Source organism: Zootoca vivipara, chromosome 6 (genome assembly GCF_963506605.1).
Source record: "Zootoca vivipara chromosome 6, rZooViv1.1, whole genome shotgun sequence".
Lineage (NCBI taxonomy): Eukaryota > Metazoa > Chordata > Lepidosauria > Squamata > Lacertidae > Zootoca > Zootoca vivipara.
The window spans coordinates 94,637,778-94,709,866 of NC_083281.1; positions in this window are offsets into that span (position 1 = coordinate 94,637,778).

Genomic DNA, 72,089 nt, shown 5'->3' on the forward strand with positions numbered 1-72,089 from the left:
CATTTCTACTCAAGAGTAAGCAACTAAGCGAAATAAAGCCATAGAACGCTTTTATGCTTTCTATCTATGCATTCTGACACTCCAACAATGTATTCTGCTTCAATTTGGCTCATTTTACAAAGATGCTTATTTCTGGAGTGAACATGCATTTCTACTCAAGAGTAAGCAACTAAGCGAAATAAAGCCATAGAACGCTTTTTTGCTTTCTATCTATGCATTCTGACACTCCAACAATGTGTTCTGCTTCAATTTGGCTCATTTTACAAAGATGCTTATTTCTGGGGTGAACATGCAGTTCTACTCAAGAGTAAGCAACTAAGTGAAATAAAGCCATAGAACGTTTTTTTGCTTTCTATCTATGCATTATGACACTCCAACAATGTGGTCTGCTTCAGTTTGGCTCATTTTACAAAGATGCTTATTTCTGGAGTGAACATGCAGAACTACTCAAGAGTACGCAACTAAGCGAAATAAAGCCACAGAATGCTTTTTTGCTTTCTATCTATGCATTCTGACACTCCAACAATGTATTCTGCTTCAATTTGGCTCATTTTACAAAGGTGCTTATTCCTGGAGTGAACATGCAGTTCTACTAAAGAGTAAGCAACTAAGCGAAATAAAGCCATAGAACGCTTTTTTGCTTTCTATCTATGCATTCTGACACTCCAACAATTTGTTCTGCTTCAATTTGGCTCATTTTACAAAGATGCTTATTTCTGGAGTGAACATGCTGTTCTACTCAAGAGTAAGCAACTAAGGGAAATAAACCTATACAGTGGTACCTCGGTTTACGAACACCTCGGTTTACGAACTTTCGGTTTACGAACTATCCTAACCCGGAAGTTAGTAAACCGAGGTGCCGGAGGTCTACTGAGTGTCCGATGCCTTCGGGGAGGCCGGGCCTTCGCTCCGATGCCTCCTGGAGGCCCGCAGCGAAGGCCCGGCCTCCCCGAAGGCATCGGAGCGAAGGCCAAACCTCCCCAAAGGCATCGGAGCGTCGGATACCTTCGGGGAGGCTGGGCTTCGCTCCGATGCCTTTGCGGAGGCTGGGGAGCCGCGAAAGCGGTCCCCGGCCTCCGCAAAGGCATCAGAGCAAAGCCCCAGCCTCCGAGCCGGGACTTCGCTACGATGCCTTTGCGGAGGCCGGGGAGCACTTTCGCGACTCTCCCCGGCCTCCGCAAAGGCATCGGAGCGAAGTCCCGGCTCTGATGCCTTCCGGAGGCCGGGGAGCGTTTCCGCGACTGGGCTGTGCAGCCGCGAAAGCGGTCCCCGGCAACCGGAAGCCAGGGACCGCTTTCGCAGCTGCACAGCCCAGTCGCGAAAGTGCTCCCCGGCGTCCGCAAAGGCATCGGAGCGACTTCGCTCCGATGTCTTTGCGGAGGCCGGGGAGCACTTTCGCGACACTCCCCAGCCTCCGGAAGGCATCGGAGCCGGGACTTCGCTCCGATGCCTTCCAGAGGCCGGGGAGCGTTTCCGCGACTGGGCTGTGCAGCCGCGAAAGCAGTCCCCGGCTTCCGGTAGCCGGGGACTGCTTTCGCGGCTGCACAGCCCAGTCGCGGAAACTCTCCCCGGCCTCCGGAAGGCATCGGAGCCGGGACTTCGCTCAGATGCCTTTGCGGAGGCCGGGGACCGCCTCCGCAAAGGCATCGGAGCGAAGTCCCAGCTCCGATGCCTTCCGGAGGCTGGGGCTTTGCTCCGATATCTTTGCGGAGGCCGGGGACTGCTTTCGCGGCTGCAGCCCAGTCGCGGAAACGCTCCCCAGCCTCCGCGAAGGCATCGGAGCAAAGCGGTTAATCCGTTCTAGGGGGTGTTTTTCCTCGTCTAGAATGGATTAATCAACTTCCCATTACTTTCAATGGGAAAGTTCACTTCGGTTTACGAACACTTCGGTTTATGAACAGACTTCTGGAACCAATTGTGTTCGTAAACCGAGGTTCCACTGTAGAACGCTTTTTTGCCTTCTGTCTATGCATTCTGACACTCCAACAATGTGTTCTGCTTCAATTTGGCTCATTTTACGAAGATGCTTATTTCTGGGGTGATAATGCAGTTCTACTCAAGAGTAAGCAACTAAGCGAAATAAAGCCATAGAACGCTTTTTTGCTTTCTTTCTATGCATTCTGACACTCCAAGAATTAGTTCTGCTTCAATTTGGCTCATTTTACAAAGATGCTTATTTCTGGGGTGAACATGCAGTTCTACTCAAGAGTAAGCAACTAAGTGAAATAAAGCCATAGAACACTTTTTTGCTTTCTATCTATGCATTATGACACTCCACCAATGTGTTCTGCTTCAGTTTGGCTCATTTTACAAAGATGCTTATTTCTGGAGTGAACATGCAGATCTACTCAAGAGTAAGCAACTAAGCGAAATAAAGCCATAGAACGCTTTGTTGCCTTCTGTCTATGCATTCTGAGACTCCAACAATGTGTTCTGCTTCAATTTGGCTCATTTTACAAAGGTGCTTATTTCTGGATTGAACATGCATTTCTACTCAAGAGTAAGCAACTAAGCGAAATAAAGCCATAGAACGCTTTTTTGCTTTCTATCTATGCATTCTGACACTCCAACAATGTGTTCTACTTCAATTTGGCTCATTTTACAAAGATGCTTATTTCTGGAGTGAACATGCAGTTCTACTCAAGAGTAAGCAACAAAGCGAAATAAAGCCATAGAACGCTTATTTGACTTCTACATATGCATTCTGACACTCCAACAATTTGTTCTGCTTCAATTTGGCTCATTTTACAAAGATGCTTATTCCTGGAGTGAACATGCAGTTCGACTCAAGAGTAAGCAACTAAGCGAAATAAACCTATAGAACGCTTTTTTGCCTTCTGTCTATGCATTCTGAAACTCCAACAATGTGTTCTGCTTCAATTTGGCTCATTTTACAAAGATGCTTATTTCTGGGGTGAACATGCAGTTCTACTCAAGAGTAAGCAACTAAGCGAAATAAAGCCATAGAACGCTTTTTTGCATTCTGTCTATGCATTCTGACACTCCAACAATTTGTTCTGCTTCAATTTGGCTCATTTTACAAAGGTGCTTATTCCTGGAGTGAACATGCAGTTCTACTCAAGAGTAAGCAACTAAGCGAAATAAAGCCATAGAACGCTTTTTTGCGTTCTATCTATGCTTTCTGACACTCCAACAATGTGTTCTGCTTCAATTTGGCTCATTTTACGAAGATGCTTATTTCTGGGGTGAAAATGCAGTTCTACTCAAGAGTAAGCAACTAAGCGAAATAAAGCCATAGAACGCTTTTTTGCTTTCTTTCTATGCATTCTGACACTCCAACAATGTGTTCTGCTTCAATTTGGCTCATTTTACAAAGATGCTTATTTCTGGGGTGAACATGCAGTTCTACTCAAGAGTAAGCAACTAAGTGAAATAAAGCCATAGAACGCTTTTTTGCTTTCTATCTATGCATTATGACACTCCAACAATGTGTTCTGCTTCAGTTTGGCTCATTTTACAAAGATGCTTATTTCTGGAGTGAACATGCAGATCTACTCAAGAGTAAGCAACTAAGCGAAATAAAGCCGTAGAACGCTTTTTTGCCTTCTGTCTATGCATTCTGAGACTCCAACAATGTGTTCTGCTTCAATTTGGCTCATTTTACAAAGGTGCTTATTCCTGGATTGAACATGCATTTCTACTCAAGAGTAAGCAACTAAGCGAAATAAAGCCATAGAACGCTTTTTTGCTTTCTATCTATGCATTCTGACACTCCAACAATGTGTTCTACTTCAATTTGGCTCATTTTACAAAGATGCTTATTTCTGGAGTGAACATGCAGTTCTACTCAAGAGTAAGCAACAAAGCGAAATAAAGCCATAGAACGCTTATTTGACTTCTACATATGCATTCTGACACTCCAACAATTTGTTCTGCTTCAATTTGGCTCATTTTACAAAGATGCTTATTCCTGGCGTGAACATGCAGTTCGACTCAAGAGTAAGCAACTAAGCGAAATAAACCTATAGAACGCTTTTTTGCCTTCTGTCTATGCATTCTGAAACTCCAACAATGTGTTCTGCTTCAATTTGGCTCATTTTACAAAGATGCTTATTTCTGGGGTGAACATGCAGTTCTACTCAACAGTAAGCAACTAAGCGAAATAAAGCCATAGAACGCTTTTTTGCTTTCTATCTATGCATTCTGACACTCCAACAATGTGTTCTGCTTCAATTTGGCTCATTTTACAAAGATGCTTATTTCTGGAGTGAACATGCAGTTCTACTCAGGAGTAAGCAACTAAGCGAAATAAAGCCATAGAACGCTTATTTACCTTCTATCTATAGATTCTGACACTTCAACAATTTGTTCTGCTTCAATTTGGCTCATTTTACAACGGTGCTTATTCCTGGAGTGAACATGCAGTTCTACTCAAGAGTAAGCAACTAAGCGAAATAAAGCCATAGAACGCTTTTTTGCTTTCTGACACTCCAACAATGTGTTCTACTTCAATTTGGCTCATTTTATAAAGATGCTTATTTCTGGAGTGAACATGCAGTTCTACTCAAGAGTAAGCAACAAAGCGAAATAAAGCCATAGAACGCTTATTTGACTTCTACATATGCATTCTGACACTCCAACAATGTGGTCTGCTTCAGTTTGGCTCATTTTACAAAGATGCTTATTTCTGGAGTGAACATGCAGATCTACTCAAGAGTAAGCAACTAAGCGAAATAAAGCCATAGAACGCTTTTTTGCCTTCTGTCTATGCATTCTGACACTCCAACAATGTGTTCTGCTTCAATTTGGCTCATTTTACAAAGGTGCTTATTCCTGGATTGAACATGCATTTCTACTCAAGAGTAAGCAACTAAGCGAAATAAAGCCATAGAATGCTTTTTTGCTTTCTATCTATGCATTCTGACACTCCAACAATGTGTTCTACTTCAATTTGGCTCATTTTACAAAGATGCTTATTTCTGGAGTGAACATGCAGTTCTACTCAAGAGTAAGCAACAAAGCGAAATAAAGCCATAGAACGCTTATTTGACTCCTACATACGCATTCTGACACTCCAACAATTTGTTCTTCAATTTGGCTCATTTTACAAAGATGCTTATTCCTGGAGTGAACATGCAGTTCTACTCAAGAGTAAGCAACTAAGCGAAATAAACCTATAGAACGCTTTTTTGCCTTCTGTCTATGCATTCTGACACTCCAACAATGTGTTCTGCTTCAATTTGGCTCATTTTACAAAGATGCTTATTTCTGGGATGAACATGCAGTTCTACTCAAGAGTAAGCAACTAAGCGAAATAAAGCCATAGAACGCTTTTTTGCTTTCTTTCTATGCATTCTGACACTCCAACAATTTGTTCTGCTTCAATTTGGCTCATTTTACAAAGATGCTTATTCCTGGAGTGAACATGCAGTTCTACTCAAGAGTAAGCAACTAAGCGAAATAAAGCCATAGAACGCTTTTTTGCTTTCTATCTATGCATTCTGACACTCCAACAATGTGTTCTGCTTCAATTTGGCTCATTTTACAAAGATGCTTATTTCTGGGGTGAACATGCAGTTCTACTCAAGAGTAAGCAACTAAGCGAAATAAAGCCATAGAACACTTTTTTGCTTTCTATCTATGCATTCTGACACTCCAACAATGTGTTCTGCTTCAATTTGGCTCATTTTACAAAGATGCTTATTTCTGGAGTGAACATGCAGTTCTACTCAGGAGTAAACAACTAAGCGAAATAAAGCCATAGAACGCTTATTTACCTTCTATCTATAGATTCTGACACTCCAACAATTTGTTCTGCTTCAATTTGGCTCATTTTACAGAGATGCTTATTCCTGGAGTGAACATGCATTTCTACTCAAGAGTAAGCAACTAAGCGAAATAAAGCCATAGAACGCTTTTTTGCTTTCTGACACTCCAACAATGTGTTCTACTTCAATTTGGCTCATTTTACAAAGATGCTTATTTCTGGAGTGAACATGCAGTTCTACTCAAGAGTAAGCAACAAAGCGAAATAAAGCCATAGAACGCTTATTTGACTTCTACATATGCATTCTGACACTCCAACAATTTGTTCTGCTTCAATTTGGCTCATTTTACAAAGATGCTTATTCCTGGAGTGAACATGCAGTTCGACCCAAGAGTAAGCAACTAAGCGAAATAAACCTATAGAACGCTTTTTTGCCTTCTGTCTATGCATTCTGAAACTCCAACAATGTGTTCTGCTTCAATTTGGCTCATTTTACAAAGATGCTTATTTATGGGGTGAACATGCAGTTCTACTCAAGAGTAAGCAACTAAGCGAAATAAAGCCATAGAACGCTTTTTTGCTTTCTATCTATGCATTCTGACACTCCAACAATGTGTTCTGCTTCAATTTGGCTCATTTTACAAAGATGCTTATTTCTGGAGTGAACATGCAGTTCTACTCAGGAGTAAGCAACTAAGCGAAATAAAGCCATAGAACGCTTATTTACCTTCTATCTATAGATTCTGACACTTCAACAATTTGTTCTGCTTCAATTTGGCTCATTTTACAGAGATGCTTATTTCTGGAGTGAACATGCAGTTCTACTCAAGAGTAAGCAACAAAGCGAAATAAAGCCATAGAACGCTTATTTGACTTCTACATATGCATTCTGACACTCCAACAATTTGTTCTTCAATTTGGCTCATTTTACAAAGATGGTTATTCCTGGAGTGAACATGCAGTTCTACTCAAGAGTAAGCAACTAAGCGAAATAAAGCCATAGAACGCTTTTTTGCTTTCTATCTATGCATTCTGACACTCCAACAATGTATTCTGCTTCAATTTGGCTCATTTTACAAAGATGCTTATTCCTGGAGTGAACATGCAGTTCTACTCAAGAGTAAGCAACTAAGCGAAATAAAGCCATAGAACGCTTTTTTGCGTTCTATCTATGCTTTCTGACACTCCAACAATGTGTTCTGCTTCAATTTGGCTCATTTTACAAAGATGCTTATTTCTGGGGTGAAAATGCAGTTCTACTCAAGAGTAAGCAACTAAGCGAAATAAAGCCATAGAACGCTTTTTTGCTTTCTTTCTATGCATTCTGACACTCCAACAATGTGTTCTGCTTCAATTTGGCTCATTTTACAAAGATGCTTATTTCTGGGGTGAACATGCAGTTCTACTCAAGAGTAAGCAACTAAGTGAAATAAAGCCATAGAACGCTTTTTTGCTTTCTATCTATGCATTATGACACTCCAACAATGTGTTCTGCTTCAGTTTGGCTCATTTTACAAAGATGCTTATTTCTGGAGTGAACATGCAGATCTACTCAAGAGTAAGCAACTAAGCGAAATAAAGCCATAGAACGCTTTTTTGCCTTCTGTCTATGCATTCTGAGACTCCAACAATGTGTTCTGCTTCAATTTGGCTCATTTTACAAAGGTGCTTATTCCTGGATTGAACATGCATTTCTACTCAAGAGTAAGCAACTAAGCGAAATAAAGCCATAGAACGCTTTTTTGCTTTCTATCTATGCATTCTGACACTCCAACAATGTGTTCTACTTCAATTTGGCTCATTTTACAAAGATGCTTATTTCTGGAGTGAACATGCAGTTCTACTCAAGAGTAAGCAACAAAGCGAAATAAAGCCATAGAACGTTTATTTGACTTCTACATATGCATTCTGACACTCCAACAATTTGTTCTGCTTCAATTTGGCTCATTTTACAAAGATGCTTATTCCTGGCGTGAACATGCAGTTCGACTCAAGAGTAAGCAACTAAGCGAAATAAACCTATAGAACGCTTTTTTGCCTTCTGTCTATGCATTCTGAAACTCCAACAATGTGTTCTGCTTCAATTTGGCTCATTTTACAAAGATGCTTATTTCTGGGGTGAACATGCAGTTCTACTCAAGAGTAAGCAACTAAGCGAAATAAAGCCATAGAACGCTTTTTTGCTTTCTATCTATGCATTCTGACACTCCAACAATGTGTTCTGCTTCAATTTGGCTCATTTTACAAAGATGCTTATTTCTGGAGTGAACATGCAGTTCTACACAGGAGTAAGCAACTAAGCGAAATAAAGCCATAGAACGCTTATTTACCTTCTATCTATAGATTCTGACACTTCAACAATTTGTTCTGCTTCAATTTGGCTCATTTTACAACGGTGCTTATTCCTGGAGTGAACATGCAGTTCTACTCAAGAGTAAGCAACTAAGCGAAATAAAGCCATAGAACGCTTTTTTGCTTTCTGACACTCCAACAATGTGTTCTACTTCAATTTGGCTCATTTTACAAAGATGCTTATTTCTGGAGTGAACATGCAGTTCTACTCAAGAGTAAGCAACAAAGCGAAATAAAGCCATAGAACGCTTATTTGACTTCTACATATGCATTCTGACACTCCAACAATTTGTTCTTCAATTTGGCTCATTTTACAAAGATGGTTATTCCTGGAGTGAACATGCAGTTCTACTCAAGAGTAAGCAACTAAGCGAAATAAAGCCATAGAACGCTTTTTTGCTTTCTTTCTATGCATTCTGACACTCCAACAATGTGTTCTGCTTCAATTTGGCTCATTTTACAAAGATGCTTATTTCTGGGGTGAACATGCAGTTCTACTCAAGAGTAAGCAACTAAGTGAAATAAAGCCATAGAACGCTTTTTTGCTTTCTATCTATGCATTATGACACTCCAACAATGTGTTCTGCTTCAGTTTGGCTCATTTTACAAAGATGCTTATTTCTGGAGTGAACATGCAGATCTACTCAAGAGTAAGCAACTAAGCGAAATAAAGCCATAGAACGCTTTTTTGCCTTCTGTCTATGCATTCTGAGACTCCAACAATGTGTTCTGCTTCAATTTGGCTCATTTTACAAAGGTGCTTATTCCTGGATTGAACATGCATTTCTACTCAAGAGTAAGCAACTAAGCGAAATAAAGCCATAGAACGCTTTTTTGCTTTCTATCTATGCATTCTGACACTCCAACAATGTGTTCTACTTCAATTTGGCTCATTTTACAAAGATGCTTATTTCTGGAGTGAACATGCAGTTCTACTCAAGAGTAAGCAACAAAGCGAAATAAAGCCATAGAACGCTTATTTGACTCCTACATACGCATTCTGACACTCCAACAATTTGTTCTTCAATTTGGCTCATTTTACAAAGATGCTTATTCCTGGAGTGAACATGCAGTTCTACTCAAGAGTAAGCAACTAAGCGAAATAAACCTATAGAACGCTTTTTTGCCTTCTGTCTATGCATTCTGACACTCCAACAATGTGTTCTGCTTCAATTTGGCTCATTTTACAAAGATGCTTATTTCTGGGGTGAACATGCAGTTCTACTCAAGAGTAAGCAACTAAGCGAAATAAAGCCATAGAACGCTTTTTTGCTTTCTTTCTATGCATTCTGACACTCCAACAATTTGTTCTGCTTCAATTTGGCTCATTTTACAAAGATGCTTATTCCTGGAGTGAACATGCAGTTCTACTCAAGAGTAAGCAACTAAGCGAAATAAAGCCATAGAACGCTTTTTTGCTTTCTGACACTCCAAGAATGTGTTCTACTTCAATTTGGCTCATTTTACAAAGATGCTTATTTCTGGAGTGAACATGCAGTTCTACTCAAGAGTAAGCAACAAAGCGAAATAAAGCCATAGAACGCTTATTTGACTTCTACATATGCATTCTGACACTCCAACAATTTGTTCTTCAATTTGGCTCATTTTACAAAGATGGTTATTCCTGGAGTGAACATGCAGTTCTACTCAAGAGTAAGCAACTAAGCGAAATAAACCTATAGAACGCTTTTTTGCCTTCTGTCTATGCATTCTGACACCCCAACAATGTGTTCTGCTTCAATTTGGCTCATTTTACAAAGATGCTTATTTCTGGGGTGAACATGCAGTTCTACTCAAGTGTAAGCAACTAAGCGAAATAAAGCCATAGAACGCTTTTTTGCTTTCTATCTATGCATTCTGAAACTCCAACAATGTGTTCTGCTTCAATTTGGCTCATTTTACAAAGATGCTTATTTCTGGAGTGAACATGCAGTTCTACTCAGGAGTAAGCAACTAAGCGAAATAAAGCCATAGAACGCTTATTTACCTTCTATCTATAGATTCTGACACTCCAACAATTTGTTCTGCTTCAATTTGGCTCATTTTACAGAGATGCTTATTCCTGGAGTGAACATGCAGTTCTACTCAAGAGTAAGCAACTAAGCGAAATAAAGCCATAGAACGCTTATTTGCCTTCTATCTATGCCTTCTGACACTCCAACAATTTGTTCTGCTTCAATTTGGCTCATTTTACAAAGATGCTTATTTCTGGAGTGAACATGCAGTTCTACTCAAGAGTAAGCAACTAAGCGAAATAAAGCCATAGAACGCTTTTTTGCTTTCTATCTATGCATTCTGACACTCCAACAATGTGTTCTGCTTCAATTTGGATCATTTTACAAAGATGCTTATTCCTGGAGTGAACATGCAGATCTACTCAAGAGTAAGCAACTAAGCGAAATAAACCTATAGAACGCTTTTTTGCATTCTATCTATGCATTCTGACACTCCAACAATGTATTCTGCTTCAATTTGGCTCATTTTACAAAGGTGCTTATTCCTGGATTGAAAATGCATTTCTACTCAAGAGTAAGCAACTAAGCGAAATAAAGCCATAGAACGCTTTTTTGCTTTCTATCTATGCATTCTGACACTCCAAAAATGGATTCTGCTTCAATTTGGCTCATTTTACAAAGATGCTTATTTCTGGAGTGAACATGCAGTTCTACTCAAGAGTAAGCAACTAAGCGAAATAAAGCCATAGAACGCTTTTTTGCTTTCTATCTATGCATTCTGACACTCCAACAATGTGTTCTGCTTCAATTTGGCTCATTTTACAAAGATGCTTATTTCTGGGGTGAACATGCAGTTCTACTCAAGAGTAAGCAACTAAGCGAAATAAAGCCATAGAACGCTTTTTTGCTTTCTATCTATGCATTCTGACACTCCAACAATGTGTTCTGCTTCAATTTGGCTCATTTTACAAAGATGCTTATTTCTGGAGTGAACATGCAGTTCTACTCAGGAGTAAGCAACTAAGCGAAATAAAGCCATAGAACGCTTATTTACCTTCTATCTATAGATTCTGACACTCCAACAATTTGTTCTGCTTCAATTTGGCTCATTTTACAGAGATGCTTATTCCTGGAGTGAACATGCAGTTCTACTAAAGAGTAAGCAACTAAGCGAAATAAAGCCATAGAACGCTTATTTGCCTTCTATCTATGCATTCTGACACTCCAACAATTTGTTCTGCTTCAATTTGGCTCATTTTACAAAGATGCTTATTTCTGGAGTGAACATGCAGTTCTACTCAAGAGTAAGCAACTAAGCGAAATAAAGCCATAGAACGCTTTTTTGCTTCCTATCTATGCATTCTGACACTCCAACAATGTGTTCTGCTTCAATTTGGCTCATTTTACAAAGATTCTTATTTCTGGAGTGAACATGCAGATCTACTCAAGAGTAAGCAACTAAGCGAAATAAACCTATAGAACGCTTTTTTGCATTCTATCTATGCATTCTGACACTCCAACAATGTATTCTGCTTCAATTTGGCTCATTTTACAAAGGTGCTTATTCCTGGATTGAAAATGCATTTCTACTCAAGAGTAAGCAACTAAGCGAAATAAAGCCATAGAACGCTTTTTTGCTTTCTATCTATGCATTCTGACACTCCAACAATGTGTTCTGCTTCAATTTGGCTCATTTTACAAAGATGCTTATTTCTGGGGTGAACATGCAGTTTTACTCAAGAGTAAGCAACTAAGCGAAATAAAGCCATAGAACGCTTTTTTGCTTTCTATCTATGCATTCTGACACTCCAACAATGTGTTCCGCTTCAATTTGGCTCATTTTACAAAGATGCTTATTCCTGGAGTGAACATGCAGTTCTACTCAAGAGTAAGCAACTAAGCGAAATAAAGCCATAGAATGCTTTTTTGCTTTCTATCTATGCATTCTGAAACTCCAACAATTTGTTCTGCTTCAATTTGGCTCATTTTACAAAGATGCTTATTTCTGGAGTGAACATGCTGTTCTACTCAAGAGTAAGCAACTAAGCGAAATAAAGCCATAGAACGCTTTTTTGCTTTCTATCTATGCATCATGACACTCCAACAATGTGTTCTGCTTCAATTTCGCTCATTTTACAAAGGTGCTTATTCCTGGAGTGAACATGCAGTTCTACTCAAGAGTAAGCAACTAAGCGAAATAAAGCCATAGAACGCTTATTTGCCTTCTATCTATGCTTTCTGACACTCCAACAATTTGTTCTGCTTCAATTTGGCTCATTTTACAAAGATGCTTATTTCTGGAGTGAACATGCATTTCTACTCAAGAGTAAGCAACTAAGCGAAAAAAAGCCATAGAACGCTTTTTTGCTTTCTATCTATGCATTCTGACACTCCAACAATGTGTTCTGCTTCAATTTGGCTCATTTTACAAAGATTCTTATTTCTGGAGTGAACATGCATTTCTACTCAAGAGTAAGCATCTAAGCGAAATAAAGTCATAGAACGCTTATTTGCCTTCTATCTATGCATTCTGACACTCCAACAATGTATTCTGCTTCAATTTGGCTCATTTTACAAAGGTGCTTATTCCTGGATTGAAAATGCATTTCTACTCAAGAGTAAGCAACTAAGCGAAATAAAGCCATAGAACGCTTTTTTGCTTTCTATCTATGCATTCTGACACTCCAACAATGTATTCTGCTTCAATTTGGCTCATTTTACAAAGATGCTTATTTCTGGAGTGAACATGCAGTTCTACTCAAGAGTAAGCAACTAAGCGAAATAAAGCCAAAGAACGCTTTTTTGCTTTCTATCTATGCATTCTGACACTCCAACAATTTGTTCTGCTTGAATTTGGCTCATTTTACAAAGGTGCTTATTCCTGGAGTGAACATGCAGTTCTACTAAAGAGTAAGCAACTAAGCGAAATAAAGCCATAGAACGCTTTTTTGCTTTCTATCTATGCATTCTGACACTCCAACAATTTGTTCTGCTTCAAATTGGCTCATTTTACAAAGATGCTTATTTCTGGAGTGAACATGCTGTTCTACTCAAGAGTAAGCAACTAAGGGAAATAAACCTATAGAACGCTTTTTTGCCTTCTGTCTATGCATTCTGACACTCCAACAATGTGTTCTGCTTCAATTTGGCTCATTTTACAAAGGTGCTTATTCCTGGATTGAACATGCAGTTCTACTCAAGAGTAAGCAACTAAGCGAAATAAAGCCATAGAACGCTTTTTTGCTTTCTATCTATGCTTTCTGACAGTCCAACAATGTGTTCTGCTTCAATTTGGCTCATTTTACGAAGATGCTTATTTCTGGAGTGAACATGCAGTTCTACTCAAGAGTAAGCAACTAAGCGAAATAAAGCCATAGAACGCTTTTTTGCTTTCTTTCTATGCATTCTGACACTCCAACAATGTTTTCTGCTTCAATTTGGCTCATTTTACAAAGATGCTTATTCCTGGAGTGAACATGCAGTTCTACTCAAGAGTAAGCAACTAAGCGAAATAAAGCCATAGAACGCTTTTTTGCTTTCTATCTATGCATTCTGACACTCCAACAATGTGTTATGCTTCAATTTGGCTCATTTTACAAAGATGCTTATTTCTGGGGTGAACATGCAGTTTTACTCAAGAGTAAGCAACTAAGCGAAATAAAGCCATAGAACGCTTTTTTGCTTTCTATCTATGCATTCTGACACTCCAACAATGTGTTCCGCTTCAATTTGGCTCATTTTACAAAGATGCTTATTCCTGGAGTGAACATGCAGTTCTACTCAAGAGTAAGCAACTAAGCGAAATAAAGCCATAGAATGCTTTTTTGCTTTCTATCTATGCATTCTGAAACTCCAACAATTTGTTCTGCTTCAATTTGGCTCATTTTACAAAGGTGCTTATTTCTGGAGTGAACATGCTGTTCTACTCAAGAGTAAGCAACTAAGCGAAATAAAGCCATAGAACGCTTTTTTGCTTTCTATCTATGCATCATGACACTCCAACAATGTGTTCTGCTTCAATTTGGCTCATTTTACAAAGGTGCTTATTCCTGGAGTGAACATGCAGTTCTACTCAAGAGTAAGCAACTAAGCGAAATAAAGCCATAGAACGCTTATTTGCCTTCTATCTATGCTTTCTGACACTGCAACAATTTGTTCTGCTTCAATTTGGCTCATTTTACAAAGATGCTTATTTCTGGAGTGAACATGCATTTCTACTCAAGAGTAAGCAACTAAGCGAAAAAAAGCCATAGAACGCTTTTTTGCTTTCTATCTATGCATTCTGACACTCCAACAATTTGTTCGGCTTCAATTTGGCTCATTTTACAAAGATGCTTATTTCTGGAGTGAACATGCAGTTCTACTCAAGAGTAAGCAACTAAGCGAAATAAAGCCATAGAACGCTTTTTTGCTTTCTATCTATGCATTCTGACACTCCAACAATATATTCTGCTTCACTTAGGCTCATTTTACAAAGATGCTTATTTCTGGAGTGAACATGCAGTTCTACTCAAGAGTAAGCAACTAAGCGAAATGAAGCCATAGAACGCTTTTTTGCTTTCTATCTATGCACTCTGACACTCCAACAATGTATTCTGCTTCAATTTGGCTCATTTTACAAAGGTGCTTATTCTTGGAGTTAACATGCAGTTCTACTCAAGAGTAAGCAACTAAGCGAAATAAAGCCAAAGAACGCTTTTTTGCTTTCTATCTATGCATTCTGACACTCCAACAATTTGTTCTGCTTCAATTTGGCTCATTTTACAAAGGTGCTTATTCCTGGAGTGAACATGCAGTTCTACTCAAGAGTAAGCAACTAAGCGAAATAAAGCCATAGAACGCTTTTTTGCTTTCTATCTATGCATTCTGACACTCCAACAATGTGTTCCGCTTCAATTTGGCTCATTTTACAAAGATGCTTATTCCTGGAGTGAACATGCAGTTCTACTCAAGAGTAAGCAACTAAGCGAAATAAAGCCATAGAATGCTTTTTTGCTTTCTATCTATGCATTCTGAAACTCCAACAATTTGTTCTGCTTCAATTTGGCTCATTTTACAAAGATGCTTATTTCTGGAGTGAACATGCTGTTCTACTCAAGAGTAAGCAACTAAGCGAAATAAAGCCATAGAACGCTTTTTTGCTTTCTATCTATGCATCATGACACTCCAACAATGTGTTCTGCTTCAATTTCGCTCATTTTACAAAGGTGCTTATTCCTGGAGTGAACATGCAGTTCTACTCAAGAGTAAGCAACTAAGCGAAATAAAGCCATAGAACGCTTATTTGCCTTCTATCTATGCTTTCTGACACTCCAACAATTTGTTCTGCTTCAATTTGGCTCATTTTACAAAGATGCTTATTTCTGGAGTGAACATGCATTTCTACTCAAGAGTAAGCAACTAAGCGAAAAAAAGCCATAGAACGCTTTTTTGCTTTCTATCTATGCATTCTGACACTCCAACAATGTGTTCTGCTTCAATTTGGCTCATTTTACAAAGATTCTTATTTCTGGAGTGAACATGCAGATCTACTCAAGAGTAAGCAACTAAGCGAAATAAACCTATAGAACGCTTTTTTGCATTCTATCTATGCATTCTGACACTCCAACAATGTATTCTGCTTCAATTTGGCTCATTTTACAAAGGTGCTTATTCCTTTTTTTTTTTTAAAACATAATTTTTATTGATTTTTACAAATTACAAAAGATGGTACATACATAAACACCTTTTCCACCTTCTTCCCACCCCCCTCCATGGGTCCTCCCCTGCCACAGAAGTATCCCACGCAGGTGATCAGTCAGAAGTGGTCCATTTTATGATTGGGTTTCTGTCCTCCTCCCCCTCCCCTGCCCCCCAAGCCCCCCCCTGCCACCAGGGAGCTCCAGTGAACCAGGGCAGTACGCAGGAGTTCATCCATCCAACCATCTATTGTCATACCAAAAAAAAAGAAAATACAAAAAGAGAAAAAGAGAAAAAAGAGAAGAAGAAAAAAAAAAGACAAAAAGGAAAAAAGACAAAAAAAAAATTCATCATAATTGTTAAATTCATAATTGTTAAACCATATTTTGTGGGCTTCCCCACCCTCCCACCCTTCCCCGGTTTTCCTCCCTTATTTATCATCTTCAACAGTTTCATAGTTCATATTTTATAACATACACCTTTATATCTTGTACCACTTTTAAACTATTATCATTTTCGCCTATTGTCCAATCACTGAGAAATCAAACTCCCATTTTTTCTTCCCGTGCCTAATTTTTACCCCTCTATAGGCCTCCATATTTTCACCTTTTTCCAAAATCAATTCACTTTTTAAACCTATAACTATTCCCAAACTAACCTTACACCCCCCGAGTACCGGCTACACCCCACCAATCCAGCAAGTTCCATAGTCAGCAGTCCAGTTATAGTCCTATTAACCCATCCTTACAATCACCACTTCACTTTCCCTTCACCCCACCCCCTGTTTGCAGTCTTTTGCCATCCAGGCCTCCATATCAGACCCCTGAGCTTCTTCTCTTCTCTGCTTAATTTTTCCTTCTTCCCTGTGGTCATTCTGGAGTTCCAGTAAGTCCAGTCGTGCCCCCCTCGAAGGGGAGGCACTCCATCCAACTTTTTGTAGAGTAAAATCATCATTTTTTTCGTGATGGGCTTCATTTTGTGTTAAATCATCACAGTCCTCATCATTGTCATTCTCACATTCATCTTCTTCAGTTTCAAAAGCTTCATCTTCTAGGAAATCATATTCTGTCATCACAATCTGGAATTGTTGCTGTAACACTAGCCGTTGTGTCTCCTCTTGACATAGTTCTATTCTTGCTTCCCACATTAAGGTCAAAACAGTCCGCTGAAACTCAGGCGGGTACCTTTTTGTTGACATAGTTCAGTCCTGTCAAGGTCAAAACTTGTCACATGGGGTGGAATTTGATCGCAGTCTATTTTCTCGACTCCATTTTAACAAGCTGGCTGCATTCTTTAAAATAAAGTTCGAACTCACATTTCAAAAGCATATAAACCAAAAAAGAATTTCCAAAAAGTCCAGAGATAAAGATAGAAATAAAATTTAACTATAAATCCTGGTCAGCTCACTGGGTTTTCTGGGCTGCCGGCTCCCGAGAAAAAGAAAGGTCTTTCTTAGTCTTAACTTCATTCTGCAGGGCAATCACAACAGTCTCTCTCCCCTTTTACCCTGCATTTAGGGGAGATTCTCTTTGATGCCTTTGAGGAATCCTTTTAAGTTAAAATCTTCTGTTTACGGCTTCGGGTTTCTGTTTACTGTCTCTTATGTTACCGTGGGGGGGGTGGCTTCCTCTTTTCCCCTCTCTCCCAGGTCCAAATTGTTGCCTTAATTTACATTCCAAAGAATCCAAATTACTCACAGTCTATTCATTTGCTGAATGTTCTTTGAAGAATTGGCCACCTCCACTTCCCAGACTCGCAGCTTCGCACTCTCAGAGCAGCAATGTCAGCCTGTCCGCCGCGGTTCACCTCCTCGCTCTCGGGGGCTTAAACAAAGCCGATCCGGGGAGGAGAGAGCCCGCTTTTGGCGCCGCCAGGCAAAAATCTGTCCCCAAAAAGCTCGATTTGGGGCTTTTAAGGAGGTTTCGTTTCGCTGGAACGATTCCCTCCACCTCTGAAGCGCCGAGGTCCGCTCCGCTGTGCGGACCCCCGTCTGAGCAAGATGGCGTGGTCAACCGGAAGCCCCAAAGGTGCTTATTCCTGGATTGAAAATGCATTTCTACTCAAGAGTAAGCAACTAAGCGAAATAAAGCCATAGAACGCTTTTTTGCTTTCTATCTATGCATTCTGACACTCCAACAATGTATTCTGCTTCAATTTGGCTCATTTTACAAAGATGCTTATTTCTGGAGTGAACATGCAGTTCTACTCAAGAGTAAGCAACTAAGCGAAATAAAGCCAAAGAACGCTTTTTTGCTTTCTATCTATGCATTCTGACACTCCAACAATTTGTTCTGCTTCAAATTGGCTCATTTTACAAAGATGCTTATTTCTGGAGTGAACATGCTGTTCTACTCAAGAGTAAGCAACTAAGGGAAATAAACCTATAGAACGCTTTTTTGCCTTCTGTCTATGCATTCTGACACTCCAACAATGTGTTCTGCTTCAATTTGGCTCATTTTACAAAGGTGCTTATTCCTGGATTGAACATGCAGTTCTACTCAAGAGTAAGCAACTAAGCGAAATAAAGCCATAGAACGCTTTTTTGCTTTCTATCTATGCTTTCTGACAGTCCAACAATGTGTTCTGCTTCAATTTGGCTCATTTTACGAAGATGCTTATTTCTGGAGTGAACATGCAGTTCTACTCAAGAGTAAGCAACTAAGCGAAATAAAGCCATAGAACGCTTTTTTGCTTTCTTTCTATGCATTCTGACACTCCAACAATGTTTTCTGCTTCAATTTGGCTCATTTTACAAAGATGCTTATTCCTGGAGTGAACATGCAGTTCTACTCAAGAGTAAGCAACTAAGCGAAATAAAGCCATAGAACGCTTTTTTGCTTTCTATCTATGCATTCTGACACTCCAACAATGTGTTATGCTTCAATTTGGCTCATTTTACAAAGATGCTTATTTCTGGGGTGAACATGCAGTTTTACTCAAGAGTAAGCAACTAAGCGAAATAAAGCCATAGAACGCTTTTTTGCTTTCTATCTATGCATTCTGACACTCCAACAATGTGTTCCGCTTCAATTTGGCTCATTTTACAAAGATGCTTATTCCTGGAGTGAACATGCAGTTCTACTCAAGAGTAAGCAACTAAGCGAAATAAAGCCATAGAATGCTTTTTTGCTTTCTATCTATGCATTCTGAAACTCCAACAATTTGTTCTGCTTCAATTTGGCTCATTTTACAAAGGTGCTTATTTCTGGAGTGAACATGCTGTTCTACTCAAGAGTAAGCAACTAAGCGAAATAAAGCCATAGAACGCTTTTTTGCTTTCTATCTATGCATCATGACACTCCAACAATGTGTTCTGCTTCAATTTGGCTCATTTTACAAAGGTGCTTATTCCTGGAGTGAACATGCAGTTCTACTCAAGAGTAAGCAACTAAGCGAAATAAAGCCATAGAACGCTTATTTGCCTTCTATCTATGCTTTCTGACACTGCAACAATTTGTTCTGCTTCAATTTGGCTCATTTTACAAAGATGCTTATTTCTGGAGTGAACATGCATTTCTACTCAAGAGTAAGCAATTAAGCGAAAAAAAGCCATAGAACGCTTTTTTGCTTTCTATCTATGCATTCTGACACTCCAACAATTTGTTCGGCTTCAATTTGGCTCATTTTACAAAGATGCTTATTTCTGGAGTGAACATGCAGTTCTACTCAAGAGTAAGCAACTAAGCGAAATAAAGCCATAGAACGCTTTTTTGCTTTCTATCTATGCATTCTGACACTCCAACAATATGTTCTGCTTCACTTAGGCTCATTTTACAAAGATGCTTATTTCTGGAGTGAACATGCAGTTCTACTCAAGAGTAAGCAACTAAGCGAAATGAAGCCATAGAACGCTTTTTTGCTTTCTATCTATGCACTCTGACACTCCAACAATGTATTCTGCTTCAATTTGGCTCATTTTACAAAGGTGCTTATTCTTGGAGTTAACATGCAGTTCTACTCAAGAGTAAGCAACTAAGCGAAATAAAGCCAAAGAACGCTTTTTTGCTTTCTATCTATGCATTCTGACACTCCAACAATTTGTTCTGCTTCAATTTGGCTCATTTTACAAAGGTGCTTATTCCTGGAGTGAACATGCAGTTCTACTCAAGAGTAAGCAACTAAGCGAAATAAAGCCATAGAACGCTTTTTTGCTTTCTATCTATGCATTCTGACACTCCAACAATTTGCTCTGCTTCAATTTGGCTCATTTTACAAAGATGCTTATTTCTGGAGTGAACATGCTGTTCTACTCAAGAGTAAGCAACTAAGGGAAATAAACCTATAGAACGCTTTTTTGCCTTCTGTCTATGCATTCTGACACTCCAACAATGTGTTCTGCTTCAATTTGGCTCATTTTACAAAGGTGCTTATTCCTGGAGTGAACATGCAGTTCTACTCAAGAGTAAGCAACTAAGCGAAATAAAGCCATAGAACGCTTTTTTGCTTTCTATCTATGCTTTCTGACACTCCAACAATGTGTTATGCTTCAATTTAGGCTCATTTTACGAAGATGCTTATTTCTGGAGTGAACATGCAGTTCTACTCAAGAGTAAGCAACTAAGCGAAATAAAGCCATAGAACGCTTATTTGCCTTCTATCTATGCATTCTGACACTCCAACAATTTGTTCTGCTTCAATTTGGCTCATTTTACAAAGATGCTTATTTCTGGGGTGAACATGCAGTTCTACTCAAGAGTAAGAAACTAAGCGAAATAAAGCCATAGAACGCTTTTTTGCTTTCTATCTATGCATTCTGACACTCCAACAATGTGTTCTGCTTCAATTTGGCTCATTTTACAAAGATGCTTATTTCTGGGGTGAACATGCAGTTCTACTCAAGAGTAAGCAACTAAGCGAAATAAAGCCATAGAACCCTTTTTTGCTTTCTATCTATGCATTCTGACACTCCAACAATGTGTTCTGCTTCAATTTGGCTCATTTTACAAAGATGCTTATTTCTGGAGTGAACATGCAGTTCTACTCAGGAGTAAGCAACTAAGCGAAATAAAGCCATAGAACGCTTATTTACCTTCTATCTATGCATTCTGACACTCCAACAATGTGTTCTGCTTCAATTTGGCTCATTTTACAAAGGTGCTTATTTCTGGAGTGAACATGCAGTTCTACTCAAGAGTAAGCAACTAAGCGAAATAAACCTATAGAACGCTTTTTTGCATTCTATCTATGCATTCTGACACTCCAACAATGTATTCTGCTTCAATTTGGCTCATTTTACAAAGGTGCTTATTCCTGGATTGAAAATGCATTTCTACTCAAGAGTAAGCAACTAAGCGAAATAAAGCCATAGAACGCTTTTTTGCTTTCTATCTATGCATTCTGACACTCCAACAATGTATTCTGCTTCAATTTGGCTCATTTTACAAAGATGCTTATTTCTGGAGTGAACATGCAGTTCTACTCAAGAGTAAGCAACTAAGCGAAATAAAGCCATAGAACGCTTATTTGCCTTCTATCTATGCATTCTGACACTCCAACAATTTGTTCTGCTTCAATTTGGCTCATTTTACAAAGATGCTTATTTCTGGGGTGAACATGCAGTTCTACTCAAGAGTAAGCAACTAAGCGAAATAAAGCCAAAGAACGCTTTTTTGCTTTCTATCTATGCATTCTGACACTCCAACAATTTGTTCTGCTTCAATTTGGCTCATTTTACAAAGGTGCTTATTCCTGGAGTGAACATGCAGTTCTACTAAAGAGTAAGCAACTAAGCGAAATAAAGCCATAGAACGCTTTTCTGCTATCTATCTATGCATTCTGACACTCCAACAATGTATTCTGCTTCAATTTGGTTCATTATACAAAGGTGCTTATTCCTGGATTTCACATGCAGTTCTACTAAAGAGTAAGCAACTAAGCGAAATAAAGCCATAGAACGCTTTTTTGCTTTCTATCTATGCATTCTGACACTCCAACAATTTGTTCTGCTTCAATTTGGCTCATTTTACAAAGATGCTTATTTCTGGAGTGAACATGCTGTTCTACTCAAGAGTAAGCAACTAAGGGAAATAAACCTATAGAACGCTTTTTTGCCTTCTGTCTATGCATTCTGACACTCCAACAATGTGTTCTGCTTCAATTTGGCTCATTTTACAAAGGTGCTTATTCCTGGAGTGAACATGCAGTTCTACTCAAGAGTAAGCAACTAAGCGAAATAAAGCCATAGAACGCTTTTTTGCTTTCTATCTATGCTTTCTGACACTCCAACAATGTGTTCTGCTTCAATTTAGCTCATTTTACGAAGATTCTTATTTCTGGAGTGAACATGCAGTTCTACTCAAGAGTAAGCAACAAAGCTAAATAAAGCCATAGAACGCTTTTTTGCTTTCTATCTATGCATTCTGACACTCCAACAATGTGTTCTGCTTCAATTTGGCTCATTTTACAAAGATGCTTATTTCTGGAGTGAACATGCAGATCTACTCAAGAGTAAGCAACTAAGCGAAATAAACCTATAGAACGCTTTTTTGCATTCTATCTATGCATTCTGACACTCCAACAATGTATTCTGCTTCGATTTGGCTCATTTTACAAAGGTGCTTATTCCTGGATTGAAAATGCATTTCTACTCAAGAGTAAGCAACTAAGCGAAATAAAGCCATAGAACGCTTTTTTGCTTTCTATCTATGCATTCTGACACTCCAACAATGTATTCTGCTTCAATTTGGCTCATTTTACAAAGATGCTTATTTCTGGAGTGAACATGCAGTTCTACTCAAGAGTAAGCAACTAAGCGAAATAAAGCCATAGAACGCTTATTTGCCTTCTATCTATGCATTCTGACACTCCAACAATGTATTCTGCTTCAATTTGGCTCATTTTACAAAGATGCTTATTTCTGGAGTGAACATGCAGTTCTACTCAAGAGTAAGCAACTAAGCGAAATAAAGCCATAGAACGCTTATTTGCCTTCTATCTATGCATTCTGACACTCCAACAATTTGTTCTGCTTCAATTTGGCTCATTTTACAAAGATGCTTATTTCTGGGGTGAACATGCAGTTCTACTCAAGAGTAAGCAACTAAGCGAAATAAAGCCAAAGAACGCTTTTTTGCTTTCTATCTATGCATTCTGACACTCCAACAATTTGTTCTGCTTCAATTTGGCTCATTTTACAAAGGTGCTTATTCCTGGAGTGAACATGCAGTTCTACTAAAGAGTAAGCAACTAAGCGAAATAAAGCCATAGAACGCTTTTCTGCTATCTATCTATGCATTCTGACACTCCAACAATGTATTCTGCTTCAATTTGGTTCATTATACAAAGGTGCTTATTCCTGGATTTCACATGCAGTTCTACTAAAGAGTAAGCAACTAAGCGAAATAAAGCCATAGAATGCTTTTTTGCTTTCTATCTATGCATTCTGACACTCCAACAATTTGTTCTGCTTCAATTTGGCTCATTTTACAAAGATGCTTATTTCTGGAGTGAACATGCTGTTCTACTCAAGAGTAAGCAACTAAGGGAAATAAACCTATAGAACGCTTTTTTGCCTTCTGTCTATGCATTCTGACACTCCAACAATGTGTTCTGCTTCAATTTGGCTCATTTTACAAAGGTGCTTATTCCTGGAGTGAACATGCAGTTCTACTCAAGAGTAAGCAACTAAGCGAAATAAAGCCATAGAACGCTTTTTTGCTTTCTATCTATGCTTTCTGACACTCCAACAATGTGTTCTGCTTCAATTTAGCTCATTTTACGAAGATTCTTATTTCTGGAGTGAACATGCAGTTCTACTCAAGAGTAAGCAACAAAGCTAAATAAAGCCATAGAACGCTTTTTTGCTTTCTATCTATGCATTCTGACACTCCAACAATGTGTTCTGCTTCAATTTGGCTCATTTTACAAAGATGCTTATTTCTGGAGTGAACATGCAGATCTACTCAAGAGTAAGCAACTAAGCGAAATAAACCTATAGAACGCTTTTTTGCATTCTATCTATGCATTCTGACACTCCAACAATGTATTCTGCTTCGATTTGGCTCATTTTACAAAGGTGCTTATTCCTGGATTGAAAATGCATTTCTACTCAAGAGTAAGCAACTAAGCGAAATAAAGCCATAGAACGCTTTTTTGCTTTCTATCTATGCATTCTGACACTCCAACAATGTATTCTGCTTCAATTTGGCTCATTTTACAAAGATGCTTATTTCTGGAGTGAACATGCAGTTCTACTCAAGAGTAAGCAACTAAGCGAAATAAAGCCATAGAACGCTTATTTGCCTTCTATCTATGCATTCTGACACTCCAACAATTTGTTCTGCTTCAATTTGGCTCATTTTACAAAGATGCTTATTTCTGGGGTGAACATGCAGTTCTACTCAAGAGTAAGCAACTAAGCGAAATAAATCTATAGATCGCTTTTCTGCTATCTATCTATGCATTTTGACACTCCAACAATGTGTTCTGCTTCAATTTGGCTCATTTTACAAAGATGCTTATTTCTGGAGTGAACATGCAGTTCTACTCAGGAGTAAGCAACTAAGCGAAATAAAGCCATAGAACGCTTATTTACCTTCTATCTATAGATTCTGACACTCCAACAATTTGTTCTGCTTCAATTTGGCTCATTTTACAGAGATGCTTATTCCTGGAGTGAACATGCAGTTCTACTCAAGAGTAAGCAACTAAGCGAAATAAAGCCATAGAACGCTTATTTGCCTTCTATCTATGCATTCTGACACTCCAACAATTTGTTCTGCTTCAATTTGGCTCATTTTACAAAGATGCTTATTTCTGGAGTGAACATGCAGTTCTACTCAAGAGTAAGCAACTAAGCGAAATAAAGCCATAGAACGCTTTTTTGCTTTCTATCTATGCATTCTGACACTCCAACAATGTGTTCTGCTTCAATTTGGCTCATTTTACAAAGATGCTTATTTCTGGAGTGAACATGCAGATCTACTCAAGAGTAAGCAACTAAGCGAAATAAACCTATAGAACGCTTTTTTGCATTCTATCTATGCATTCTGACACTCCAACAATGTGTTCTGCTTCAATTTGGCTCATTTTACAAAGGTGCTTATTCCTGGAGTGAACATGCAGTTCTACTCAAGAGTAAGCAACTAAGCGAAATAAAGCCATAGAACGCTTTTTTGCTTTCTATCTATGCTTTCTGACACTCCAACAATGTGTTCTGCTTCAATTTGGCTCATTTTACGAAGATGCTTATTTCTGGAGTGAACATGCAGTTCTACTCAAGAGTAAGCAACAAAGCGAAATAAAGCCATAGAACGCTTTTTTGCTTTCTATCTATGCATTCTGACACTCCAACAATGTGTTCTGCTTCAATTTGGCTCATTTTACAAAGATGCTTATTTCTGGAGTGAACATGCAGATCTACTCAAGAGTAAGCAACTAAGCGAAATAAACCTATAGAACGCTTTTTTGCATTCTATCTATGCATTCTGACACTCCAACAATGTATTCTGCTTCGATTTGGCTCATTTTACAAAGGTGCTTATTCCTGGATTGAAAATGCATTTCTACTCAAGAGTAAGCAACTAAGCGAAATAAAGCCATAGAACGCTTTTTTGCTTTCTATCTATGCATTCTGACACTCCAACAATGTATTCTGCTTCAATTTGGCTCATTTTACAAAGATGCTTATTTCTGGAGTGAACATGCAGTTCTACTCAAGAGTAAGCAACTAAGCGAAATAAAGCCATAGAACGCTTATTTGCCTTCTATCTATGCATTCTGACACTCCAACAATTTGTTCTGCTTCAATTTGGCTCATTTTACAAAGATGCTTATTTCTGGGGTGAACATGCAGTTCTACTCAAGAGTAAGCAACTAAGCGAAATAAAGCCATAGAACGCTTTTTTGCTTTCTATCTATGCATTCTGACACTCCAACAATGTGTTCTGCTTCAATTTGGCTCATTTTACAGAGATGCTTATTCCTGGAGTGAACATGCAGTTCTACTCAAGAGTAAGCAACTAAGCGAAATAAAGCCATAGAACGCTTATTTGCCTTCTATCTATGCATTCTGACACTCCAACAATTTGTTCTGCTTCAATTTGGCTCATTTTACAAAGATGCTTATTTCTGGCGTGAACATGCAGTTCTACTCAAGAGTAAGCAACTAAGCGAAATAAAGCCATAGAACGCTTATTTGCCTTCTATCTATGCATTCTGACACTCCGCCAATGTGTTCTGCTTCAATTTGGCTCATTTTACAAAGATGCTTATTCCTGGAGTGAATATGCAGTTCTACTCAAGAGTAAGCAACTAAGCGAAATAAAGCCATGGAACGCTTATATGCCTTCTATCTATGCATTCTGACACTCCAACAATGTTTTCTGCTTCAATTTGGCTCATTTTACAAAGATGCTTATTTCTGGCGTGAACATGCAGTTCTACTCAAGAGTAAGCAACTAAGCGAAATAAAGCCATAGAACGCTTATTTGCTTTCTATCTATGCATTCTGACACTCCACCAATGTGTTGTGCTTCAATTTGACTCATTTCACAAAGATGCTTATTTCTTGAGTGAATATGCAGTTCTACTCAAGAGTAAGCAACTAAGCGAAATAAAGCCATGGAACGCTTATTTGCCTTCTATCTATGCATTCTGACACTCCAACAATGTTTTCTGCTTCAATTTGGCTCATTTTACAAAGATGCTTATTTCTGGCGTGAACATGCAGTTCTACTCAAGAGTAAGCAACTAAGCGAAATAAAGCCATGGAACGCTTATTTGCCTTCTATCTATGCATTCTGACACTCCAACAATGTTTTCTGCTTCAATTTGGGTCATTTCACAAAGGTGCTCATTTCTTGAGTGAATATGCAGTTCTACTCAAGAGTAAGCAACTGAGCGAAATAAAGCCATGGAACGCTTATTTGCCTTCTATCTATGCATTCTGACACTGCAACAATGTTTTCTGCTTCAATTTGGCTCATTTTACAAAGATGCTTATTTCTGGCGTGAACATGCAGTTCTACTCAAGAGTAAGCATCTAAGCGAAATAAAGTCATAGAACGCTTATTTGCCTTCTATCTATGCATTCTGACACTCCACCAATGTGTTCTGCTTCAATTTGACTCATTTTACAAAGATGCTTATTTCTTGAGTGAATATGCAGTTCTACTCAAGAGTAAGCAACTAAGCGAAATAAAGCCATGGAACGCTTATTTGCCTTCTATCTATGCATTCTGACACTCCAACAATGTTTTCTGCTTTAATTTGGCTCATTTTACAAAGATGCTTATTTCTGGCGTGAACATGCAGTTCTACTCAAGAGTAAGCAACTAAGCGAAATAAAGCCATGGAACGCTTATTTGCCTTCTATCTATGCATTCTGACACTCCAACAATGTTTTCTGCTTCAATTTGGCTCATTTTACAAAGATGCTTATTTCTGGCGTGAACATGCAGTTCTACTCAAGAGTAAGCAACTAAGCGAAATAAAGCCATGGAACGCTTATTTGCCTTCTATCTATGCATTCTGACACTCCAACAATGTTTTCTGCTTCAATTTGGGTCATTTCACAAAGGTGCTCATTTCTTGAGTGAATATGCAGTTCTACTCAAGAGTAAGCAACTGAGCGAAATAAAGCCATGGAACGCTTATTTGCCTTCTATCTATGCATTCTGACACTCCAACAATGTTTTCTGCTTCAATTTGGCTCATTTTACAAAGATGCTTATTTTTGGCGTGAACATGCAGTTCTACTCAAGAGTAAGCAACTAAGCGAAATAAAGCCATAGAACGCTTATTTGCCTTCTATCTATGCATTCTGACACTTCACAAATGTGTTCTGCTTCAATTTGACTCATTTTACAAAGATGCTTATTTCTGGAGAGAACATGCAGTTCTACTCAAGAGTAAGCAACTAAGCGAGATAAAGCCATGGAACGCTTATTTGCCTTCTATCTATGCATTCTGACACTCCACCAATGTGTTCTGCTTCAATTTGACTCATTTTACAAAGATGCTTATTTCTGGCGTGAACATGCAGTTCTACTCAAGAGTAAGCAACTAAGCGAAATAAAGCCATAGAACGCTTATTTGCCTTCTATCTATGCATTCTGACACTTCACAAATGTGTTCTGCTTCAATTTGACTCATTTTACAAAGATGCTTATTTCTGGAGAGAACATGCAGTTCTACTCAAGAGTAAGCAACTAAGCGAGATAAAGCCATGGAACGCTTATTTGCCTTCTATCTATGCATTCTGACACTCCACCAATGTGTTCTGCTTCAATTTGACTCATTTTACAAAGATGCTTATTTCTGGAGAGAACATGCAGTTCTACTCAAGAGTAAGCAACTAAGCGAGATAAAGCCATGGAACGCTTATTTGCCTTCTATCTATGCATTCTGACACTCCACCAATGTGTTCTGCTTCAATTTGACTCATTTTACAAAGATGCTTATTTCTGGAGTGAACATGCAGTTCTACTCAAGAGTAAGCAACTAAGCAAGATAAAGCCATGGAACGCTTATTTGCCTTCTATCTATGCATTCTGACACTCCGCCAATGTGTTCTGCTTCAATTTGACTCATTTTACAAAGATGCTTATTCCTGGAGTGAATATGCAGTTCTACTCAAGAGTAAGCAAGTAAGCGAAATAAAGCCATGGAACGCTTATTTGCCTTCTATCTATGCATTCTGACACTCCAACAATGTTTTCTGCTTCAATTTGGGTCATTTCACAAAGGTGCTCATTTCTTGAGTGAATATGCAGTTCTACTCAAGAGTAAGCAACTAAGCGAAATAAAGCCATGGAACGCTTATTTGCCTTCTATCTATGCATTCTGACACTCCAACAATGTTTTCTGCTTCAATTTGGCTCATTTTACAAAGATGCTTATTCTGGCGTGAACATGCAGTTCTACTCAAGAGTAAGCAACTAAGCGAAATAAAGCCATAGAACGCTTATTTGCCTTCTATCTATGCATTCTGACACTCCACCAATGTGTTCTGCTTCAATTTGACTCATTTTACAAAGATGCTTATTTCTGGAGTGAACATGCAGTTCTACTCAAGAGTAAGCAACTAAGCGAAATAAAGCCGTAGAACGCTTATTTGCCTTCTATCTATGCATTCTGACACTCCAACAATGTTTTCTGCTTCAATTTGGCTCATTTTACAAAGATGCTTATTTCTGGCGTGAATATGCAGTTCTACTCAAGAGTAAGCAACTAAGCGAAATAAAGCCATAGAACGCTTATTTGCCATCTATCTATGCATTCTGACACTCCAACAATGTGTTCTGCTTCAATTTGACTCATTTTACAAAGATGCTTATTTCTGGAGTGAACATGCAGTTCTACTCAAGAGTAAGCAACTAAGCGAAATAAAGCCATAGAACGCTTATTTGCCTTCTATCTATGCATTCTGACACTCCACCAATGTGTTCTGCTTCAATTTGGCTCATTTTACAAAGATGCTTATTTCTGGCGTGAACATGCAGTTCTACTCAAGAGTAAGCAACTAAGCGAAATAAAGCCATAGAACGCTTATTTGCCTTCTATCTATGCATTCTGACACTTCACAAATGTGTTCTGCTTCAATTTGACTCATTTTACAAAGATGCTTATTTCTGGAGAGAACATGCAGTTCTACTCAAGAGTAAGCAACTAAGCGAGATAAAGCCATGGAACGCTTATTTGCCTTCTATCTATGCATTCTGACACTCCACCAATGTGTTCTGCTTCAATTTGACTCATTTTACAAAGATGCTTATTTCTGGAGAGAACATGCAGTTCTACTCAAGAGTAAGCAACTAAGCGAGATAAAGCCATGGAACGCTTGTTTGCCTTCTATCTATGCATTCTGACACTCCACCAATGTGTTCTGCTTCAATTTGACTCATTTTACAAAGATGCTTATTTCTGGAGTGAACATGCAGTTCTACTCAAGAGTAAGCAACTAAGCAAGATCAAGCCATGGAACGCTTATTTGCCTTCTATCTATGCATTCTGACACTCCAACAATGTTTTCTGCTTCAATTTGGGTCATTTCACAAAGGTGCTCATTTCTTGAGTGAATATGCAGTTCTACTCAAGAGTAAGCAACTGAGCGAAATAAAGCCATGGAACGCTTATTTGCCTTCTATCTATGCATTCTGACACTGCAACAATGTTTTCTGCTTCAATTTGGCTCATTTTACAAAGATGCTTATTTCTGGCGTGAACATGCAGTTCTACTCAAGAGTAAGCATCTAAGCGAAATAAAGTCATAGAACGCTTATTTGCCTTCTATCTATGCATTCTGACACTCCACCAATGTGTTCTGCTTCAATTTGACTCATTTTACAAAGATGCTTATTTCTGGCGTGAACATGCAGTTCTACTCAAGAGTAAGCAACTAAGCGAAATAAAGCCATGGAACGCTTATTTGCCTTCTATCTATGCATTCTGACACTCCAACAATGTTTTCTGCTTCAATTTGGGTCATTTCACAAAGGTGCTCATTTCTTGAGTGAATATGCAGTTCTACTCAAGAGTAAGCAACTGAGCGAAATAAAGCCATGGAACGCTTATTTGCCTTCTATCTATGCATTCTGACACTCCAACAATGTTTTCTGCTTCAATTTGGCTCATTTTACAAAGATGCTTATTTCTGGCGTGAACATGCAGTTCTACTCAAGAGTAAGCAACTAAGCGAAATAAAGCCATAGAACGCTTATTTCCCTTCTATCTATGCATTCTGACACTCCACCAATGTGTTCTGCTTCAATTTGACTCATTTTACAAAGATGCTTATTTCTGGAGAGAACATGCAGTTCTACTCAAGAGTAAGCAACTAAGCGAGATAAAGCCATGGAACGCTTGTTTGCCTTCTATCTATGCATTCTGACACTCCACCAATGTGTTCTGCTTCAATTTGACTCATTTTACAAAGATGCTTATTCCTGGAGTGAATATGCAGTTCTACTCAAGAGTAAGCAAGTAAGCGAAATAAAGCCATGGAACGCTTATTTGCCTTCTATCTATGCATTCTGACACTCCAACAATGTTTTCTGCTTCAATTTGGGTCATTTCACAAAGGTGCTCATTTCTTGAGTGAATATGCAGTTCTACTCAAGAGTAAGCAACTAAGCGAAATAAAGCCATGGAACGCTTATTTGCCTTCTATCTATGCATTCTGACACTCCAACAATGTTTTCTGCTTCAATTTGGCGCATTTTACAAAGATGCTTATTCTGGCGTGAACATGCAGTTCTACTCAAGAGTAAGCAACTAAGCGAGATAAAGCCATGGAACGCTTATTTGCCTTCTATCTATGCATTCTGACACTCCACCAATGTGTTCTGCTTCAATTTGACTCATTTTACAAAGATGCTTATTTCTGGAGTGAACATGCAGTTCTACTCAAGAGTAAGCAACTAAGCGAAATAAAGCCATAGAACGCTTATTTGCCTTCTATCTATGCATTCTGACACTCCGCCAATGTGTTCTGCTTCAATTTGACTCATTTTACAAAGATGCTTATTCCTGGAGTGAATATGTAGTTCTACTCAAGAGTAAGCAAGTAAGCGAAATAAAGCCATGGAACGCTTATTTGCCTTCTATCTATGCATTCTGACACTCCAACAATGTTTTCTGCTTCAATTTGGGTCATTTCACAAAGGTGCTCATTTCTTGAGTGAATATGCAGTTCTACTCAAGAGTAAGCAACTAAGTGAAATAAAGCCATGGAACGCTTATTTGCCTTCTATCTATGCATTCTGACACTCCAACAATGTTTTCTGCTTCAATTTGGCTCATTTTACAAAGATGCTTATTCTGGCGTGAACATGCAGTTCTACTCAAGAGTAAGCAACTAAGCGAAATAAAGCCATAGAACGCTTATTTGCCTTCTATCTATGCATTCTGACACTCCACCAATGTGTTCTGCTTCAATTTGACTCATTTTACAAAGATGCTTATTTCTGGAGTGAACATGCAGTTCTACTCAAGAGTAAGCAACTAAGCGAAATAAAGCCATAGAACGCTTATTTGCCTTCTATCTATGCATTCTGACACTCCAACAATGTTTTCTGCTTCAATTTGGCTCATTTTACAAAGATGCTTATTTCTGGCGTGAACATGCAGTTCTACTCAAGAGTAAGCAACTAAGCGAAATAAAGCCATGGAACGCTTATTTGCCATCTATCTATGCATTCTGACACTCCAACAATGTGTTCTGCTTCAATTTGACTCATTTTACAAAGATGCTTATTTCTGGAGTGAACATGCAGTTCTACTCAAGAGTAAGCAACTAAGCGAAATAAAGCCATAGAACGCTAATTTGCTTTCTATCTATGCATTCTGACACTCCAACAATGTTTTCTGCTTCAATTTGGCTCATTTTACAAAGATGCTTATTTCTGGCGTGAACATGCAGTTCTACTCAAGAGTAAGCAACTAAGCGAAATAAAGCCATAGAACGCTTATTTGCCTTCTATCTATGCATTCTGACACTCCACCAATGTGTTCTGCTTCAATTTGACTCATTTTACAAAGATGCTTATTTCTGGAGTGAACATGCAGTTCTACTCAAGAGTAAGCAACTAAGCGAAATAAAGCCATAGAACGCTTATTTGCCTTCTATCTATGCATTCTGACACTCCACAAATGTGTTCTGCTTCAATTTGACTCATTGTACAAAGATGCTTATTTCTGGCGTGAATATGCAGTTCTACTCAAGAGTAAGCAACTAAGCGAAATAAAGCCATGGAACGCTTATTTGCCTTCTATCTATGCATTCTGACACTCCAACAATGTGTTCTGCTTCAATTTGACTCATTTCACAAAGGTGCTCATTTCTTGAGTGAATATGCAGTTCTACTCAAGAGTAAGCAACTAAGCGAAATAAAGCCATGGAACGCTTATTTGCCTTCTATCTATGCGTTCTGACACTCCAACAATGTTTTCTGCTTCAATTTGGGTCATTTCACAAAGGTGCTTATTTCTGGCGTGAACATGCAGTTCTACTCAAGAGTAAGCAACTAAGCGAAATAAAGCCATAGAACGCTTATTTGCCTTCTATCTATGCATTCTGACACTCCACCAATGTGTTCTGCTTCAATTTGGCTCATTTTACAAAGATGCTTATTTCTGGCGTGAACATGCAGTTCTACTCAAGAGTAAGCAACTAAGCGAAATAAAGCCATAGAACGCTTATTTGCCTTCTATCTATGCATTCTGACACTCCGCCAATGTGTTCTGCTTCAATTTGACTCATTTTACAAAGATGCTTATTCCTGGAGTGAATATGCAGTTCTACTCAAGAGTAAGCAACTAAGCGAAATTAAGCCATGGAACGCTTATTTGCCTTCTATCTATGCATTCTGACACTCCACCAATGTTTTCTGCTTCAATTTGGGTCATTTCACAAAGGTGCTCATTTCTTGAGTGAATATGCAGTTCTACTCAAGAGTAAGCAACTAAGCGAAATAAAGCCATGGAACGCTTATTTGCCTTCTATCTATGCATTCCGACACTCCAACAATGTTTTCTGCTTCAATTTGGCTCATTTTACAAAGATGCTTATTTCTGGCGTGAACATGCAGTTCTACTCAAGAGTAAGCAACTAAGCGAAATAAAGCCATAGAACGCTTATTTGCCATCTATCTATGCATTCTGACACTCCACCAATGTGTTCTGCTTCAATTTGACTCATTTTACAAAGATGCTTATTTCTGGAGTGAACATGCAGTTCTACTCAAGAGTAAGCAACTAAGCGAAATAAAGCCATAGAACGCTTATTTGCCTTCTATCTATGCATTCTGACACTCCAACAATGTTTTCTGCTTCAATTTGGCTCATTTTACAAAGATGCTTATTTCTGGCGTGAACATGCAGTTCTACTCAAGAGTAAGCAACTAAGCGAAATAAAGCCATAGAACGCTTATTTGCCTTCTATCTATGCATTCTGACACTCCACCAATGTGTTCTGCTTCAATTTGACTCATTTTACAAAGATGCTTATTTCTGGAGTGAACATGCAGTTCTACTCAAGAGTAAGCAACTAAGCGAAATAAAGCCATAGAACGCTTATTTGCCTTCTATCTATGCATTCTGACACTCCGCCAATGTGTTCTGCTTCAATTTGACTCATTTTACAAAGATGCTTATTTCTGGCGTGAACATGCAGTTCTACTCAAGAGTAAGCAACTAAGCGAAATAAAGCCATAGAACGCTTATTTGCCTTCTATCTATGCATTCTGACACTCCGCCAATGTGTTCTGCTTCAATTTGGCTCATTTTACAAAGATGCTTATTCCTGGAGTGAATATGCAGTTCTACTCAAGAGTAAGCAACTAAGCGAAATAAAGCCATGGAACGCTTATATGCCTTCTATCTATGCATTCTGACACTCCAACAATGTTTTCTGCTTCAATTTGGCTCATTTTACAAAGATGCTTATTTCTGGCGTGAACATGCAGTTCTACTCAAGAGTAAGCAACTAAGCGAAATAAAGCCATAGAACGCTTATTTGCTTTCTATCTATGCATTCTGACACTCCACCAATGTGTTGTGCTTCAATTTGACTCATTTCACAAAGATGCTTATTTCTTGAGTGAATATGCAGTTCTACTCAAGAGTAAGCAACTAAGCGAAATAAAGCCATGGAACGCTTATTTGCCTTCTATCTATGCATTCTGACACTCCAACAATGTTTTCTGCTTCAATTTGGCTCATTTTACAAAGATGCTTATTTCTGGCGTGAACATGCAGTTCTACTCAAGAGTAAGCAACTAAGCGAAATAAAGCCATGGAACGCTTATTTGCCTTCTATCTATGCATTCTGACACTCCAACAATGTTTTCTGCTTCAATTTGGGTCATTTCACAAAGGTGCTCATTTCTTGAGTGAATATGCAGTTCTACTCAAGAGTAAGCAACTGAGCGAAATAAAGCCATGGAACGCTTATTTGCCTTCTATCTATGCATTCTGACACTGCAACAATGTTTTCTGCTTCAATTTGGCTCATTTTACAAAGATGCTTATTTCTGGCGTGAACATGCAGTTCTACTCAAGAGTAAGCATCTAAGCGAAATAAAGTCATAGAACGCTTATTTGCCTTCTATCTATGCATTCTGACACTCCACCAATGTGTTCTGCTTCAATTTGACTCATTTTACAAAGATGCTTATTTCTGGCGTGAACATGCAGTTCTACTCAAGAGTAAGCAACTAAGCGAAATAAAGCCATGGAACGCTTATTTGCCTTCTATCTATGCATTCTGACACTCCAACAATGTTTTCTGCTTCAATTTGGGTCATTTCACAAAGGTGCTCATTTCTTGAGTGAATATGCAGTTCTACTCAAGAGTAAGCAACTGAGCGAAATAAAGCCATGGAACGCTTATTTGCCTTCTATCTATGCATTCTGACACTCCAACAATGTTTTCTGCTTCAATTTGGCTCATTTTACAAAGATGCTTATTTCTGGCGTGAACATGCAGTTCTACTCAAGAGTAAGCAACTAAGCGAAATAAAGCCATAGAACGCTTATTTCCCTTCTATCTATGCATTCTGACACTCCACCAATGTGTTCTGCTTCAATTTGACTCATTTTACAAAGATGCTTATTTCTGGAGTGAACATGCAGTTCTACTCAAGAGTAAGCAACTAAGCGAAATAAAGCCATAGAACGCTTATTTGCCTTCTATCTATGCATTCTGACACCACAAATGTGTTCTGCTTCAATTTGACTCATTTTACAAAGATGCTTATTTCTGGCGTGAACATGCAGTTCTACTCAAGAGTAAGCAGCTAAGCGAAATAAAGCCATGGAACGCTTATTTGCCTTCTATATATGCATTCTGACACTCCAACAATGTATTCTGCTTCAATTTGGGTCATTTCACAAAGGTGCTCATTTCTTGAGTGAATATGCAGTTCTACTCAAGAGTAAGCAACTAAGCGAAATAAAGCCATGGAACGCTTATTTGCCTTCTATCTATGCATTCTGACACTCCAACAACGTTTTCTGCTTCAATTTGGGTCATTTCACAAAGGTGCTCATTTCTTGAGTGAATATGCAGTTCTACTCAAGAGTAAGCAACTAAGCGAAATAAAGCCATAGAACGCTTATTTGCCTTCTATCTATGCATTCTGACACTCCACCAATGTGTTCTGCTTCAATTTGGCTCATTTTACAAAGATGCTTATTTCTGGCGTGAACATGCAGTTCTACTCAAGAGTAAGCAACTAAGCGAAATAAAGCCATAGAACGCTTATTTGCCTTCTATCTATGCGTTCTGACACTCCAACAATGTTTTCTGCTTCAATTTGGGTCATTTCACAAAGGTGCTTATTTCTGGCGTGAACATGCAGTTCTACTCAAGAGTAAGCAACTAAGCGAAATAAAGCCATAGAACGCTTATTTGCCTTCTATCTATGCATTCTGACACTCCACCAATGTGTTCTGCTTCAATTTGGCTCATTTTACAAAGATGCTTATTTCTGGCGTGAACATGCAGTTCTACTCAAGAGTAAGCAACTAAGCGAAATAAAGCCATAGAACGCTTATTTGCCTTCTATCTATGCATTCTGACACTCCACCAATGTGTTCTGCTTCAATTTGACTGATTTTACAAAGATGCTTATTTCTGGAGTGAACATGCAGTTCTACTCAAGAGTAAGCAACTAAGCGAAATAAAGCCATAGAACGCTTATTTGCCTTCTATCTATGCATTCTGACACTCCAACAATGTTTTCTGCTTCAATTTGGCTCATTTTACAAAGATGCTTATTTCTGGCGTGAACATGCAGTTCTACTCAAGAGTAAGCAACTAAGCGAAATAAAGCCATAGAACGCTTATTTGCCATCTATCTATGCATTCTGACACTCCAACAATGTGATCTGCTTCAATTTGACTCATTTTACAAAGATGCTTATTTCTGGAGTGAACATGCAGTTCTACTCAAGAGTAAGCAACTAAGCGAAATAAAGCCATAGAACGCTAATTTGCTTTCTATCTATGCATTCTGACACTCCAACAATGTTTTCTGCTTCAATTTGGCTCATTTTACAAAGATGCTTATTTCTGGCGTGAACATGCAGTTCTACTCAAGAGTAAGCAACTAAGCGAAATAAAGCCATAGAACGCTTATTTGCCTCCTATCTATGCATTCTGACACTCCACCAATGTGTTCTGCTTCAATTTGACTCATTTTACAAAGATGCTTATTTCTGGAGTGAACATGCAGTTCTACTCAAGAGTAAGCAACTAAGCGAAATAAAGCCATAGAACGCTTATTTGCCTTCTATCTATGCATTCTGACACTCCACAAATGTGTTCTGCTTCAATTTGACTCATTTTACAAAGATGCTTATTTCTGGCGTGAATATGCAGTTCTACTCAAGAGTAAGCAACTAAGCGAAATAAAGCCATGGAACGCTTATTTGCCTTCTATCTATGCATTCTGACACTCCAACAATGTGTTCTGCTTCAATTTGACTCATTTCACAAAGGTGCTCATTTCTTGAGTGAATATGCAGTTCTACTCAAGAGTAAGCAACTAAGCGAAATAAAGCCATGGAACGCTTATTTGCCTTCTATCTATGCATTCTGACACTCCACAAATGTGTTCTGCTTCAATTTGACTCATTTTACAAAGATGCTTATTTCTGGCGTGAATATGCAGTTCTACTCAAGAGTAAGCAACTAAGCGAAATAAAGCCATGGAACGCTTATTTGCCTTCTATCTATGCATTCTGACACTCCAACAATGTGTTCTGCTTCAATTTGACTCATTTCACAAAGGTGCTCATTTCTTGAGTGAATATGCAGTTCTACTCAAGAGTAAGCAACTAAGCGAAATAAAGCCATGGAACGCTTATTTGCCTTCTATCTATGCGTTCTGACACTCCAACAATGTTTTCTGCTTCAATTTGGGTCATTTCACAAAGGTGCTTATTTCTGGCGTGAACATGCAGTTCTACTCAAGAGTAAGCAACTAAGCGAAATAAAGCCATAGAACGCTTATTTGCCTTCTATCTATGCATTCTGAAACTCCACCAATGTGTTCTGCTTCAATTTGGCTCATTTTACAAAGATGCTTATTTCTGGCGTGAACATGCAGTTCTACTCAAGAGTAAGCAACTAAGCGAAATAAAGCCATAGAACGCTTATTTGCCTTCTATCTATGCATTCTGACACTCCACAAATGTGTTCTGCTTCAATTTGACTCATTTTACAAAGATGCTTATTCCTGGAATGAATATGCAGTTCTACTCAAGAGTAAGCAACTAAGCGAGATAAAGCCATGGAACGCTTATTTGCCTTCTATCTATGCATTCTGACACTCCGCCAATGTGTTCTGCTTCAATTTGACTCATTTTACAAAGATGCTTATTTCTGGAGAGAACATGCAGTTCTACTCAAGAGTAAGCAACTAAGCGAGATAAAGCCATGGAACGCTTATTTGCCTTCTATCTATGCATTCTGACACTGTGCCAATGTGTTCTGCTTCAATTTGACTCATTTTACAAAGATGCTTATTCCTGGAGTGAATATGCAGTTCTACTCAAGAGTAAGCAACTAAGCGAAATTAAGTCATGGAACGCTTATTTGCCTTCTATCTATGCATTCTGACACTCCACCAATGTTTTCTGCTTCAATTTGGGTCATTTCACAAAGGTGCTCATTTCTTGAGTGAATATGCAGTTCTACTCAAGAGTAAGCAACTAAGCGAAATAAAGCCATGGAACGCTTATTTGCCTTCTATCTATGCATTCCGACACTCCAACAATGTTTTCTGCTTCAATTTGGCTCATTTTACAAAGATGCTTATTTCTGGCGTGAACATGCAGTTCTACTCAAGAGTAAGCAACTAAGCGAAATAAAGCCATAGAACGCTTATTTGCCTTCTATCTATGCATTCTGACACTCCAACAATGTTTTCTGCTTCAATTTGGCTCATTTTACAGAGATGCTTATTTCTGGCGTGAACATGCAGTTCTACTCAAGAGTAAGCAACTAAGCGAAATAAAGCCATAGAACGCTTATTTGCCATCTATCTATGCATTCTGACACTCCACCAATGTGTTCTGCTTCAATTTGACTCATTTTACAAAGATGCTTATTTCTGGAGTGAACATGCAGTTCTACTCAAGAGTAAGCAACTAAGCGAAATAAAGCCATAGAACGCTTATTTGCCTTCTATCTATGCATTCTGACACTCCAACAATGTTTTCTGCTTCAATTTGGCTCATTTTACAAAGATGCTTATTTCTGGCGTGAACATGCAGTTCTACTCAAGAGTAAGCAACTAAGCGAAATAAAGCCATAGAACGCTTATTTGCCTTCTATCTATGCATTCTGACACTCCACCAATGTGTTCTGCTTCAATTTGACTCATTTTACAAAGATGTTTATTTCTGGAGTGAACATGCAGTTCTACTCAAGAGTAAGCAACTAAGCGAAATAAAGCCATAGAACGCTTATTTGCCTTCTATCTATGCATTCTGACACTCCACAAATGTGTTCTGCTTCAATTTGACTCATTTTACAAAGATGCTTATTTCTGGCGTGAATATGCAGTTCTACTCAAGAGTAAGCAACTAAGCGAAATAAAGCCATGGAACGCTTATTTGCCTTCTATCTATGCATTCTGACACTCCAACAATGTATTCTGCTTCAATTTGGGTCATTTCACAAAGGTGCTCATTTCTTGTGTGAATATGCAGTTCTACTCAAGAGTAAGCAACTAAGCGAAATAAAGCCATGGAACGCTTATTTGCCTTCTATCTATGCGTTCTGACACTCCAACAATGTTTTCTGCTTCAATTTGGGTCATTTCACAAAGGTGCTTATTTCTGGCGTGAACATGCAGTTCTACTCAAGAGTAAGCAACTAAGCGAAATAAAGCCATAGAACGCTTATTTGCCTCCTATCTATGCATTCTGACACTCCACCAATGTGTTCTGCTTCAATTTGACTCATTTTACAAAGATGCTTATTTCTGGAGTGAACATGCAGTTCTACTCAAGAGTAAGCAACTAAGCGAAATAAAGCCATAGAACACTTATTTGCCTTCTATCTATGCATTCTGACACTCCACAAATGTGTTCTGCTTCAATTTGACTCATTTTACAAAGATGCTTATTCCTGGAATGAATATGCAGTTCTACTCAAGAGTAAGCAACTAAGCGAGATAAAGCCATGGAACGCTTATTTGCCTTCTATCTATGCATTCTGACACTTCGCAAATGTGTTCTGCTTCAATTTGACTCATTTTACAAAGATGCTTATTTCTGGAGAGAACATGCAGTTCTACTCAAGAGTAAGCAACTAAGCGAGATAAAGCCATGGAACGCTTATTTGCCTTCTATCTATGCATTCTGACACTCCACCAATGTGTTCTGCTTCAATTTGACTCATTTTACAAAGATGCTCATTTCTGGAGTGAACATGCAGTTCTACTCAAGAGTAAGCAACAAAGCAAGATAAAGCCATGGAACGCTTATTTGCCTTCTATCTATACATTCTGACACTCCGCCAATGTTTTCTGCTTCAATTTGGGTCATTTCACAAAGGTGCTCATTTCTTGAGTGAATATGCAGTTCTACTCAAGAGTAAGCAACTAAGCGAAATAAAGCCATGGAACGCTTATTTGCCTTCTATCTATGCATTCTGACACTCCAACAATGTTTTCTGCTTCAATTTGGCTCATTTTACAAAGATGCTTATTTTTGGCGTGAACATGCAGTTCTACTCAAGAGTAAGCAACTAAGCGAAATAAAGCCATAGAACGCTTATTTGCCTTCTATCTATGCATTCTGACACTCCACCAATGTGTTCTGCTTCAATTTGACTCATTTTACAAAGATGCTTATTTCTGGAGTGAACATGCAGTTCTACTCAAGAGTAAGCAACTAAGCGAAATAAAGCCATAGAACGCTTATTTGCCTTCTATCTATGCATTCTGACACTCCAACAATGTTTTCTGCTTCAATTTGGCTCATTTTACAAAGATGCTTATTTCTGGTGTGAACATGCAGTTCTACTCAAGAGTAAGCAACTATGCGAAATAAAGCCATAGAACGCTTATTTGCCTTCTATCTATGCATTCTGACACTCCACCAATGTGTTCTGCTTCAATTTGACTCATTTTACAAAGATGCTTATTTCTGGAGTGAACATGCAGTTCTACTCAAGAGTAAGCAACTAAGCGAAATAAAGCCATAGAACGCTTATTTGCCTTCTATCTATGCATTCTGACACTCCACCAATGTGTTCTGCTTCAATTTGACTCATTTTACAAAGATGCTCATTTCTGGAGTGAACATGCAGTTCTACTCAAGAGTAAGCAACTAAGCAACATAAAGCCATGGAACGCTTATTTGCCTTCTATCTATGCATTCTGACACTCCACCAATGTGTTCTGCTTCAATTTGACTCATTTTACAAAGATGCTTATTTCTGGAGTGAACATGCAGTTCTACTCAAGAGTAAGCAACTAAGCGAAATAAAGCCATAGAACGCTTATTTGCCTTCTATCTATGCATTCTGACACTCCAACAATGTTTTCTGCTTCAATTTGGCTCATTTTACAAAGATGCTTATTTCTGGCGTGAACATGCAGTTCTACTCAAGAGTAAGCAACTAAGCGAAATAAAGCCATAGAACGCTTATTTGCCTTCTATCTATGCATTCTGACACTCCACCAATGTGTTCTGCTTCAATTTGACTCATTTTACAAAGATGTTTATTTCTGGAGTGAACATGCAGTTCTACTCAAGAGTAAGCAACTAAGCGAAATAAAGCCATAGAACGCTTATTTGCCTTCTATCTATGCATTCTGACACTCCACAAATGTGTTCTGCTTCAATTTGACTCATTTTACAAAGATGTTTATTTCTGGAGTGAACATGCAGTTCTACTCAAGAGTAAGCAACTAAGCGAAATAAAGCCATAGAACGCTTATTTGCCTTCTATCTATGCATTCTGACACTCCACAAATGTGTTCTGCTTCAATTTGACTCATTTTACAAAGATGCTTATTTCTGGCGTGAATATGCAGTTCTACTCAAGAGTAAGCAACTAAGCGAAATAAAGCCATGGAACGCTTATTTGCCTTCTATCTATGCATTCTGACACTCCAACAATGTATTCTGCTTCAATTTGGGTCATTTCACAAAGGTGCTCATTTCTTGTGTGAATATGCAGTTCTACTCAAGAGTAAGCAACTAAGCGAAATAAAGCCATGGAACGCTTATTTGCCTTCTATCTATGCGTTCTGACACTCCAACAATGTTTTCTGCTTCAATTTGGGTCATTTCACAAAGGTGCTTATTTCTGGCGTGAACATGCAGTTCTACTCAAGAGTAAGCAACTAAGCGAAATAAAGCCATAGAACGCTTATTTGCCTCCTATCTATGCATTCTGACACTCCACCAATGTGTTCTGCTTCAATTTGACTCATTTTACAAAGATGCTTATTTCTGGAGTGAACATGCAGTTCTACTCAAGAGTAAGCAACTAAGCGAAATAAAGCCATAGAACACTTATTTGCCTTCTATCTATGCATTCTGACACTCCACAAATGTGTTCTGCTTCAATTTGACTCATTTTACAAAGATGCTTATTCCTGGAATGAATATGCAGTTCTACTCAAGAGTAAGCAACTAAGCGAGATAAAGCCATGGAACGCTTATTTGCCTTCTATCTATGCATTCTGACACTTCGCAAATGTGTTCTGCTTCAATTTGACTCATTTTACAAAGATGCTTATTTCTGGAGAGAACATGCAGTTCTACTCAAGAGTAAGCAACTAAGCGAGATAAAGCCATGGAACGCTTATTTGCCTTCTATCTATGCATTCTGACACTCCACCAATGTGTTCTGCTTCAATTTGACTCATTTTACAAAGATGCTCATTTCTGGAGTGAACATGCAGTTCTACTCAAGAGTAAGCAACAAAGCAAGATAAAGCCATGGAACGCTTATTTGCCTTCTATCTATACATTCTGACACTCCGCCAATGTTTTCTGCTTCAATTTGGGTCATTTCACAAAGGTGCTCATTTCTTGAGTGAATATGCAGTTCTACTCAAGAGTAAGCAACTAAGCGAAATAAAGCCATGGAACGCTTATTTGCCTTCTATCTATGCATTCTGACACTCCAACAATGTTTTCTGCTTCAATTTGGCTCATTTTACAAAGATGCTTATTTTTGGCGTGAACATGCAGTTCTACTCAAGAGTAAGCAACTAAGCGAAATAAAGCCATAGAACGCTTATTTGCCTTCTATCTATGCATTCTGACACTCCACCAATGTGTTCTGCTTCAATTTGACTCATTTTACAAAGATGCTTATTTCTGGAGTGAACATGCAGTTCTACTCAAGAGTAAGCAACTAAGCGAAATAAAGCCATAGAACGCTTATTTGCCTTCTATCTATGCATTCTGACACTCCAACAATGTTTTCTGCTTCAATTTGGCTCATTTTACAAAGATGCTTATTTCTGGTGTGAACATGCAGTTCTACTCAAGAGTAAGCAACTATGCGAAATAAAGCCATAGAACGCTTATTTGCCTTCTATCTATGCATTCTGACACTCCACCAATGTGTTCTGCTTCAATTTGACTCATTTTACAAAGATGCTTATTTCTGGAGTGAACATGCAGTTCTACTCAAGAGTAAGCAACTAAGCGAAATAAAGCCATAGAACGCTTATTTGCCTTCTATCTATGCATTCTGACACTCCACCAATGTGTTCTGCTTCAATTTGACTCATTTTACAAAGATGCTCATTTCTGGAGTGAACATGCAGTTCTACTCAAGAGTAAGCAACTAAGCAACATAAAGCCATGGAACGCTTATTTGCCTTCTATCTATGCATTCTGACACTCCACCAATGTGTTCTGCTTCAATTTGACTCATTTTACAAAGATGCTTATTTCTGGAGTGAACATGCAGTTCTACTCAAGAGTAAGCAACTAAGCAAGATAAAGCCATGGAACGCTTATTTGCCTTCTATCTATGCATTCTGACACTCCGCCAATGTGTTCTGCTTCAATTTGACTCATTTTACAAAGATGCTTATTCCTGGAGTGAATATGCAGTTCTACTCAAGAGTAAGCAAGTAAGCGAAATAAAGCCATGGAACGCTTATTTGCCTTCTATCTATGCATTCTGACACTCCAACAATGTTTTCTGCTTCAATTTGGGTCATTTCACAAAGGTGCTCATTTCTTGAGTGAATATGCAGTTCTACTCAAGAGTAAGCAACTAAGCGAAATAAAGCCATGGAACGCTTATTTGCCTTCTATCTATGCATTCTGACACTCCAACAATGTTTTCTGCTTCAATTTGGCTCATTTTACAAAGATGCTTATTTTTGGCGTGAACATGCAGTTCTACTCAAGAGTAAGCAACTAAGCGAAATAAAGCCATAAAACGCTTATTTGCCTTCTATCTATGCATTCTGACACTCCACCAATGTGTTCTGCTTCAATTTGACTCATTTTACAAAGATGCTTATTTCTGGAGTGAACATGCAGTTCTACTCAAGAGTAAGCAACTAAGCGAAATAAAGCCATAGAACGCTTATTTGCCTTCTATCTATGCATTCTGACACTCCAACAATGTTTTCTGCTTCAATTTGGCTCATTTTACAAAGATGCTTATTTCTGGCGTGAACATGCAGTTCTACTCAAGAGTAAGCAACTAAGCAAGATAAAGCCATGGAACGCTTATTTGCCTTCTATCTATGCATTCTGACACTTCACAAATGTGTTCTGCTTCAATTTGACTCATTTTACAAAGATGCTTATTTCTGGAGAGAACATGCAGTTCTACTCAAGAGTAAGCAACTAAGCGAGATAAAGCCATGGAACGCTTATTTGCCTTCTATCTATGCATTCTGACACTCCACCAATGTGTTCTGCTTCAATTTGACTCATTTTACAAAGATGCTCATTTCTGGAGTGAACATGCAGTTCTACTCAAGAGTAAGCAACTAAGCAAGATAAAGCCATGGAACGCTTATTTGCCTTCTATCTATGCATTCTGACACTCCACCAATGTGTTCTGCTTCAATTTGACTCATTTTACAAAGATGCTTATTTCTGGAGTGAACATGCAGTTCTACTCAAGAGTAAGCAACTAAGCGAAAAAAAACCATAGAACGCTTATTTGCCTTCTATCTATGCATTCTGACACTCCACCAATGTGTTCTGCTTCAATTTGACTCATTTTACAAAGATGCTTATTTCTGGAGTGAACATGCAGTTCTACTCAAGAGTAAGCAACTAAGCGAAATAAAGCCATAGAACGCTTATTTGCCTTCTATCTATGCATTCTGACACTCCAACAATGTTTTCTGCTTCAATTTGACTCATTTTACAAAGATGCTTATTTCTGGCGTGAACATGCAGTTCTACTCAAGAGTAAGCAACTAAGCGAAATAAAGCCATAGAACGCTTATTTGCCTTCTATCTATGCATTCTGACACTCCAACAATGTTTTCTGCTTCAATTTGACTCATTTTACAAAGATGCTTATTTCTGGAGTGAACATGCAGTTCTACTCAAGAGTAAGCAACTAAGCGAAATAAAGCCATAGAACGCTTATTTGCCTTCTATCTATGCATTCTGACACTCCAACAATGTTTTCTGCTTCAATTTGGCTCATTTTACAAAGATGCTTATTTCTGGCGTGAACATGCAGTTCTACTCAAGAGTAAGCAACTAAGCGAAATAAAGCCATAGAACGCTTATTTGCCTTCTATCTATGCATTCTGACACTCCACCAATGTGTTCTGCTTCAATTTGACTCATTTTACAAAGATGCTTATTTCTGGAGTGAACATGCAGTTCTACTCAAGAGTAAGCAACTAAGCGAAATAAAGCCATAGAACGCTTATTTGCCTTCTATCTATGCATTCTGACACTCCAACAATGTTTTCTGCTTCAATTTGACTCATTTTACAAAGATGCTTATTTCTGGCGTGAACATGCAGTTCTACTCAAGAGTAAGCAACTAAGCGAAATAAAGCCATAGAACGCTTATTTGCCTTCTATCTATGCATTCTGACACTCCGCCAATGTGTTCTGCTTCAATTTGACTCATTTTACAAAGATGCTTATTCCTGGAGTGAATATGCAGTTCTACTCAAGAGTAAGCAACTAAGCGAAATAAAGCCATGGAACGCTTATTTGCCTTCTATCTATGCATTCTGACACTCCAACAATGTTTTCTGCTTCAATTTGGGTCATTTCACAAAGGTGCTCATTTCTTGAGTGAATATGCAGTTCTACTCAAGAGTAAGCAACTGAGCGAAATAAAGCCATGGAACGCTTATTTGCCTTCTATCTATGCATTCTGACACTCCAACAATGTTTTCTGCTTCAATTTGGCTCATTTTACAAAGATGCTTATTTCTGGCGTGAACATGCAGTTCTACTCAAGAGTAAGCAACTAAGCGAAATAAAGCCATAGAACGCTTATTTCCCTTCTATCTATGCATTCTGACACTCCACCAATGTGTTCTGCTTCAATTTGACTCATTTTACAAAGATGCTTATTTCTGGAGTGAACATGCAGTTCTACTCAAGAGTAAGCAACTAAGCGAAATAAAGCCATAGAACGCTTATTTGCCTTCTATCTATGCATTCTGACACCACAAATGTGTTCTGCTTCAATTTGACTCATTTTACAAAGATGCTTATTTCTGGCGTGAACATGCAGTTCTACTCAAGAGTAAGCAACTAAGCGAAATAAAGCCATGGAACGCTTATTTGCCTTCTATATATGCATTCTGACACTCCAACAATGTATTCTGCTTCAATTTGGGTCATTTCACAAAGGTGCTCATTTCTTGAGTGAATATGCAGTTCTACTCAAGAGTAAGCAACTAAGCGAAATAAAGCCATGGAACGCTTATTTGCCTTCTATCTATGCATTCTGACACTCCAACAACGTTTTCTGCTTCAATTTGGGTCATTTCACAAAGGTGCTCATTTCTTGAGTGAATATGCAGTTCTACTCAAGAGTAAGCAACTAAGCGAAATTAAGCCATAGAACGCTTATTTGCCTTCTATCTATGCATTCTGACACTCCACCAATGTGTTCTGCTTCAATTTGGCTCATTTTACAAAGATGCTTATTTCTGGCGTGAACATGCAGTTCTACTCAAGAGTAAGCAACTAGGCGAAATAAAGCCATAGAACGCTTATTTGCCTTCTATCTATGCGTTCTGACACTCCAACAATGTTTTCTGCTTCAATTTGGGTCATTTCACAAAGGTGCTTATTTCTGGCGTGAACATGCAGTTCTACTCAAGAGTAAGCAACTAAGCGAAATAAAGCCATAGAACGCTTATTTGCCTTCTATCTATGCATTCTGACACTCCACCAATGTGTTCTGCTTCAATTTGGCTCATTTTACAAAGATGCTTATTTCTGGCGTGAACATGCAGTTCTACTCAAGAGTAAGCAACTAAGCGAAATAAAGCCATAGAACGCTTATTTGCCTTCTATCTATGCATTCTGACACTCCACCAATGTGTTCTGCTTCAATTTGACTGATTTTACAAAGATGCTTATTTCTGGAGTGAACATGCAGTTCTACTCAAGAGTAAGCAACTAAGCGAAATAAAGCCATAGAACGCTTATTTGCCTTCTATCTATGCATTCTGACACTCCAACAATGTTTTCTGCTTCAATTTGGCTCATTTTACAAAGATGCTTATTTCTGGCGTGAACATGCAGTTCTACTCAAGAGTAAGCAACTAAGCGAAATAAAGCCATAGAACGCTTATTTGCCATCTATCTATGCATTCTGACACTCCAACAATGTGATCTGCTTCAATTTGACTCATTTTACAAAGATGCTTATTTCTGGAGTGAACATGCAGTTCTACTCAAGAGTAAGCAACTAAGCGAAATAAAGCCATAGAACGCTTATTTGCCATCTATCTATGCATTCTGACACTCCAACAATGTGATCTGCTTCAATTTGACTCATTTTACAAAGATGCTTATTTCTGGAGTGAACATGCAGTTCTACTCAAGAGTAAGCAACTAAGCGAAATAAAGCCATAGAACGCTAATTTGCTTTCTATCTATGCATTCTGACACTCCAACAATGTTTTCTGCTTCAATTTGGCTCATTTTACAAAGATGCTTATTTCTGGCGTGAACATGCAGTTCTACTCAAGAGTAAGCAACTAAGCGAAATAAAGCCATAGAACGCTTATTTGCCTTCTATCTATGCATTCTGACACTCCACAAATGTGTTCTGCTTCAATTTGACTCATTTTACAAAGATGCTTATTTCTGGCGTGAATATGCAGTTCTACTCAAGAGTAAGCAACTAAGCGAAATAAAGCCATGGAACGCTTATTTGCCTTCTATCTATGCATTCTGACACTCCAACAATGTGTTCTGCTTCAATTTGACTCATTTCACAAAGGTGCTCATTTCTTGAGTGAATATGCAGTTCTACTCAAGAGTAAGCAACTAAGCGAAATAAAGCCATGGAACGCTTATTTGCCTTCTATCTATGCGTTCTGACACTCCAACAATGTTTTCTGCTTCAATTTGGGTCATTTCACAAAGGTGCTTATTTCTGGCGTGAACATGCAGTTCTACTCAAGAGTAAGCAACTAAGCGAAATAAAGCCATAGAACGCTTATTTGCCTTCTATCTATGCATTCTGACACTCCACCAATGTGTTCTGCTTCAATTTGGCTCATTTTACAAAGATGCTTATTTCTGGTGTGAACATGCAGTTCTACTCAAGAGTAAGCAACTAAGCGAAATAAAGCCATAGAACGCTTATTTGCCTTCTATCTATGCATTCTGACACTCCACAAATGTGTTCTGCTTCAATTTGACTCATTTTACAAAGATGCTTATTCCTGGAATGAATATGCAGTTCTACTCAAGAGTAAGCAACTAAGCGAGATAAAGCCATGGAACGCTTATTTGCCTTCTATCTATGCATTCTGACACTCCGCCAATGTGTTCTGCTTCAATTTGACTCATTTTACAAAGATGCTTATTTCTGGAGAGAACATGCAGTTCTACTCAAGAGTAAGCAACTAAGCGAGATAAAGCCATGGAACGCTTATTTGCCTTCTATCTATGCATTCTGACACTGCGCCAATGTGTTCTGCTTCAATTTGACTCATTTTACAAAGATGCTTATTCCTGGAGTGAATATGCAGTTCTACTCAAGAGTAAGCAACTAAGCGAAATTAAGCCATGGAACGCTTATTTGCCTTCTATCTATGCATTCTGACACTCCACCAATGTTTTCTGCTTCAATTTGGGTCATTTCACAAAGGTGCTCATTTCTTGAGTGAATATGCAGTTCTACTCAAGAGTAAGCAACTAAGCGAAATAAAGCCATGGAACGCTTATTTGCCTTCTATCTATGCATTCCGACACTCCAACAATGTTTTCTGCTTCAATTTGACTCATTTTACAAAGATGCTTATTTCTGGCGTGAACATGCAGTTCTACTCAAGAGTAAGCAACTAAGCGAAATAAAGCCATGGAACGCTTATTTGCCTTCTATATATGCATTCTGACACTCCAACAATGTATTCTGCTTCAATTTGGGTCATTTCACAAAGGTGCTCATTTCTTGAGTGAATATGCAGTTCTACTCAAGAGTAAGCAACTAAGCGAAATAAAGCCATGGAACGCTTATTTGCCTTCTATCTATGCATTCTGACACTCCAACAACGTTTTCTGCTTCAATTTGGGTCATTTCACAAAGGTGCTCATTTCTTGAGTGAATATGCAGTTCTACTCAAGAGTAAGCAACTAAGCGAAATTAAGCCATAGAACGCTTATTTGCCTTCTATCCATGCATTCTGACACTCCACCAATGTGTTCTGCTTCAATTTGGCTCATTTTACAAAGATGCTTATTTCTGGCGTGAACATGCAGTTCTACTCAAGAGTAAGCAACTAAGCGAAATAAAGCCATAGAACGCTTATTTGCCTTCTATCTATGCGTTCTGACACTCCAACAATGTTTTCTGCTTCAATTTGGGTCATTTCACAAAGGTGCTTATTTCTGGCGTGAACATGCAGTTCTACTCAAGAGTAAGCAACTAAGCGAAATAAAGCCATAGAACGCTTATTTGCCTTCTATCTATGCATTCTGACACTCCACCAATGTGTTCTGCTTCAATTTGGCTCATTTTACAAAGATGCTTATTTCTGGCGTGAACATGCAGTTCTACTCAAGAGTAAGCAACTAAGCGAAATAAAGCCATAGAACGCTTATTTGCCTTCTATCTATGCATTCTGACACTCCACCAATGTGTTCTGCTTCAATTTGACTGATTTTACAAAGATGCTTATTTCTGGAGTGAACATGCAGTTCTACTCAAGAGTAAGCAACTAAGCGAAATAAAGCCATAGAACGCTTATTTGCCTTCTATCTATGCATTCTGACACTCCAACAATGTTTTCTGCTTCAATTTGGCTCATTTTACAAAGATGCTTATTTCTGGCGTGAACATGCAGTTCTACTCAAGAGTAAGCAACTAAGCGAAATAAAGCCATAGAACGCTTATTTGCCTTCTATCTATGCATTCTGACACTCCAACAATGTTTTCTGCTTCAATTTGACTCATTTCACAAAGGTGCTCATTTCTTGAGTGAATATGCAGTTCTACTCAAGAGTAAGCAACTAAGCGAAATAAAGCCATGGAACGCTTATTTGCCTTCTATCTATGCGTTCTGACACTCCAACAATGTTTTCTGCTTCAATTTGGGTCATTTCACAAAGGTGCTTATTTCTGGCGTGAACATGCAGTTCTACTCAAGAGTAAGCAACTAAGCGAAATAAAGCCATAGAACGCTTATTTGCCTTCTATCTATGCATTCTGACACTCCAACAATGTTTTCTGCTTCAATTTGGCTCATTTTACAAAGATGCTTATTTCTGGCGTGAACATGCAGTTCTACTCAAGAGTAAGCAACTAAGCGAAATAAAGCCATAGAACGCTTATTTGCCATCTATCTATGCATTCTGACACTCCAACAATGTGATCTGCTTCAATTTGACTCATTTTACAAAGATGCTTATTTCTGGAGTGAACATGCAGTTCTACTCAAGAGTAAGCAACTAAGCGAAATAAAGCCATAGAACGCTTATTTGCCATCTATCTATGCATTCTGACACTCCAACAATGTGATCTGCTTCAATTTGACTCATTTTACAAAGATGCTTATTTCTGGAGTGAACATGCAGTTCTACTCAAGAGTAAGCAACTAAGCGAAATAAAGCCATAGAACGCTAATTTGCTTTCTATCTATGCATTCTGACACTCCAACAATGTTTTCTGCTTCAATTTGGCTCATTTTACAAAGATGCTTATTTCTGGCGTGAACATGCAGTTCTACTCAAGAGTAAGCAACTAAGCGAAATAAAGCCATAGAACGCTTATTTGCCTCCTATCTATGCATTCTGACACTCCACCAATGTGTTCTGCTTCAATTTGACTCATTTTACAAAGATGCTTATTTCTGGAGTGAACATGCAGTTCTACTCAAGAGTAAGCAACTAAGCGAAATAAAGCCATAGAACGCTTATTTGCCTTCTATCTATGCATTCTGACACTCCACAAATGTGTTCTGCTTCAATTTGACTCATTTTACAAAGATGCTTATTTCTGGCGTGAATATGCAGTTCTACTCAAGAGTAAGCAACTAAGCGAAATAAAGCCATGGAACGCTTATTTGCCTTCTATCTATGCATTCTGACACTCCAACAATGTGTTCTGCTTCAATTTGACTCATTTCACAAAGGTGCTCATTTCTTGAGTGAATATGCAGTTCTACTCAAGAGTAAGCAACTAAGCGAAATAAAGCCATGGAACGCTTATTTGCCTTCTATCTATGCGTTCTGACACTCCAACAATGTTTTCTGCTTCAATTTGGGTCATTTCACAAAGGTGCTTATTTCTGGCGTGAACATGCAGTTCTACTCAAGAGTAAGCAACTAAGCGAAATAAAGCCATAGAACGCTTATTTGCCTTCTATCTATGCATTCTGACACTCCACCAATGTGTTCTGCTTCAATTTGGCTCATTTTACAAAGATGCTTATTTCTGGCGTGAACATGCAGTTCTACTCAAGAGTAAGCAACTAAGAGAAATAAAGCCATAGAACGCTTATTTGCCTTCTATCTATGCATTCTGACACTCCACAAATGTGTTCTGCTTCAATTTGACTCATTTTACAAAGATGCTTATTCCTGGAATGAATATGCAGTTCTACTCAAGAGTAAGCAACTAAGCGAGATAAAGCCATGGAACGCTTATTTGCCTTCTATCTATGCATTCTGACACTCCGCCAATGTGTTCTGCTTCAATTTGACTCATTTTACAAAGATGCTTATTTCTGGAGAGAACATGCAGTTCTACTCAAGAGTAAGCAACTAAGCGAGATAAAGCCATGGAACGCTTATTTGCCTTCTATCTATGCATTCTGACACTGCGCCAATGTGTTCTGCTTCAATTTGACTCATTTTACAAAGATGCTTATTCCTGGAGTGAATATGCAGTTCTACTCAAGAGTAAGCAACTAAGCGAAATTAAGCCATGGAACGCTTATTTGCCTTCTATCTATGCATTCTGACACTCCACCAATGTTTTCTGCTTCAATTTGGGTCATTTCACAAAGGTGCTCATTTCTTGAGTGAATATGCAGTTCTACTCAAGAGTAAGCAACTAAGCGAAATAAAGCCATGGAACGCTTATTTGCCTTCTATCTATGCATTCCGACACTCCAACAATGTTTTCTGCTTCAATTTGACTCATTTTACAAAGATGCTTATTTCTGGCGTGAACATGCAGTTCTACTCAAGAGTAAGCAACTAAGCGAAATAAAGCCATGGAACGCTTATTTGCCTTCTATCTATGCATTCTGACACTCCAACAACGTTTTCTGCTTCAATTTGGGTCATTTCACAAAGGTGCTCATTTCTTGAGTGAATATGCAGTTCTACTCAAGAGTAAGCAACTAAGCGAAATTAAGCCATAGAACGCTTATTTGCCTTCTATCCATGCATTCTGACACTCCACCAATGTGTTCTGCTTCAATTTGGCTCATTTTACAAAGATGCTTATTTCTGGCGTGAACATGCAGTTCTACTCAAGAGTAAGCAACTAAGCGAAATAAAGCCATAGAACGCTTATTTGCCTTCTATCTATGCGTTCTGACACTCCAACAATGTTTTCTGCTTCAATTTGGGTCATTTCACAAAGGTGCTTATTTCTGGCGTGAACATGCAGTTCTACTCAAGAGTAAGCAACTAAGCGAAATAAAGCCATAGAACGCTTATTTGCCTTCTATCTATGCATTCTGACACTCCACCAATGTGTTCTGCTTCAATTTGGCTCATTTTACAAAGATGCTTATTTCTGGCGTGAACATGCAGTTCTACTCAAGAGTAAGCAACTAAGCGAAATAAAGCCATAGAACGCTTATTTGCCTTCTATCTATGCATTCTGACACTCCACCAATGTGTTCTGCTTCAATTTGACTGATTTTACAAAGATGCTTATTTCTGGAGTGAACATGCAGTTCTACTCAAGAGTAAGCAACTAAGCGAAATAAAGCCATAGAACGCTTATTTGCCTTCTATCTATGCATTCTGACACTCCAACAATGTTTTCTGCTTCAATTTGACTCATTTCACAAAGGTGCTCATTTCTTGAGTGAATATGCAGTTCTACTCAAGAGTAAGCAACTAAGCGAAATAAAGCCATGGAACGCTTATTTGCCTTCTATCTATGCGTTCTGACACTCCAACAATGTTTTCTGCTTCAATTTGGGTCATTTCACAAAGGTGCTTATTTCTGGCGTGAACATGCAGTTCTACTCAAGAGTAAGCAACTAAGCGAAATAAAGCCATAGAACGCTTATTTGCCTTCTATCTATGCATTCTGACACTCCACCAATGTGTTCTGCTTCAATTTGGCTCATTTTACAAAGATGCTTATTTCTGGCGTGAACATGCAGTTCTACTCAAGAGTAAGCAACTAAGCGAAATAAAGCCATAGAACGCTTATTTGCCTTCTATCTATGCATTCTGACACTCCACAAATGTGTTCTGCTTCAATTTGACTCATTTTACAAAGATGCTTATTCCTGGAATGAATATGCAGTTCTACTCAAGAGTAAGCAACTAAGCGAGATAAAGCCATGGAACGCTTATTTGCCTTCTATCTATGCATTCTGACACTCCGCCAATGTGTTCTGCTTCAATTTGACTCATTTTACAAAGATGCTTATTTCTGGAGAGAACATGCAGTTCTACTCAAGAGTAAGCAACTAAGCGAAATTAAGCCATGGAACGCTTATTTGCCTTCTATCTATGCATTCTGACACTCCACCAATGTTTTCTGCTTCAATTTGGGTCATTTCACAAAGGTGCTCATTTCTTGAGTGAATATGCAGTTCTACTCAAGAGTAAGCAACTAAGCGAAATAAAGCCATGGAACGCTTATTTGCCTTCTATCTATGCATTCCGACACTCCAACAATGTTTTCTGCTTCAATTTGGCTCATTTTACAAAGATGCTTATTTCTGGCGTGAACATGCAGTTCTACTCAAGAGTAAGCAACTAAGCGAAATAAAGCCATAGAACGCTTATTTGCCTTCTATCTATGCATTCTGACACTCCAACAATGTTTTCTGCTTCAATTTGGCTCATTTTACAGAGATGCTTATTTCTGGCGTGAACATGCAGTTCTACTCAAGAGTAAGCAACTAAGCGAAATAAAGCCATAGAACGCTTATTTGCCATCTATCTATGCATTCTGACACTCCACCAATGTGTTCTGCTTCAATTTGACTCATTTTACAAAGATGCTTATTTCTGGAGTGAACATGCAGTTCTACTCAAGAGTAAGCAACTAAGCGAAATAAAGCCATAGAACGCTTATTTGCCTTCTATCTATGCATTCTGACACTCCAACAATGTTTTCTGCTTCAATTTGGCTCATTTTACAAAGATGCTTATTTCTGGCGTGAACATGCAGTTCTACTCAAGAGTAAGCAACTAAGCGAAATAAAGCCATAGAACGCTTATTTGCCTTCTATCTATGCATTCTGACACTCCACCAATGTGTTCTGCTTCAATTTGACTCATTTTACAAAGATGTTTATTTCTGGAGTGAACATGCAGTTCTACTCAAGAGTAAGCAACTAAGCGAAATAAAGCCATAGAACGCTTATTTGCCTTCTATCTATGCATTCTGACACTCCACATATGTGTTCTGCTTCAATTTGACTCATTTTACAAAGATGCTTATTTCTGGCGTGAATATGCAGTTCTACTCAAGAGTAAGCAACTAAGCGAAATAAAGCCATGGAACGCTTATTTGCCTTCTATCTATGCATTCTGACACTCCAACAATGTATTCTGCTTCAATTTGGGTCATTTCACAAAGGTGCTCATTTCTTGTGTGAATATGCAGTTCTACTCAAGAGTAAGCAACTAAGCGAAATAAAGCCATGGAACGCTTATTTGCCTTCTATCTATGCGTTCTGACACTCCAACAATGTTTTCTGCTTCAATTTGGGTCATTTCACAAAGGTGCTTATTTCTGGCGTGAACATGCAGTTCTACTCAAGAGTAAGCAACTAAGCGAAATAAAGCCATAGAACGCTTATTTGCCTCCTATCTATGCATTCTGACACTCCACCAATGTGTTCTGCTTCAATTTGACTCATTTTACAAAGATGCTTATTTCTGGCGTGAACATGTAGTTCTACTCAAGAGTAAGCAACTAAGCGAAATAAAGCCATAGAAAGCTTATTTGCCTCCTATCTATGCATTCTGACACTCCACCAATGTGTTCTGCTTCAATTTGACTCATTTTACAAAGATGCTTATTTCTGGAGTGAACATGCAGTTCTACTCAAGAGTAAGCAACTAAGCGAAATAAAGCCATAGAACGCTTATTTGCCTTCTATCTATGCATTCTGACACTCCACAAATGTGTTCTGCTTCAATTTGACTCATTTTACAAAGATGCTTATTTCTGGCGTGAATATGCAGTTCTACTCAAGAGTAAGCAACTAAGCGAAATAAAGCCATGGAACGCTTATTTGCCTTCTATCTATGCATTCTGACACTCCAACAATGTTTTCTGCTTCAATTTGGCTCATTTTACAAAGATGCTTATTTCTGGCGTGAACATGCAGTTCTACTCAAGAGTAAGCAACTAAGCGAAATAAAGCCATAGAACGCTTATTTGCCTTCTATCTATGCATTCTGACACTCCACCAATGTGTTCTGCTTCAATTTGACTCATTTTACAAAGATGTTTATTTCTGGAGTGAACATGCAGTTCTACTCAAGAGTAAGCAACTAAGCGAAGTAAAGCCATAGAACGCTTATTTGCCTTCTATCTATGCATTCTGACACTCCACAAATGTGTTCTGCTTCAATTTGACTCATTTTACAAAGATGCTTATTTCTGGCGTGAATATGCAGTTCTACTCAAGAGTAAGCAACTAAGCAAAATAAAGCCATGGAACGCTTATTTGCCTTCTATCTATGCATTCTGACACTCCAACAATGTATTCTGCTTCAATTTGGGTCATTTCACAAAGGTGCTCATTTCTTGTGTGAATATGCAGTTCTACTCAAGAGTAAGCAACTAAGCGAAATAAAGCCATGGAACGCTTATTTGCCTTCTATCTATGCGTTCTGACACTCCAACAATGTTTTCTGCTTCAATTTGGGTCATTTCACAAAGGTGCTTATTTCTGGCGTGAACATGCAGTTCTACTCAAGAGTAAGCAACTAAGCGAAATAAAGCCATAGAACGCTTATTTGCCTCCTATCTATGCATTCTGACACTCCACCAATGTGTTCTGCTTCAATTTGACTCATTTTACAAAGATGCTTATTTCTGGCGTGAACATGCAGTTCTACTCAAGAGCAAGCAACTAAGCGAAATAAAGCCATAGAACGCTTATTTGCCTCCTATCTATGCATTCTGACACTCCACCAATGTGTTCTGCTTCAATTTGACTCATTTTACAAAGATGCTTATTTCTGGAGTGAACATGCAGTTCTACTCAAGAGTAAGCAACTAAGCGAAATAAAGCCATAGAACGCTTATTTGCCTTCTATCTATGCATTCTGACACTCCACAAATGTGTTCTGCTTCAATTTGACTCATTTTACAAAGATGCTTATTTCTGGCGTGAATATGCAGTTCTACTCAAGAGTAAGCAACTAAGCGAAATAAAGCCATGGAACGCTTATTTGCCTTCTATCTATGCATTCTGACACTCCAACAATGTGTTCTGCTTCAATTTGACTCATTTCACAAAGGTGCTCATTTCTTGAGTGAATATGCAGTTCTACTCAAGAGTAAGCAACTAAGCGAAATAAAGCCATGGAACGCTTATTTGCCTTCTATCTATGCGTTCTGACACTCCAACAATGTTTTCTGCTTCAATTTGGGTCATTTCACAAAGGTGCTTATTTCTGGCGTGAACATGCAGTTCTACTCAAGAGTAAGCAACTAAGCGAAATAAAGCCATAGAACGCTTATTTGCCTTCTATCTATGCATTCTGACACTCCACCAATGTGTTCTGCTTCAATTTGGCTCATTTTACAAAGATGCTTATTTCTGGCGTGAACATGCAGTTCTACTCAAGAGTAAGCAACTAAGCGAAATAAAGCCATAGAACGCTTATTTGCCTTCTATCTATGCATTCTGACACTCCACAAATGTGTTCTGCTTCAATTTGACTCATTTTACAAAGATGCTTATTCCTGGAATGAATATGCAGTTCTACTCAAGAGTAAGCAACTAAGCGAGATAAAGCCATGGAACGCTTATTTGCCTTCTATCTATGCATTCTGAAATTCCGCCAATGTGTTCTGCTTCAATTTGACTCATTTTACAAAGATGCTTATTTCTGGAGAGAACATGCAGTTCTACTCAAGAGTAAGCAACTAAGCGAAATTAAGCCATGGAACGCTTATTTGCCTTCTATCTATGCATTCTGACACTCCACCAATGTTTTCTGCTTCAATTTGGGTCATTTCACAAAGGTGCTCATTTCTTGAGTGAATATGCAGTTCTACTCAAGAGTAAGCAACTAAGCGAAATAAAGCCATGGAACGCTTATTTGCCTTCTATCTATGCATTCCGACACTCCAACAATGTTTTCTGCTTCAATTTGGCTCATTTTACAAAGATGCTTATTTCTGGCGTGAACATGCAGTTCTACTCAAGAGTAAGCAACTAAGAGAAATAAAGCCATAGAACGCTTATTTGCCTTCTATCTATGCATTCTGACACTCCAACAATGTTTTCTGCTTCAATTTCGCTCATTTTACAGAGATGCTTATTTCTGGCGTGAACATGCAGTTCTACTCAAGAGTAAGCAACTAAGCGAAATAAAGCCATAGAACGCTTATTTGCCATCTATCTATGCATTCTGACACTCCACCAATGTGTTCTGCTTCAATTTGACTCATTTTACAAAGATGCTTATTTCTGGAGTGAACATGCAGTTCTACTCAAGAGTAAGCAACTAAGCGAAATAAAGCCATAGAACGCTTATTTGCCTTCTATCTATGCATTCTGACACTCCAACAATGTTTTCTGCTTCAATTTGGCTCATTTTACAAAGATGCTTATTTCTGGCGTGAACATGCAGTTCTACTCAAGAGTAAGCAACTAAGCGAAATAAAGCCATAGAACGCTTATTTGCCTTCTATCTATGCATTCTGACACTCCACCAATGTGTTCTGCTTCAATTTGACTCATTTTACAAAGATGTTTATTTGTGGAGTGAACATGCAGTTCTACTCAAGAGTAAGCAACTAAGCGAAATAAAGCCATAGAACGCTTATTTGCCTTCTATCTATGCATTCTGACACTCCACAAATGTGTTCTGCTTCAATTTGACTCATTTTACAAAGATGCTTATTTCTGGCGTGAATATGCAGTTCTACTCAAGAGTAAGCAACTAAGCGAAATAAAGCCATGGAACGCTTATTTGCCTTCTATCTATGCATTCTGACACTCCAACAATGTATTCTGCTTCAATTTGGGTCATTTCACAAAGGTGCTCATTTCTTGTGTGAATATGCAGTTCTACTCAAGAGTAAGCAACTAAGCGAAATAAAGCCATGGAACGCTTATTTGCCTTCTATCTATGCGTTCTGACACTCCAACAATGTTTTCTGCTTCAATTTGGGTCATTTCACAAAGGTGCTTATTTCTGGCGTGAACATGCAGTTCTACTCAAGAGTAAGCAACTAAGCGAAATAAAGCCATAGAACGCTTATTTGCCTCCTATCTATGCATTCTGACACTCCACCAATGTGTTCTGCTTCAATTTGACTCATTTTACAAAGATGCTTATTTCTGGCGTGAACATGCAGTTCTACTCAAGAGTAAGCAACTAAGCGAAATAAAGCCATGGAACGCTTATTTGCCTTCTATATATGCATTCTGACACTCCAACAATGTATTCTGCTTCAATTTGGGTCATTTCACAAAGGTGCTCATTTCTTGAGTGAATATGCAGTTCTACTCAAGAGTAAGCAACTAAGCGAAATAAAGCCATGGAACGCTTATATGCCTTCTATCTATGCATTCTGACACTCCAACAACGTTTTCTGCTTCAATTTGGGTCATTTCACAAAGGTGCTCATTTCTTGAGTGAATATGCAGTTCTACTCAAGAGTAAGCAACTAAGCGAAATAAAGCCATAGAACGCTTATTTGCCTTCTATCTATGCATTCTGACACTCCACCAATGTGTTCTGCTTCAATTTGGCTCATTTTACAAAGATGCTTATTTCTGGCGTGAACATGCAGTTCTACTCAAGAGTAAGCAACTAAGCGAAATAAAGCCATAGAACGCTTATTTGCCCTCTATCTATGCGTTCTGACACTCCAACAATGTTTTCTGCTTCAATTTGGGTCATTTCACAAAGGTGCTTATTTCTGGCGTGAACATGCAGTTCTACTCAAGAGTAAGCAACTAAGCGAAATAAAGCCATAGAACGCTTATTTGCCTTCTATCTATGCATTCTGACACTCCACCAATGTGTTCTGCTTCAATTTGACTGATTTTACAAAGATGCTTATTTCTGGAGTGAACATGCAGTTCTACTCAAGAGTAAGCAACTAAGCGAAATAAAGCCATAGAACGCTTATTTGCCTTCTATCTATGCATTCTGACACTCCAACAATGTTTTCTGCTTCAATTTGGCTCATTTTACAAAGATGCTTATTTCTGGCGTGAACATGCAGTTCTACTCAAGAGTAAGCAACTAAGCGAAATAAAGCCATAGAACGCTTATTTGCCATCTATCTATGCATTCTGACACTCCAACAATGTGATCTGCTTCAATTTGACTCATTTTACAAAGATGCTTATTTCTGGAGTGAACATGCAGTTCTACTCAAGAGTAAGCAACTAAGCGAAATAAAGCCATAGAACGCTAATTTGCTTTCTATCTATGCATTCTGACACTCCAACAATGTTTTCTGCTTCAATTTGGCTCATTTTACAAAGATGCTTATTTCTGGCGTGAACATGCAGTTCTACTCAAGAGTAAGCAACTAAGCGAAATAAAGCCATAGAACGCTTATTTGCCTCCTATCTATGCATTCTGACACTCCACCAATGTGTTCTGCTTCAATTTGACTCATTTTACAAAGATGCTTATTTCTGGAGTGAACATGCAGTTCTACTCAAGAGTAAGCAACTAAGCGAAATTAAGCCATAGAACGCTTATTTGCCTTCTATCCATGCATTCTGACACTCCACCAATGTGTTCTGCTTCAATTTGGCTCATTTTACAAAGATGCTTATTTCTGGCGTGAACATGCAGTTCTACTCAAGAGTAAGCAACTAAGCGAAATAAAGCCATAGAACGCTTATTTGCCTTCTATCTATGCGTTCTGACACTCCAACAATGTTTTCTGCTTCAATTTGGGTCATTTCACAAAGGTGCTTATTTCTGGCGTGAACATGCAGTTCTACTCAAGAGTAAGCAACTAAGCGAAATAAAGCCATAGAACGCTTATTTGCCTTCTATCTATGCATTCTGACACTCCACCAATGTGTTCTGCTTCAATTTGGCTCATTTTACAAAGATGCTTATTTCTGGCGTGAACATGCAGTTCTACTCAAGAGTAAGCAACTAAGCGAAATAAAGCCATAGAACGCTTATTTGCCTTCTATCTATGCATTCTGACACTCCACCAATGTGTTCTGCTTCAATTTGACTGATTTTACAAAGATGCTTATTTCTGGAGTGAACATGCAGTTCTACTCAAGAGTAAGCAACTAAGCGAAATAAAGCCATAGAACGCTTATTTGCCTTCTATCTATGCATTCTGACACTCCAACAATGTTTTCTGCTTCAATTTGGCTCATTTTACAAAGATGCTTATTTCTGGCGTGAACATGCAGTTCTACTCAAGAGTAAGCAACTAAGCGAAATAAAGCCATAGAACGCTTATTTGCCATCTATCTATGCATTCTGACAGTCCAACAATGTGATCTGCTTCAATTTGACTCATTTTACAAAGATGCTTATTTCTGGAGTGAACATGCAGTTCTACTCAAGAGTAAGCAACTAAGCGAAATAAAGCCATAGAACGCTAATTTGCTTTCTATCTATGCATTCTGACACTCCAACAATGTTTTCTGCTTCAATTTGGCTCATTTTACAAAGATGCTTATTTCTGGCGTGAACATGCAGTTCTACTCAAGAGTAAGCAACTAAGCGAAATAAAGCCATAGAACGCTTATTTGCCTCCTATCTATGCATTCTGACACTCCACCAATGTGTTCTGCTTCAATTTGACTCATTTTACAAAGATGCTTATTTCTGGAGTGAACATGCAGTTCTACTCAAGAGTAAGCAACTAAGCGAAATAAAGCCATAGAACGCTTACTTGCCTTCTATCTATGCATTCTGACACTCCACAAATGTGTTCTGCTTCAATTTGACTCATTTTACAAAGATGCTTATTTCTGGCGTGAATATGCAGTTCTACTCAAGAGTAAGCAACTAAGCGAAATAAAGCCATGGAACGCTTATTTGCCTTCTATCTATGCATTCTGACACTCCAACAATGTGTTCTGCTTCAATTTGACTCATTTCACAAAGGTGCTCATTTCTTGAGTGAATATGCAGTTCTACTCAAGAGTAAGCAACTAAGCGAAATAAAGCCATGGAACGCTTATTTGCCTTCTATCTATGCGTTCTGACACTCCAACAATGTTTTCTGCTTCAATTTGGGTCATTTCACAAAGGTGCTTATTTCTGGCGTGAACATGCAGTTCTACTCAAGAGTAAGCAACTAAGCGAAATAAAGCCATAGAACGCTTATTTGCCTTCTATCTATGCATTCTGACACTCCACCAATGTGTTCTGCTTCAATTTGGCTCATTTTACAAAGATGCTTATTTCTGGCGTGAACATGCAGTTCTACTCAAGAGTAAGCAACTAAGCGAAATAAAGCCATAGAACGCTTATTTGCCTTCTATCTATGCATTCTGACACTCCACAAATGTGTTCTGCTTCAATTTGACTCATTTTACAAAGATGCTTATTCCTGGAATGAATATGCAGTTCTACTCAAGAGTAAGCAACTAAGCGAGATAAAGCCATGGAACGCTTATTTGCCTTCTATCTATGCATTCTGACACTCCGCCAATGTGTTCTGCTTCAATTTGACTCATTTTACAAAGATGCTTATTTCTGGAGAGAACATGCAGTTCTACTCAAGAGTAAGCAACTAAGCGAAATTAAGCCATGGAACGCTTATTTGCCTTCTATCTATGCATTCTGACACTCCACCAATGTTTTCTGCTTCAATTTGGGTCATTTCACAAAGGTGCTCATTTCTTGAGTGAATATGCAGTTCTACTCAAGAGTAAGCAACTAAGCGAAATAAAGCCATGGAACGCTTATTTGCCTTCTATCTATGCATTCCGACACTCCAACAATGTTTTCTGCTTCAATTTGGCTCATTTTACAAAGATGCTTATTTCTGGCGTGAACATGCAGTTCTACTCAAGAGTAAGCAACTAAGCGAAATAAAGCCATAGAACGCTTATTTGCCTTCTATCTATGCATTCTGACACTCCAACAATGTTTTCTGCTTCAATTTGGCTCATTTTACAGAGATGCTTATTTCTGGCGTGAACATGCAGTTCTACTCAAGAGTAAGCAACTAAGCGAAATAAAGCCATAGAACGCTTATTTGCCATCTATCTATGCATTCTGACACTCCACCAATGTGTTCTGCTTCAATTTGACTCATTTTACAAAGATGCTTATTTCTGGAGTGAACATGCAGTTCTACTCAAGAGTAAGCAACTAAGCGAAATAAAGCCATAGAACGCTTATTTGCCTTCTATCTATGCATTCTGACACTCCAACAATGTTTTCTGCTTCAATTTGGCTCATTTTACAAAGATGCTTATTTCTGGCGTGAACATGCAGTTCTACTCAAGAGTAAGCAACTAAGCGAAATAAAGCCATAGAACGCTTATTTGCCTTCTATCTATGCATTCTGACACTCCACCAATGTGTTCTGCTTCAATTTGACTCATTTTACAAAGATGTTTATTTCTGGAGTGAACATGCAGTTCTACTCAAGAGTAAGCAACTAAGCGAAATAAAGCCATAGAACGCTTATTTGCCTTCTATCTATGCATTCTGACACTCCACAAATGTGTTCTGCTTCAATTTGACTCATTTTACAAAGATGCTTATTTCTGGCGTGAATATGCAGTTCTACTCAAGAGTAAGCAACTAAGCGAAATAAAGCCATGGAACGCTTATTTGCCTTCTATCTATGCATTCTGACACTCCAACAATGTATTCTGCTTCAATTTGGGTCATTTCACAAAGGTGCTCATTTCTTGTGTGAATATGCAGTTCTACTCAAGAGTAAGCAACTAAGCGAAATAAAGCCATGGAACGCTTATTTGCCTTCTATCTATGCGTTCTGACACTCCAACAATGTTTTCTGCTTCAATTTGGGTCATTTCACAAAGGTGCTTATTTCTGGCGTGAACATGCAGTTCTACTCAAGAGTAAGCAACTAAGCGAAATAAAGCCATAGAACGCTTATTTGCCTCCTATCTATGCATTCTGACACTCCACCAATGTGTTCTGCTTCAATTTGACTCATTTTACAAAGATGCTTATTTCTGGCGTGAACATGCAGTTCTACTCAAGAGTAAGCAACTAAGCGAAATAAAGCCATAGAACGCTTATTTGCCTCCTATCTATGCATTCTGACACTCCACCAATGTGTTCTGCTTCAATTTGACTCATTTTACAAAGATGCTTATTTCTGGAGTGAACATGCAGTTCTACTCAAGAGTAAGCAACTAAGCGAAATAAAGCCATAGAACGCTTATTTGCCTTCTATCTATGCATTCTGACACTCCACAAATGTGTTCTGCTTCAATTTGACTCATTTTACAAAGATGCTTATTTCTGGCGTGAATATGCAGTTCTACTCAAGAGTAAGCAACTAAGCGAAATAAAGCCATGGAACGCTTATTTGCCTTCTATCTATGCATTCTGACACTCCAACAATGTTTTCTGCTTCAATTTGGCTCATTTTACAAAGATGCTTATTTCTGGCGTGAACATGCAGTTCTACTCAAGAGTAAGCAACTAAGCGAAATAAAGCCATGGAACGCTTATTTGCCTTCTATCTATGCATTCTGACACTCCAACAATGTATTCTGCTTCAATTTGGGTCATTTCACAAAGGTGCTCATTTCTTGTGTGAATATGCAGTTCTACTCAAGAGTAAGCAACTAAGCGAAATAAAGCCATGGAACGCTTATTTGCCTTCTATCTATGCGTTCTGACACTCCAACAATGTTTTCTGCTTCAATTTGGGTCATTTCACAAAGGTGCTTATTTCTGGCGTGAACATGCAGTTCTACTCAAGAGTAAGCAACTAAGCGAAATAAAGCCATAGAACGCTTATTTGCCTCCTATCTATGCATTCTGACACTCCACCAATGTGTTCTGCTTCAATTTGACTCATTTTACAAAGATGCTTATTTCTGGCGTGAACATGCAGTTCTACTCAAGAGTAAGCAACTAAGCGAAATAAAGCCATAGAACGCTTATTTGCCTCCTATCTATGCATTCTGACACTCCACCAATGTGTTCTGCTTCAATTTGACTCATTTTACAAAGATGCTTATTTCTGGAGTGAACATGCAGTTCTACTCAAGAGTAAGCAACTAAGCGAAATAAAGCCATAGAACGCTTATTTGCCTTCTATCTATGCATTCTGACACTCCACAAATGTGTTCTGCTTCAATTTGACTCATTTTACAAAGATGCTTATTTCTGGCGTGAATATGCAGTTCTACTCAAGAGTAAGCAACTAAGCGAAATAAAGCCATGGAACGCTTATTTGCCTTCTATCTATGCATTCTGACACTCCACCAATGTGTTCTGCTTCAATTTGGCTCATTTTACAAAGATGCTTATTTCTGGCGTGAACATGCAGTTCTACTCAAGAGTAAGCAACTAAGCGACATAAAGCCATAGAACGCTTATTTGCCTTCTATCTATGCATTCTGACACTCCACCAATGTGTTCTGCTTCAATTTGACTGATTTTACAAAGATGCTTATTTCTGGAGTGAACATGCAGTTCTACTCAAGAGTAAGCAACTAAGCGAAATAAAGCCATAGAACGCTTATTTGCCTTCTATCTATGCATTCTGACACTCCAACAATGTTTTCTGCTTCAATTTGGCTCATTTTACAAAGATGCTTATTTCTGGCGTGAACATGCAGTTCTACTCAAGAGTAAGCAACTAAGCGAAATAAAGCCATAGAACGCTTATTTGCCATCTATCTATGCATTCTGACACTCCAACAATGTGATCTGCTTCAATTTGACTCATTTTACAAAGATGCTTATTTCTGGAGTGAACATGCAGTTCTACTCAAGAGTAAGCAACTAAGCGAAATAAAGCCATAGAACGCTAATTTGCTTTCTATCTATGCATTCTGACACTCCAACAATGTTTTCTGCTTCAATTTGGCTCATTTTACAAAGATGCTTATTTCTGGCGTGAACATGCAGTTCTACTCAAGAGTAAGCAACTAAGCGAAATAAAGCCATAGAACGCTTATTTGCCTCCTATCTATGCATTCTGACACTCCACCAATGTGTTCTGCTTCAATTTGACTCATTTTACAAAGATGCTTATTTCTGGCGTGAACATGCAGTTCTACTCAAGAGTAAGCAACTAAGCGAAATAAAGCCATAGAACGCTTATTTGCCTCCTATCTATGCATTCTGACACTCCGCCAATGTGTTCTGCTTCAATTTGACTCATTTTACAAAGATGCTTATTTCTGGAGAGAACATGCAGTTCTACTCAAGAGTAAGCAACTAAGCGAAATTAAGCCATGGAACGCTTATTTGCCTTCTATCTATGCATTCTGACACTCCACCAATGTTTTCTGCTTCAATTTGGGTCATTTCACAAAGGTGCTCATTTCTTGAGTGAATATGCAGTTCTACTCAAGAGTAAGCAACTAAGCGAAATAAAGCCATGGAACGCTTATTTGCCTTCTATCTATGCATTCCGACACTCCAACAATGTTTTCTGCTTCAATTTGGCTCATTTTACAAAGATGCTTATTTCTGGCGTGAACATGCAGTTCTACTCAAGAGTAAGCAACTAAGCGAAATAAAGCCATAGAACGCTTATTTGCCTTCTATCTATGCATTCTGACACTCCAACAATGTTTTCTGCTTCAATTTGGCTCATTTTACAGAGATGCTTATTTCTGGCGTGAACATGCAGTTCTACTCAAGAGTAAGCAACTAAGCGAAATAAAGCCATAGAACGCTTATTTGCCATCTATCTATGCATTCTGACACTCCACCAATGTGTTCTGCTTCAATTTGACTCATTTTACAAAGATGCTTATTTCTGGAGTGAACATGCAGTTCTACTCAAGAGTAAGCAACTAAGCGAAATAAAGCCATAGAACGCTTATTTGCCTTCTATCTATGCATTCTGACACTCCAACAATGTTTTCTGCTTCAATTTGGCTCATTTTACAAAGATGCTTATTTCTGGCGTGAACATGCAGTTCTACTCAAGAGTAAGCAACTAAGCGAAATAAAGCCATAGAACGCTTATTTGCCTTCTATCTATGCATTCTGACACTCCACCAATGTGTTCTGCTTCAATTTGACTCATTTTACAAAGATGTTTATTTCTGGAGTGAACATGCAGTTCTACTCAAGAGTAAGCAACTAAGCGAAATAAAGCCATAGAACGCTTATTTGCCTTCTATCTATGCATTCTGACACTCCACAAATGTGTTCTGCTTCAATTTGACTCATTTTACAAAGATGCTTATTTCTGGCGTGAATATGCAGTTCTACTCAAGAGTAAGCAACTAAGCGAAATAAAGCCATGGAACGCTTATTTGCCTTCTATCTATGCATTCTGACACTCCAACAATGTATTCTGCTTCAATTTGGGTCATTTCACAAAGGTGCTCATTTCTTGTGTGAATATGCAGTTCTACTCAAGAGTAAGCAACTAAGCGAAATAAAGCCATGGAACGCTTATTTGCCTTCTATCTATGCGTTCTGACACTCCAACAATGTTTTCTGCTTCAATTTGGGTCATTTCACAAAGGTGCTTATTTCTGGCGTGAACATGCAGTTCTACTCAAGAGTAAGCAACTAAGCGAAATAAAGCCATAGAACGCTTATTTGCCTCCTATCTATGCATTCTGACACTCCACCAATGTGTTCTGCTTCAATTTGACTCATTTTACAAAGATGCTTATTTCTGGCGTGAACATGCAGTTCTACTCAAGAGTAAGCAACTAAGCGAAATAAAGCCATAGAACGCTTATTTGCCTCCTATCTATGCATTCTGACACTCCACCAATGTGTTCTGCTTCAATTTGACTCATTTTACAAAGATGCTTATTTCTGGAGTGAACATGCAGTTCTACTCAAGAGTAAGCAACTAAGCGAAATAAAGCCATAGAACGCTTATTTGCCTTCTATCTATGCATTCTGACACTCCACAAATGTGTTCTGCTTCAATTTGACTCATTTTACAAAGATGCTTATTTCTGGCGTGAATATGCAGTTCTACTCAAGAGTAAGCAACTAAGCGAAATAAAGCCATGGAACGCTTATTTGCCTTCTATCTATGCATTCTGACACTCCAACAATGTTTTCTGCTTCAATTTGGCTCATTTTACAAAGATGCTTATTTCTGGCGTGAACATGCAGTTCTACTCAAGAGTAAGCAACTAAGCGAAATAAAGCCATGGAACGCTTATTTGCCTTCTATCTATGCATTCTGACACTCCAACAATGTATTCTGCTTCAATTTGGGTCATTTCACAAAGGTGCTCATTTCTTGTGTGAATATGCAGTTCTACTCAAGAGTAAGCAACTAAGCGAAATAAAGCCATGGAACGCTTATTTGCCTTCTATCTATGCGTTCTGACACTCCAACAATGTTTTCTGCTTCAATTTGGGTCATTTCACAAAGGTGCTTATTTCTGGCGTGAACATGCAGTTCTACTCAAGAGTAAGCAACTAAGCGAAATAAAGCCATAGAACGCTTATTTGCCTCCTATCTATGCATTCTGACACTCCACCAATGTGTTCTGCTTCAATTTGACTCATTTTACAAAGATGCTTATTTCTGGCGTGAACATGCAGTTCTACTCAAGAGTAAGCAACTAAGCGAAATAAAGCCATAGAACGCTTATTTGCCTCCTATCTATGCATTCTGACACTCCACCAATGTGTTCTGCTTCAATTTGACTCATTTTACAAAGATGCTTATTTCTGGAGTGAACATGCAGTTCTACTCAAGAGTAAGCAACTAAGCGAAATAAAGCCATAGAACGCTTATTTGCCTTCTATCTATGCATTCTGACACTCCACAAATGTGTTCTGCTTCAATTTGACTCATTTTACAAAGATGCTTATTTCTGGCGTGAATATGCAGTTCTACTCAAGAGTAAGCAACTAAGCGAAATAAAGCCATGGAACGCTTATTTGCCTTCTATCTATGCATTCTGACACTCCACCAATGTGTTCTGCTTCAATTTGGCTCATTTTACAAAGATGCTTATTTCTGGCGTGAACATGCAGTTCTACTCAAGAGTAAGCAACTAAGCGAAATAAAGCCATAGAACGCTTATTTGCCTTCTATCTATGCATTCTGACACTCCACCAATGTGTTCTGCTTCAATTTGACTGATTTTACAAAGATGCTTATTTCTGGAGTGAACATGCAGTTCTACTCAAGAGTAAGCAACTAAGCGAAATAAAGCCATAGAACGCTTATTTGCCTTCTATCTATGCATTCTGACACTCCAACAATGTTTTCTGCTTCAATTTGGCTCATTTTACAAAGATGCTTATTTCTGGCGTGAACATGCAGTTCTACTCAAGAGTAAGCAACTAAGCGAAATAAAGCCATAGAACGCTTATTTGCCATCTATCTATGCATTCTGACACTCCAACAATGTGATCTGCTTCAATTTGACTCATTTTACAAAGATGCTTATTTCTGGAGTGAACATGCAGTTCTACTCAAGAGTAAGCAACTAAGCGAAATAAAGCCATAGAACGCTAATTTGCTTTCTATCTATGCATTCTGACACTCCAACAATGTTTTCTGCTTCAATTTGGCTCATTTTACAAAGATGCTTATTTCTGGCGTGAACATGCAGTTCTACTCAAGAGTAAGCAACTAAGCGAAATAAAGCCATAGAACGCTTATTTGCCTCCTATCTATGCATTCTGACACTCCACCAATGTGTTCTGCTTCAATTTGACTCATTTTACAAAGATGCTTATTTCTGGAGTGAACATGCAGTTCTACTCAAGAGTAAGCAACTAAGCGAAATAAAGCCATAGAACGCTTATTTGCCTTCTATCTATGCATTCCGACACTCCAACAATGTTTTCTGCTTCAATTTGACTCATTTTACAAAGATGCTTATTTCTGGCGTGAACATGCAGTTCTACTCAAGAGTAAGCAACTAAGCGAAATAAAGCCATGGAACGCTTATTTGCCTTCTATATATGCATTCTGACACTCCAACAATGTATTCTGCTTCAATTTGGGTCATTTCACAAAGGTGCTCATTTCTTGAGTGAATATGCAGTTCTACTCAAGAGTAAGCAACTAAGCGAAATAAAGCCATGGAACGCTTATTTGCCTTCTATCTATGCATTCTGACACTCCAACAACGTTTTCTGCTTCAATTTGGGTCATTTCACAAAGGTGCTCATTTCTTGAGTGAATATGCAGTTCTACTCAAGAGTAAGCAACTAAGCGAAATTAAGCCATAGAACGCTTATTTGCCTTCTATCCATGCATTCTGACACTCCACCAATGTGTTCTGCTTCAATTTGGCTCATTTTACAAAGATGCTTATTTCTGGCGTGAACATGCAGTTCTACTCAAGAGTAAGCAACTAAGCGAAATAAAGCCATAGAACGCTTATTTGCCTTCTATCTATGCGTTCTGACACTCCAACAATGTTTTCTGCTTCAATTTGGGTCATTTCACAAAGGTGCTTATTTCTGGCGTGAACATGCAGTTCTACTCAAGAGTAAGCAACTAAGCGAAATAAAGCCATAGAACGCTTATTTGCCTTCTATCTATGCATTCTGACACTCCACCAATGTGTTCTGCTTCAATTTGGCTCATTTTACAAAGATGCTTATTTCTGGCGTGAACATGCAGTTCTACTCAAGAGTAAGCAACTAAGCGAAATAAAGCCATAGAACGCTTATTTGCCTTCTATCTATGCATTCTGAGACTCCACCAATGTGTTCTGCTTCAATTTGACTGATTTTACAAAGATGCTTATTTCTGGAGTGAACATGCAGTTCTACTCAAGAGTAAGCAACTAAGCGAAATAAAGCCATAGAACGCTTATTTGCCTTCTATCTATGCATTCTGACACTCCAACAATGTTTTCTGCTTCAATTTGGCTCATTTTACAAAGATGCTTATTTCTGGCGTGAACATGCAGTTCTACTCAAGAGTAAGCAACTAAGCGAAATAAAGCCATAGAACGCTTATTTGCCATCTATCTATGCATTCTGACAGTCCAACAATGTGATCTGCTTCAATTTGACTCATTTTACAAAGATGCTTATTTCTGGAGTGAACATGCAGTTCTACTCAAGAGTAAGCAACTAAGCGAAATAAAGCCATAGAACGCTAATTTGCTTTCTATCTATGCATTCTGACACTCCAACAATGTTTTCTGCTTCAATTTGGCTCATTTTACAAAGATGCTTATTTCTGGCGTGAACATGCAGTTCTACTCAAGAGTAAGCAACTAAGCGAAATAAAGCCATAGAACGCTTATTTGCCTCCTATCTATGCATTCTGACACTCCACCAATGTGTTCTGCTTCAATTTGACTCATTTTACAAAGATGCTTATTTCTGGAGTGAACATGCAGTTCTACTCAAGAGTAAGCAACTAAGCGAAATAAAGCCATAGAACGCTTATTTGCCTTCTATCTATGCATTCTGACACTCCAACAATTTGTTCTGCTTCAATTTGGCTCATTTTACAAAGATGCTTATTTCTGGCGTGAATATGCAGTTCTACTCAAGAGTAAGCAACTAAGCGAAATAAAGCCATGGAACGCTTATTTGCCTTCTATCTATGCATTCTGACACTCCAACAATGTGTTCTGCTTCAATTTGACTCATTTCACAAAGGTGCTCATTTCTTGAGTGAATATGCAGTTCTACTCAAGAGTAAGCAACTAAGCGAAATAAAGCCATGGAACGCTTATTTGCCTTCTATCTATGCGTTCTGACACTCCAACAATGTTTTCTGCTTCAATTTGGGTCATTTCACAAAGGTGCTTATTTCTGGCGTGAACATGCAGTTCTACTCAAGAGTAAGCAACTAAGCGAAATAAAGCCATAGAACGCTTATTTGCCTTCTATCTATGCATTCTGACACTCCACCAATGTGTTCTGCTTCAATTTGGCTCATTTTACAAAGATGCTTATTTCTGGCGTGAACATGCAGTTCTACTCAAGAGTAAGCAACTAAGCGAAATAAAGCCATAGAACGCTTATTTGCCTTCTATCTATGCATTCTGACACTCCACAAATGTGTTCTGCTTCAATTTGACTCATTTTACAAAGATGCTTATTCCTGGAATGAATATGCAGTTCTACTCAAGAGTAAGCAACTAAGCGAGATAAAGCCATGGAACGCTTATTTGCCTTCTATCTATGCATTCTGACACTCCGCCAATGTGTTCTGCTTCAATTTGACTCATTTTACAAAGATGCTTATTTCTGGAGAGAACATGCAGTTCTACTCAAGAGTA